This window comes from Tenrec ecaudatus, chromosome 6 (genome assembly GCF_050624435.1).
Source record: "Tenrec ecaudatus isolate mTenEca1 chromosome 6, mTenEca1.hap1, whole genome shotgun sequence".
Taxonomy (NCBI): Eukaryota; Metazoa; Chordata; class Mammalia; order Afrosoricida; family Tenrecidae; genus Tenrec; species Tenrec ecaudatus.
The window spans coordinates 62,399,466-62,471,554 of NC_134535.1; the positions used below are offsets into that span (position 1 = coordinate 62,399,466).

At 43.6% G+C, this 72,089-nt stretch overlaps 1 protein-coding gene across 2 annotated transcripts; it reads left to right on the top strand.

The window, feature by feature from the left end:
• The first annotated feature begins 9,121 nt into the window (after nucleotides 1-9,121).
• Nucleotides 9,122-41,249, top strand: MDM1 (Mdm1 nuclear protein). Of its 2 annotated transcripts, XM_075551319.1 has the most exons (15): nucleotides 9,122-9,274; nucleotides 10,177-10,291; nucleotides 14,645-15,012; nucleotides 15,930-16,064; nucleotides 18,272-18,439; nucleotides 18,523-18,626; nucleotides 18,708-18,807; nucleotides 22,604-22,633; nucleotides 22,965-23,140; nucleotides 26,006-26,314; nucleotides 27,963-28,072; nucleotides 28,164-28,267; nucleotides 35,563-35,815; nucleotides 38,596-38,655; nucleotides 40,437-41,248. In XM_075551319.1, the coding sequence occupies exons 1-15, from the start codon at nucleotides 9,257-9,259 to the stop codon at nucleotides 40,544-40,546; spliced, it is 2,160 nt and encodes a 719-aa protein (XP_075407434.1). In that variant the 5' UTR covers nucleotides 9,122-9,256; the 3' UTR covers nucleotides 40,547-41,248. The 2 variants fall into 2 exon arrangements, with proteins under 2 accessions (XP_075407434.1, XP_075407433.1); XM_075551318.1 differs by lacking the exon at nucleotides 38,596-38,655 and having other exon boundaries at nucleotides 9,146-9,274; nucleotides 40,437-41,249.
• The last annotated feature ends 30,840 nt before the right edge of the window (nucleotides 41,250-72,089 follow it).

Genomic DNA, 72,089 nt, shown 5'->3' on the forward strand with positions numbered 1-72,089 from the left:
TTTAGGAGCAGTCCTATCTCCTGGCGTTCCTTGGAAATCTCACTGACTTGGAATACATCTTCTTCTGGGTCTGTGAGGTTCTCAGTGAAGGTACCCTGGGTCCAAAGTACTTGCTCTGACGCTAGCTTTTCTTTCTTGGTGATCCTGGGGCCCCATCCTCTCTACTTCTTTCTTTCCTTTTTATCGTTTGTAAGGTAAAGGGTGATCTTGGCCACATCCCAGGGAAACTTTCCTAACGTCAGATTAGGACTCAGACCTGAATAAAAATATCACGTCCCACCTAATCCCCTTACACCTCATTGATCGATCACATCAGGTCACCTCATGGGGATTATTTACATAATAATTTCACCACTCAATGATGTCATTCACAACTTCCAAACCACTGAGAAGCATGGCCCAGTTAAACAGACACACGCCTCTGGGTCCACACTCCAGAGTAGAGCTGCCCCATGGAGTTTGCATGGCTGTAATTGTTATAGAAACAGATTGCCTGGTAGTTAGCAGCTGAACAGATGACCAAAGGAGCACCAGGCTTCTTCAATGTGGCAAGAGATGACTGGTGCAAGTGGCTTGCAGAGCCACTGGGAGGGCTGGAAAAGCACACTCTCAGGGCCACATCACAGACCAGATGCAGTTGAGCTGCTTCCAGCCAGGAACCAGAACCAGTGCCTGCCTGCTGACTTGAGCTGTCCCAAAGAGCTACCTGCTAACATCCTGGCTCCATCCCAGGTCCACTTCTGCTGAGGACAGGAAGTGCTGTTGGGTCTGCGGCTGGCTTCAGGGCCACGCTGCTGACGCTGCTGCCATGAGTCACGTCATCATGATAGATACTGTGTTCTGCCCGTCTCCATCTAACCTTCAGGCAAGAGCTTCCGATGGGCAGGGAGTAGCTACATCTCAACCTTGGCTACAAACATCTATGAAAGGTAGCTCCCAGCTTTCTAGCATCAACAGTACACGAGAAGGAGGTGGCATGGAGTTGGAGGGATTCATTCCTCAGCAGCTGCCACAGTTAGGGTGAATGAAAATGAGCATAATTTTGAAAACCTTTCCCACATATTACACTCAAGGATGCAAACCTATTATGTTTTTAATAGCTGGGCCTACCACTTTCTAAACTGTAAAAACCACACCCAACCCATTGCCTTTGAGTCAGTTACTGCCCGGTTGCACTTTTGAGGCCGGGAATCTTCATAGGAGCAGAAAGCTTCAAACTGCTGAAGCTAGGGTTAGCCGCAGCCCAACTCAGAAGACACTCTGCCACCAGGACTCCTTGTTTAGGCTGTAAGGCATCCTTATTTCAGTTAGTTAAAGCTGGGAGACAGAGGATGAACAGCATGGTACTAATATTTTAAAAAGTCACTTATAATTTATATAAGCATGCCTTAAAAGAACCAGCCATGATAAACCTCGAAGGAGAGTGCCTCAGTAGTGTTAGTGGCTGAGACGTCAATTACTAGCTGGATGGTTGGTGGGGCAGAGGGACCCAGAGGTGGCCTCAGCGGTACCTCCGCAGACATGCCCAGTGATCTGCCTCCTAAAGGTCAAACCACACACACAAAAAAAACCAAACTCACTGCCAGGGAGTCGATGCTGACTCATAGCAACCCTGTAGGCAGGGTAGTACCACTACAGAACAATAGTGGCCCTCTGGGCAGAGTAGTGCTACTATAGAACCGAATTTCTGAGACTCTGTTTAAGGGAGTAGAAAGTCCCATTTTCCCCCTGGAGCTGCTGGTGATTTGAACTGCTGGCCTTTTGGATCCCAGCCCAACTTGTAACCACTGTGCTGCCAGGGCTCTTAAAGGGCACAGGCTTGAAAACCCTATGGGGCAGTTCTACTACACAGCGTGAAGTTTCCAGGAGTCCGAATCAATCCGGCTGCAGGTAATAAAAATAAGGAGAGAACAGATAACGTTGTGTTCTGGAAAATCCTTGGTCTGAACAACGCTTGATGTAACTTTACCAATAGAAAGAACCATGACTTTCAGGAGGAATAATAATGGCAATTTGGTCCTGACCAACGTTAAAGGTACATAGACACCACCACTGAGTGAAATAATATTTCAGAATTTACGTTTGCTTCATTGTAAAGGTTGATGAGATTTTTAGGCAGGCGGCTGGGTAGTGTCCTCTGATCTGGCCTTAACACATAGCATCTGGTCTTACGTGATCAGAGAACAAATACTTGCCAGTCTGCACTAAACGATCCTGGAAACGCCTTTGCCATCATGGGGGCTTTGGGGGGATGGCAACTGAAGAATGGCTACGCAGGGAAAATGGGAGTTCTTGGATAACAGAATAAATGAAGAGAAGTGAAATAAATGTTGTACCCCAAATTTTGTTTCTTGTGTCTTGCTTATTCAAGAAACAATGTAGTATTATGTGGTGTAAGGCTGTACAGTGGCTTAGAACTACCTGAGCGTGGCCTTCAATGGAAGAGTCTTACACACACACACACACACACACACACACACACACACACACACACACATCCCATTGTCAAGAGAACCTGGAGCCCCTCCAAGAGGTGTCCGGCAGATTAAAGGTCAGACACTCCACTGTAAACAAAGGTGTCCCGCCACTGAAAGTCCGGAGGCAAACTGCACTTGGCTATTGTTAACTATTAATCACAGACCCTGCTTCTTCTTCGACTCTTACTAATAGAAACGTGAAGAATCAGCACTTTTGCTTCGGAGACTGTATCCATCAATTGCATTTTCTTCTCTCTCTCTTTTAAAGTTGGCCAACATTTTTTTGACATAAGGAAAATGCAGTGACTCTCTATGGAAAAATGCAAAAGAAAGCGGTTGTCAGCCAGATTGCTTTTTGGGAAAAGGCAGAGTTCAAGGTTGACCAAAGAAAAGCCCAGTAAGCCTGACCTTAGAGGAAATTGAAGCGCATAAGAGCACATCTTTAAATGTGGAAACTGGCATTTCACAGTTACTTGGCGACGTGTTTTTCTCTTGCAAATAAAATCATTTAAGTATACAAACACAAGGTTGGTTGGTAAACACTTGATAAGATGGAATGTTCTACAACAGTTTGACTTTGAAATATGAATCAAGGAGGAGAAAAAAACGGAGAGAGCCAGAAAGTTCGGAAGGACCCAGATTCCCAGTCAGTTACCCTTATGGAAAGAAATGTGAGTCACCGTCTTGCAAGGAACTGCTGGCTGGAGCCAGCAACCCAGGCAAAACAAAAGGGAAACGGAAAGGCCTTTGGGATCCGGTGTTTCCAGGGACGGATTTGCAAAGCAGCCCCTTTATCTGGCCTGCACTTTAGGCCCCAGTCTTGGCTCAGACTCACTATCTTTAAAAGCACCTTCAGAATACTGGGGCGCTCACGTTTAGCCCCTTCCCTGTTCCGCCTGTCTATTTATTCATTCTCAGGAGTTCTTTGTGGACGCATCTGTCCCGAAATTAGAGTGTGGTCAGATTTGCTAGGTCTCCTTCTCCTTTTGTCTCCCTTCTTCAGCTTTGTTGCCTGACTGGGTTTATCGGTTCATATCGGGTGTTACCGTGGTTGTAAAATAAATATAAACATTCTCCAGTGTTTCAATCGCCATTGAGGAATTGATATGAGATGGTGAGATTTGCGATCAACTCCCTGCTTTTAGAGAGTCTGCTTGATATTTCAAGTGCAGCTAAGCGTTGCTGCAAGGATGCCGCCACGTCTCTCCAAGAAGTCTATTGTGACATGTCCATCAAGGCGAATCTAGAAAGGGTCAATGGAAGGGGTTAGCTGAAGTAATGAGACCTGCTCAAGTGGTAACTGCTATCCAAGCCTGCAAGCTTCCCCTCCATGTACAAATCAGCTTTTCCTCTTCAAAGCTGCGGCTAACGGAGTTAGTCTCCTGAGCGCGGGCCAAGGTCCTGGGAACGCTGCCATGACCTGGCCCCGCAGGACAGGACCATGCTGTAGGATCTGCTGTATTCCCAGCTCTTTTCACTTGAGCTCCTTCCATGTTGGTTCATACCTTTTTTTCTAAGGGTTGAATGAGTGTGTGTCCATTAAAGTATTGCCTCTCAGGCTCAATCTTGCCCTCACTCTGCATTATGGGGGTCTGGGTAGTGCAAATGGTTAAGCACTTGGCTACTAAGGGAAAGGTTGGTAGTTCAAGTCCACCTAGAAGCGCTGAGGAAGAAAGACCTGGCGACGGTCTCCTTCAAAAAAAAAAATCAGCCACTAAGCATTTAAATTCTCCCATGAAACACATGTGGTTGCCAAGAGTTGGAATCAGCCAGAGGAGGCAATTGGTAATGCTGGGGCTGGGACTGGGACTCTGCGCACCCCATGGCGGTTCTCTGCTAGGTCTGCTAATAGGGGCACTAGAGAGAGATTGGAATGATCACTTCTACTTGTTGTTCCTCTTAGCATTCCCTTAGCAATGGCGTTTTTAACCCTAGATGGCAATGGTTGTAATTTCCGGGTTTTACTTTTTCTTTTACTCTGGCATGACCCTTCTCAGAGATTCCATCCACTCACTCCAAAAGGCCTCTCCTGCAAACACCTGGTTCTTGTGACCTCTCTGCATTAGGGGCTGTTAGCTGCTTCCTGTTGCCTCTCTTAGCTGCCTTCTTTTATTTTTTTAAGCTCTCCAATAACTCAGTTACCAGCCACTTTATAATTAACTTCTCTTTATTGAAATCTCTAGTGTGGTTTCTGTTTTCCAAGCTAGGCCTTAACAAATCAGTATGTGATACCCAAAGGGGGCCAAACCCACTGGGATCTGCTGGATCAGCGGTCCCAGAGGAAGAGAGCAGCCTGCCCTGCCGTCTGGACCTGTCGTCGAGCCTGCTCTTGCTTTGGACTCCCAGATGTACTATTGATTTAACGCGTTCCCTGCAGATGGACCTGCGGGCTGTTTCCAGCCTTTTGTTACTATCAACAATGCATTAATTTTTTTCCACCACAAATGTGTGAAATACTTGTGAGATACATTAATAAAAGTGGAATTGCCAAATTGCCCTTCATAAAGGTCATACTCATTTTGTCTCTCACGGGCAACAAACAGATCTATTTGCATGAGACAGAAACATCAACAAAGGAAAGTAGGAACCTGGCATGACATTCTTATGTCACAAGAGGGCCTTGACTGAAGTGAGAGAGAACCATATGAGCACAGGAATTACTTCTGATGTAGATTCCACGGAGTTCATTTAGAGTGCTTGCGGAAAGGAAGAAGGCTCACATACAATGGAAAATGCGCTCTAAGAGGCCACCAGAAAAACAGAAAAGTCCTTTGCCAGAGGTTGGCAATTGGAGGGAGCCACCAGAAAAACAGGCCACCAGAAAAACAGAAAAGTCCTTTGCCAGAGGTTGGCAATTGGAGGGAGCTTCCTGCATCTATCCCTGCTCAAGGAGCCCTGGGCACCAAGCACATGTAGTTGTGGTAGTCAGCAGTGAGAACTCCTGACATGCGGCTTTTAGCATAGGGACCCATCGATGGGCACACTCTATGTGGTAGCAATCACACACGGAAGATGCCGAGGTTGTTGGGTGCCATCGAGTCAGTCCTGACTTCCAGTGACTACGTGCAACACAAGGCCACATTGCTGGGCTCGGGCCATCCTCTCATCGTTGCTCCCTTTGAGTGCATTGTTATAGCAGCGAGTCAATCCATCTCATTGAGGGTCTTCTTTTCGTTGCTGGTCCTCTATTTGACCAAGCATGATGTCCATCTCTTCCAGGGCCTGGTCCCTCCTGATAACATGTCCAAAGTGCATGAAATAACCTCTCGACATCCTCACGTCTAGGCAGCATTCTGGCTCTACTTCTTCCAAGACATCTAAGGCAGCAGTTCTCAACCTGTGGGGTGCGACCCCTTTGGGGGTCAAACGACCCTTTCACAGGGGTCACCCAATTCGTAACAGTAGCAAAATGACAGTTATGAAGTAGCAACGAAAATAATTTTATGGTTGGGGGTCACCACAACATGAGGAACTGTATGAAAGGGTCGTGCCATTAGGAAGGTTGAGACCCACTGATCTAAGGACTCCCCAAAACAACTGGATGGGATTTTTTTAGGCTGTTGGTTCTGTTTTGTTTTGTTTCCAGAAGAGAGGATAAGAGCTGATAAAATAAAGGGGACAAAAGCTCTCATTAGGCTTGCCCCATTTTGTCTTTCTCCATATTTGCTTCATATGCTGGGGTAGACCTTTTTCCCAAATATTCTTCCTCAAGCCTGCATAACCAGTCGTCAGCAAACCTCGGTGTGGCCAGCTCACGTTACCATCCTTTTGTTGATAGGGTTGTTTATTCTGTGCTCAGAATTGTTCAACTGCCGTTACCATTGTCCTCTTTTAACAGACAGGTTACCATCTGTTCTCTCTGCTACTTTCACCTTAGAAACATGAGGTAACACAACTAAGTGTACCAGAGCGGCCAGTCTCCTGTCCTGCAATATCTGGCTGCCTTCCTAGAGGGCGCTTTTGTTTTATGTTCTTGTTTGTGCCCTTCTTAATTAACACCACAGAGCTGCTGTCACCATTGATTAACATTTATCAGGGGACCCCTGGATGCATGGCTGCTTGGGGACTGATTTAATATTCTCTTTGTTGCAGAGATCAGGTGGCTCCTTCAAATGAATTTTTAAGCATCTCCACTAGTGATGGAGAAGAACAGAGATATCAATTAGTATTCAGGAATACAAGCCTTTGCAGAAAATGCATCAAGGGTCTGTGTGAATGTGTGGAGGTTTAAAGGTGGAGATACTCTTATCGAGTCAACTAATGACAAAAGCAAGAGGTACTGTATTCATTGTTCCTGGAAGAAACCTGGCAGCATTCCCGTCAGACATCTGTCCTTTGATCATCCCATCTGCCTGTTTATTGAAGCCCTTCTGAGACTCTATTTGACAGCAGTAGGTTTCTTTCTTTGAAACCGAAATTCTTCTGATCTTCAAGGATGAGTCTCAGTGTTTCTTCCTGAAGCTTTTTCCACTTATCTCTGTCCCAGGAGTGACTCCTACATCCTAACTCCCATTACCCTTAGCCTTTATACCTCTCATGTGGGAATTTAGTACATATTATACTAAAAAGAACCAACCCCCCCCCCCAACTTATCACTGTCAAGTCAATTCTGACTTGTAGTGACCCTATAGAACAGAGTAGAACTGCCCCTTGGGGTTTCTGAGGTTTTCAAATCTTTATGGGAGCACACAGCCTCATCTTTCTCTTGCAACTCATTTGGTGGGTTTGAACAGCTGACCTTGCAGATAGCACCTCAATCACACCACCAGCGTCTTTATACATTATTGTTGTTGTTAACTGTCATCAAATAGTCAGTTCTGATTCAATGACTGTAAGCACCACAGAATAAAACACTGCCCAGTCCTGTGCCACCATCACATCGTTCCCATGTCTGAGACCATTACTGCGGCCACTGTGTCAATCCATCTCATTGAGGGTCTTCTACTTTTTCAATACTCCTCAACTTTACCAAGCATGATGTCCTTCTCTAGGGACTGGTCTCTCCTGAAAGCATGTCCAAATTAAATGAGACAGAGTCTCTCCATCCTTGCCTTTAAGAAACATTCTGGCTGTATTTTTCCCAAAAGAGATATGTTCTCTTGACAGTCCATGGTACTTTCAATATTCTTCACCAGCACACTTCAAACACATTGATTCTACTATTATTCAATAACGATGTTATTCTATTATATCTTATTATATAGGCTATTATACTATTATATATTGTAATATTATTGAATAAGTGTTTCTTTTCCCCAATTGTACTAGAAAGCTGGACAAATAGTTTCTTTCACAAACTTCAGGGTCACTACGTGTTCTGCCAATAGAAGAATCTCAAGAACTGTTTGATAATCATGGTAATCCCACCGCCATCAGTTGATTCCAATTTATAGCAACTCTCTAGAAGAGAGTTGAACTGATGATCCTTAGGGCTTCTGAGATTGTTAGGACAATTTTTTCTTCTTCACAATCTTCAGGGTCAGCATATGTCCTGCCATTGGTAGAATCTCAAGAAATATTTGATGGCTTTCCAATTCATAATTCTACAGGTCAGAGTGGAAACTGCTCCTTAGGATTCTGAGACTGTAAGGCTTCACAGGAGGAGACAGCCTCATCTTTTAGCTGCTGAATAAGCCGGTGGGTTTGAGCCACCAACCTTGGGGCTAGCAACCCAATGTTTAAGCAACCACACCACCTTGATAGTGGCAATCACATTGAGTCAATTCATAGCGACCCAATCCGACAGGGTAAGACTGCCCCTTTGGGTTTCTGAGACTGAATCTTCGTGGGAGTAAACAGTCTCATCTTTCTCCCAGGGAGTGACTGGTCTGTTCGACCAATTGACCTTGTGATTTGTTTGTAGACCAACACAAATCCCACTACACCATCACGGCTCTTGATAATAGCAATAGTCGATGAAAAGCTGTCGGAAGTCTATTTTTTAAACGCGGGTGAGTTGAGACTGAGGACCATCTTTAATACAAATGCTTATTAATTTAAATGTTGAACATGTATCTTTTTTTGGCAGGGGACCTGGGAAATTAAGAGAGAACATCATTGCAAAGAGAGCTGTTTGTCTTTCAAGATTCATGCATCCCACCCCTTTAATGGGGTAAGAGGAACCCGAGTGGCCTAGTGGTTAGGCATTAGGCTGCAATCTGCATGGTCAGCAGTTGGAGACCACCAGCAGCTCCCTGGGAGGAAGATCGGGCTTTCTGCTCCCATAAAGAGTTACAGTCTTGGAAACTCACATGGGCAATTCTACCCTGTCCAATAGGATCGCTAGAAGTCGGCATCGGCTTTGTTTGGAATAAAGAACACACATATTTTATGACGTTAAGAACAGCGGCCAGGACGCAGACTCTTTGTTGTACGGGATACCGCTTCAGCGAGAACCGTGGAACCTCCCTAGAACTGCGGACACGCGAGCCCCGCCCACCCGCGTCAGAACGCCTCATTGGTCAGTTTTCCTCCCCTCCTCCCTCCCGCCGGCCTTCCGGATTTGGCACGGGGAGGGGGGCGTCTCCCTTTCGAGCCCTGATTGGTAGAAATCTAATAAAGGCCAGCGAGTCTCCGAGTCTCTATTGGTCCTTAGTCTGGAAAGTGGGCGGGGATAGCAGAGCGACGGGAGTCTGGGCGGGAAGCGCAGAGTGCGCCGGCGCGTCGTCTGGGACGCCGGGCGGGAGCTTTCCCTAGGGAACCAACTGTTGTCGCCCCGCCCCCCGAGGCTCTTTGTCCCGTTAACTGTCGGAGTGGCGGGGGCGTCCGAGCTGGGCGACATGCCGGTGCGCTTCAAGGTGAGGCCGGGGTCTCGGGCCCTTGGTAGCTGCGGAGAGCCGCGTCGGGCGGGTGTGGGGCGCGGGCCTGGCCGGCTTTGCACAGCGCCCCTCGGCCCGCGGAGTCTGCGCGGTCCTGGCGCCTCCGCGCCTCCCCACCCCGAGGTCTCCACCTAACGGGGGAGCGTTAGATGCGAACGATCCGGATGTGTTTGGGGGGTGGACGGGATGTGGGGGAAGAAAGTGAATGAAATGCGATTTTAGATTGGAACTCAGCCGGCTCGTCTCACAGTCTAGCGTTGAACACCTCTTTAAAATCTCCAAGCGTGTCTGTGTTTTAAAGTCTCGAGAAACATGTGTTTACCTAAGACGGAGGGTTTAAAGCAAAAACAAAAACGTGTTTTTGTGCATTTGTTTTAGGGTTTGTGAACAGTTCCAGGGAGTTCCCAGGGCTTAGCACCCTTCTACACAACAGGTGGCCAACCACAGCCTCTCAAAGACCCCATCCCTTTATTTGCAGGCTTGTTTGCAGAATGTGTGCGTGTGTGTGCTTGCGTGTTTGTGTGTGTGTGTCGTTGGGCACTGGGTGTAATATGTAATAGTGCATACTGGGTGGGTGAGCATTTAAGTAGGTTACTATACGGTGGTTAGTTTCTCCTGTCACCTGTTTCCAGACAAGAGCTCAGGCTTTGGCCATCCATCAGAGAGTGCAGCTTCTCCGAGCTTGGTAGTGAGGATTAAAGGAGCTAATGCAGTGAACGGCTTAGCCTGGGGCTTGGGACATAATAGCTGTTATGGAGGACCTCTGTGTTTAATTGTCCGTTTTCTAATTCTCTTTCTTTGGAAGCTCAGGAGTGATCTTAATTGGTACTTTAAAAATGTTTATTAATCACCTTGTACTCCCATGTGCTTGCTATTTACAGGGGCTGAGTGAATACCAGAGAAACTTTCTGTGGAAAAATTCCTATCTGTCAGAAGCCTATAATCCTTCAGTAGGACAAAAGTCCCCATGGGCTGGACTTAGATCAGATCAGTTAGGTAAGTTAAGCAAACTCATGCCATTATAACCTGAGTAAACCTGGTCTCCTCCTGGAAAACCACTTACTTAAGGGTTCTGAAGCATTGTTCAATTGGCCTGGTTGACTTATTCATTTAACAAATTTGTCTTGAGGGTTTTTTGAGGGTCAGGACTATTACTAGCTGCTGGAAGATATAGCCTGGAGCGAGACACATTTCCTGAACTTCAGGAGACATGGTGAGGAATCAGCTCCAGAAGACACCAAGGAGGTTCTAGTTGCTACACAGAGTTGGAGGCTAATGTATTAGATAACTCGGGGAGGAGTCGATGAGAAGCTCACTTTAGATCCAGTCGTCAGGAATGGTCCAGAGGAGGTGATGTTTGCGCCTGGAGTTGGAAGCTGAGAAGTGACAGGGCTGGGGAAGGGTCTTCCCAGGGTATGGGCTAATGGAAGCCGGGATGGATTTAGGAGTTTGCCCAAGGTTCCTTGCTAGAAAATGGTAGCATCATGCTTTACAATCAGATCATCTTGTTCAGTCGCAGCCCACGGATTCAGGCCCATCTTGTCACCACGTGTGCTTCTTCACTGTGTCCCAGGGAAGTCAGGGTTTACCAGAGTGCGGTAGATGGGCTAGTAGACCGGCTGGCATCAGTACAACCGCTTGTTGAATTTTTCCTCCATAGAGCATAAGATCTCCAAGAATAGGTCTCAGGCTGCCTTGCTACCCTGTTTCCCGTCTTTTACATGGGCCCCTGGCACACCGTAATGTTATTAAAACTTGTTTTGAATGAATGAATAACCTTGAGTTTGAATCTGAAATAGCTATGTGATTTGGGGAAGACTGAGTCTGTTTTACCGAGTGGGAAGAAGGATACTTGTCGTCCAGGATTGCTGGTTGGGGATTAAGTAAGGTGTTGCATGCAAAGGCCTGGCGTATATATATTCACATAGTGTTTGATGTCTTATTATATATGAGATGTGACTGGCTAGTCAGCAACTCCCTGAAATGCTAACATTTTTGAAACCAGGAAACCATATGTATATGTGTGTGTGAAGAAACATGCGATATATATGTGTGTGTATATATATATATATATATATATATATATATATATATATATATATAGAGAGAGAGAGAGAGAGAGAGAGAGAGGTTTTATATGTATATGGCATCAATCAAGGCTAGGAAGTTAATAAAAGTTTTTCTAGGATTTGTGTGGAGAGCAAAGGGGAGGGAAGTCTGAGTGGGTGACTCTGTAGGGTTTCTCTGGCGCATCAGGATTCTTAACCTCGGGCCTGAGTTTGGAGACCAGGTCTCAGAGATGGTGGTGGGAATGCCTCCCTCCACGTACTCTTTCCATAAGACCAGACATTTGACAAGTGTGTGTTTCCATTCAAATGAGAATCCGAAATAAATCCCTCTTAAAGTGTAGCCATCTCACGGAGGGCTTAGAGATGTCAAGACCCTGGGGAACTGGCTTCCTACCATCTGAATTTGGTTCAAAGGTAGGATGATAAAATGAGCATACAGGGGCGAAGCCATTTCACAGCAGGATGCATTCCCATGGGAGGAATGTCCTGTGTAACAAACTCTGCACCGCTCGGGAGGAGTCGTGGGGAAAGTGCCAGCATGTTCAGAAAACGAGGTGGGCATTTAGCAAGGAGCAGGTTTACCAAGGACTGGATGTACATTTCTTCAGAAATGGTGTATTTCTTCTCCCTGGAGTCCCCACGGTGTATTTCTTCTCCCTGGAGTCCCTAGGTGGTGCAAAGAGCTAGCTTGCGTGGCTGCTAACCAAAAGCCAGCGAGACCTTGGAAGAAAGGCCTGGTGAGCCACACTAAACCCTGTGACGCTCAGCTCTTCATCGACACACATGGATGGGGCAGCCATGCGTTGCCATTGCTTGGATGGCAACTGGGATGCGGCGGGGAGGGGGAGAGCTTTCCTCTGTGATTCGCTGCTGCTGAGCAATAAAAGCAGAGCACTTGAGAAGCTTTTCCTTTGATTTTTCTCTTCCAAATGCCTGTTTCTGTGCCAAAGCAGGAAGAAATGCAAGGCAGTAGTCCTCAAATGTTTGCTCTCATACCCCTAGAAAAATTCAGGAAATCTGGTTCCCCTCAGACATTTCTTTATCGTTATTATTGTTTCCTTTGAATCCTTCATTTAGTTACCTGCATGTTTTTCTGTTAGATTGCAGATCTTCCTTGTTCTGCTCTGGAATGTGTCAGCATCGGGAATTCATTTGCATGGGGGCTTCTTTACAAAATCCATCATCTAGAGTTTGCAGACGGAGAGCCACAGATGGAGAGGCTCGCCCCCAGAACTTCTGTCCCTGGAACACCAGGAGCTGAGAGCAGGCTGTGTTCCTGGGAGAGCTCTGGGGTTCCCTGGTGTGGCCTCAGCAGGAAGCTGAGCCCTGTCTCCCTCATCTCACTGCTATGGAGTCGATGCCGACTCCTGGCGGCCCTGTAGGCCAGCGTAGAACTGCCCCTGTGAGTTTCTGGGACTGTAGCTCTTCTTTCCACCCAAGAGTGGCTGGTGTCCTGGAAGATGGCAGCTGAGCTCATAATCACTGTGTCACCGATGGGGTCTGTCCTGAGGGCAGGGCGAGCCACTGGGATGGCCCTCACATCTTTTTCAGTAGATAATGTTTTTATATCATAAGTTTAATAAATAGTTCTTAAAAATGCCAGTAACAGCATATTCTGTTAACACTTTAGAACTAACCAATTTTAGTTCATTCAAAGTGTGAAAAATGTTCATCATATAATTGACAAAGTCAGCTCTCATTGACAAACTAACCAGCCACCTTAAACTTAATCGCTGTGAGAAAAAAACATCAACTTTATTTTTGTTAATTCAAATACATGTGTTAGTAGGAATGCAATGTGAGAATCGGCTCAGGGCTGAAGTTGAATTCTGAGACTGGTGGATGGAGATGGAGTAGAGCTGGTGGAGGAAGGCTTTGCCCCCCAGCTAGTTCTGATTTCTGCGTTGCTGTCATACATTTTCCCTCAGGAGTGAAACTTTCTTGAGTTTTCCCTTTGCTTGTTTCTCCCCCTCACAAACTGCTTTGAATGAAGTACACAGTCAGCTTCAGGCTGGTTGACAGGTGTCCCTTTTGTGCTATCAGGGAAAAGGGTGACATCAAGAGGGTTGTGGACAATGAAACTACAGGCGGCAGATGGCGCTCTCGGGCAGATAAAAACAAAAAACCATCGGACTCTGCTGTCAAGTTATTCTAGACTCAGGTGATGCCTACAGGACAGGGTAGAACTGCCTCTGTGTTTCTGAGATTGTAGCTCTGGACTGGAGTAGAAAGCTGCCTCTCTCTCCCGTGGAGCCAGGTAGTGGTTCTGAACGGCTGACCTTGTTGCAGTCAGCAAATCAGCTGCATTGCCCATGGCATCACCAGGCTCCTCTCAGGCAGAGTAGAGTTAGAAAAATAAATAAACTAAAAGGAAGCTAGGACCAGGATCATTACGTCCGTCAGTTTCCCCTCTCCCTCAGGAACACACTTGTGCACCGCCAGGCATGTGTGTATGCAGCACCCAGTTTGGAGCCCACTGACCTGGGGAAGCCCTACTGGAGCTTTGGATTTGGTGGGCGAAGCCTCTGTGACAGAGGCTGAGGGGCTCGGGCTCTGCCTCATGCCATACTCTGTCTACCGTCACATGCATCAGCTTCCTTTCCAGTCGTAATCTGGCTCTGCATCCCCACCTGCACCCCTTCTCTTTAAAGAGCAGCCCCAAACTGGGGCAGTCTCTCGGGTGCTGTCGTTTCACGGAGCTCCTTTTATGTGGATAGAGGATTAAGTTTTTTTGGACATTTGCTTGCCAGACAGAAACATAGAGAAAGTGTATCTCAGCTCTGGGCTTAAAAGGACTCATTCTTCTTAGTTCTCAGGAAGTCGAGTCTAATGTAGAACTGAGACCCTGCACAATGACATCTCATCCCTTCTCGTCTCGGTCTGCCCTGCATAAGAGCAGCTTTGTGAGACGTTCCAAAGGTTGACAGTACCAAGCCCCATTGTTTGATTAAGTAGCACAGGAAAGTAATTAGAAACTGAGGCAACATGTGCTTGGCTGGCCAGGCCCATCACGTTGTGATTCTAGTGCTTGTGTGTTTGGGTAACTAGAACATTGTGACCCCAATTTAAAACTTTTTGCGACGGTCAAACTTTTAATACTTCTCCAAGGTGAAATTGAAGACGTGATGTTGAGAAACAATATTTCATCCTGCAACCTGAAGGATATTTTAATGTGGATCAACCAAATGTTAAGTTCAGTTCTCGGTCTTACGGGTGTTACTGTTAAAGAATGCAGTGTTGTGCTGTGGTTATGTCTGTTTTTATACACGGTGTCTTGCAGGAATCACAAAAGAGCCAAGTTTTATTTCAAAAAGAAGAGTTCCTTACCACGATCCACAGATTTCAAAATTTCTTGAGTGGAAGGGATCTAGCTCAGAGAGCAATGGGGTTGTGTCACCAGAATACGCAGCCTCGGTATCACAAGCTGCAGAACAAAAAGAAGACGCTAACCAAGAAAAGGTTCTCCTTGCCCCGGACATTGCCAGAGTTCCCAAGAGAGCCAGAACCCCTGCTGTGGACTCCAGAGCCAAAGGGACTGCAGACCTTGTAGAACACAGGGAGGATGGGCTAGCCAGCCTTGCACCAGTTAATGAGAACGTGGCAGCGGAACCCTGTACCACGCTTCTTCCCGAGCAAGTGGATGATGGGGTAGGTGCACACTCTAAAATCGTTTCCATTGTTTTGTAGGTTCATCATCATTTTGGTATCAGCTTTTGTACTTCAGCATTTCTCCTATCTGCAGAAGAATTGATAAAGAACTTGTTAGCTTTAGTTATTGTGAATTAGTTCTATTGGTACCAGAACTCACTGTTTTGTACTGGGTATATTAGGATAGCCTTCCACTTGGTGGGCAGCCTGCCTCTCGATGTTATGTATCATCTATCAGCAACTAAGTCCTGAGGGAGAGATTGAGTTGCCGCAGTGAAGGGGGGTGGGTCGTAGCCATTACTTCTGGCAGGCGTGGTGAACTGATTCATACCTAGCCCCTTTTCAGTTTCTTATCATGCACCAACCGGAAAACAAACAGAATCTTAACTGATAAGACGAGAAAGGAAAGCACGCTGGCCAGTCTCAAAGACCTTGTGGTCCTGCGCTCTTATGTCACAACTGGCCTGTAGGAGGTCCCTGCACGCACAAAAACAGAGGCTCTTGGGTCCCGTGCAGGGAACTCACCGCCCGCCCGTTTCTTTGTCCCTTCGCTGCTCCTTCCTCAGTCCCTGCCACCGCTGGCCTGAACCAGGGCAGCCTTTAAGAGTGCTGGAGAAGAAGCCAGGGCTTTGTGCGAAAGCCGAGGGCCCGGGGTGATGTGGGAGCCCAGTGGGCAAGGGAAGGGGGTCCACCAGAGTGAGAGGTGGGTAAAGCCATTGGTTCTCACTAGTCGTTTTAATGATGAATAATGGAGCATGGGACCAGGGTGCATCTTGATTCATTGACAGTATTAAGAAAGGAGTTTTAGATAGTTTGAAAGTTTTAAAGGGGGGGGGGTAGTATTTTCAAGTTGAAAACAGTTGAACTAGGAATTTTTAATGCCTTTGGGGATTTGCTTTTTTCCCCTTCCTCAACAGTTGGCCAGACTTCTTCGCAAGAAAGTTGGGCTGGCTTCTGCTCCTTCACCTCACACCTTGAGAAGCTCTGAATATCAAAGGCAGTTTGTCTGGAAGACTCCTAAAGAGACTGTGCCCGTTTTTGCGGCCAATCAGGTAGCTGAGTGGATGTTGTCTTTGCTTTTTTGAGTCTCCTCGTGGTATTGTGATATGGATTGACTTAGAGCTAGGAACAGAAAGGAATTAAATACTGAAGTAGACCTAGTGGCAGGTTCTAGAAAAGTGTAAGCATTTGCGTTTTCTGATAATGTTTGATTTATAGTAGTACTATTATGCTGTCCTAGGCGACTGAGGCTCGTTGTTGCCAGACCCATCACATAAGCTAAATGTGAGACAGGGTATTGAAAACTTGGGGGCCTGGTAAGTTGTTGCATGCTGTAAGATTTCTTCAATTTATTCTTACAAATTTATGAAATTGATTTGTTTCTAAAATGTTATGTCTATTTGACTGGTATGTTGCATGCTTTGGATCTTCTAAGGAGGGTATAAATGCTTTGGATATATATTTTTTACTAACTATAGATATGCTTAAAGTCATACAAGACACAGTGCAGAAACTGCCCTGGTAACTGAATGCGATATTAATTTGCACAGTCTTAGTATGTGACTCTCATGAACTATACCCTGTTCTTCTAGCCCTGCCCTCCCCTCTCTCAGATAGAATCCTTGGGCTCTTAACCGTGTTTGTGTTCCTAACTGTATAACCAGGCTCGGGAAGGAAACGCTTCCCCTGAGAACGTTCCCAGAGGCCCCCGCTGGTTTTGTCTTTTCTTTCACCTGGCCTCTGGGTTTTCCTTTTTAAATACACACGCTCCCTCATACACTCTCACATTCCTTTTCTTTTACCTCCTCTTTCCTTGCATACTTTATATATGCGCATAGCACAGAGAGGATAGTTAGCTTCAGCCAGGCAGGAAGACCAGCTAGCTGTCCTGCACTAAGGTCATAATAAATGTGCTCCTATAAAGGATGGCGGCTTTGGGCTTGTTACTCGGTGCTCTACATGAATAACTTTGAAGATTCTCTCACATGTAGGAGCACAGGATCCTAGCAACGTAGTAAGCTGGATCAGCACTTCTTTCCCTTGCTCTCAGATGTTCCTGCAGACCTGAAACACTGCTTACAATCTGAAAATTGTGTTTATGTAGCTTTTGTCGTATATTTGACCTTTCTGCCAGGGTTGATTCACATCAGAGCCCCAGTGACAATTTTTACAGATGTCAGTGAAGGCATTGTATAGAATTGTTATTTTTACAGGACTGGAAGTATCCTATAAAATAAATTATTTTCAACATCTTCACTAGTAGTTTTCTTGCTTTGATATTGCGTCTCAGAGAATTTCTTTAGAAGCAAATCCTCTTTGCTGTTCAAAGCACAGCATTTTCAGTCTTGGAGAGCTCCGGGAGAGAAACTTTGAGTGCTTGTTGGCGGGGGCGTCACTCAAATAACTGTGCCGTGCTGTTTGCTCCAGTCACCTGAGCCCTTGAGAGATGGCTCAGAATGATATGTGAAAGAGCCAGAGCACTCTGTGGTAGGATCCTTTGAGGTGACAGTGGACCAAAGAAAGGGAATTTGGATTTGATCTCTTAAGATGAGCTGTTCAGCATGATCAAGCAGTTACAAACCTTATTTGATCTCCCTATCATTTCCATTTGCTTTCATTGTAAACGGTGGTCTCATACATTGTGAAATACTAAATCTAAAAGGAAATATTTAAAAATAGAAACCTAGAAATTATGTTTTCCCCCTTGCCTTAAAACGGAGGGAGGGAGCAAGTACATACGAAAAAAAAAAAGTTATATCAGATATCTAAACTGTTAAGAATTTTCCCTTGTTGCAGGAAAAAACCAAAATCTTGTCAAGGAGACAAAAAGCAAAACCAAAATCTTTGTTTTGCATTGACAACAAAGCTGGCCCCCTCCTGGCAGTGTTCACAGCGGTTTCCTGATTACTAACGAACATGCCATCGTTACGGCCACGCTCCTGCTCTTAAAGTATACTTGTCCTAATGCTGCCATCATCAAATGGGCAGTTAGCGGGATGGAGACTTTGGGGTGAAAAGATCAAACACAAGTATCTTTCATTATTTCTGTCAGCTTCAGCATTATAACAATAACAATTATTGAAAAAAATGAGTATAGAAAGTTGACCTTTGGATGCTTGACATAAGAAAGAAATTACAATCATAATAGTTTGCTTGTCTTTGTATTTCAGTTTAGTAGGGATTTTAAAAAAAGCTCTAAATTCTCCGTGTGTAATTGTCAACAACACAAACACTAAACTAAAGTACTTCTTTTTTAAAGGTTTTCAACAATAAAAGCAAATGTGTCCCACAATTCAAAGGTAACTCAGTCGTCCACGAAACCGAGTACAAGAGGAATTTCAAGGGCTTATCTCCAACGAACGAGCCACAGTTCAGACATGGTTTGAAAGAGCAACAAAGTCTCGAGACCGTGTCCCCCGAAAATAAGGTGTTCCACTCTCAGCTTTCACATAAAGCCCTTTGGACTTTAGACTTGCTTTCTAATGTGTGTTTAAACTATCGCCATTTCAGTGTCATAAAAAGGATGATCCTTTAAAATCACAAGCAGAGATGGAATCCAAAGACTCCAACGAGCCCCCAAGGACGCTCACTCCGTGGCGACATCAGAGACTTGGGTAAGGGTTTTATAAGCAGTAACATCGTGGGCTTCCGATGACTAACATGGCAGAACATTCACTACCATCTCATTTCTCTAGGAAGGTGAATTCTGAATATAGAGCCAAATTTCTGAGCCCGGCTCAGTATTTATACAAAGCTGGGGCTTGGACGCGTGTGAAGGAAAATATGCCAAGTCAGGTGAGTATTTACAAGCTTCGTGAAGCCCACATTTTCTGTTGGCTTGCATCACAGTTTCATTTCACAATCAGCTCCATTTAACAGTAACAGCCACAATTACAGATCTGTGTTAAAAGAATAGCACCCAAAGTACTGTTATACAATAAATTGTATACTAATTTATTTAATTTTTTGTTTGTGAAAACTAGCTCCTTCAGTAGGGTCACTGAGTTAGCATTGACTTGGTAGCAGAGTTTGGTTTGAGTGTTTTGAAGCTCTTTGGTATCAGTACTTATTATTTCAAACGTCTTTAAACAGATATCTTTTGCAGTCAACTATTTCTTATGTTAATGCAGTTAGCTTACAGAATTGCAGCTTCGGTAGAGTTCATTACTGTACAGCCTCCAGACTTCTACTCTCCCGACTAAAGAGAAGTTGCGTTTTCCAGGTTAATGAATTTTCATGATTAGATCGTTTGTCCACATAGGTACCCTTGTCATCTGTGAGGCAAAGTAAAGACTGTTGGAACCCCTGACACCTGAGAGAACTGTTGGGGACTTAAAGGAAGGTATACAGGGACTGCTGATCCTAGAGTTTAATACTAGCCTCTTTTAGTCAAAGAGTAAACACTGGACCTTTTTGGTTATTGAATAACCAGCATCTTTTAAACGGAATCTTTAATAATTATCTGCCTTTTCTGAGAATTTGTGAACAAGCTAGAAATAATATTTTAATGTTGATCAGACCTTACAGCATTCGTAAACTTTTCTTCCCTTCCTGCTTCTTCCCATCACCCATATCATTGCAAAGACAGCGAGAGTTTGCCAGAGAGTATGTTTGATTAGTTCTTTAGTTGACATGCTGGACAAAAATGTAGCCCTATTCGTTCAACCTCTGGGGGAACGTTCTGGCACTTTGAGCCACTGGCTCTGAGCTGGTGGTTCTCAGAGATGCTTCTTGGCACTGCTGTGCATCACAGTTGTTGTGGGAGATTGCTTCATTCTGTCCGCTGGGCAGCTATCTGCCTCTCTTCTTCTGCAATAACAACAGATGGAAAGACACTCAAAGAAGTCACAGATATTAACCAAAAAGCCAACTCGCTGCCTCCGAGTTGATTTGAACTCAGAGAGGCTCTCTGGAGGGTTTCCAAGACTGTACATCTTTATGGGAGCAGAAAACCTCATCTTTTTCCATGGAGCAGCTGGTGGATTCGAACAGCCACCCGAGTTCCTTATTTTCTGGGACAAAACCCACAGATTCATCCTGGTGAAATCAAGAGTGGCCATGAAGGATTCAAGTCTGCTCAACTCCCAGGCAGTTCATGGCTCTGTGTCTGGAAGTCTCACAGGGAGTGAGGACAAGCCAGTGGCAAAGGAGGACAAAGGGTGGCCCAAGAAGGCTAATGAGACCATTGAGAAGATGTCAGCTACTGCCCGGTCATGTTTAGGAACTTCCCTAGGCTGAGTTCACAAAAAGCTCCCTGCTTTGGAAAGATTGTCTCTTGAGTCTGACTTGATTTTTAGGTCATAGGTATAAAGGTTTCATGGATTCAGAGGGTCATTATTGTCTGAAATCATGGTAAGGTGAAATTCCTCACTCTGCCCCTGATGGAAGGACTCTTTTTTTTTTTTAAATCTGTCTTCCCATAATTTCCTATTTTGGTAACTTGATCAAGGGACTTTTTGGGATTTGTTTTAATGAATTGTTATCGGTGGTTGTAAATATTTAAATTAATGGGATAGCTTGCCCTACCCTCTTTGAGCAAACTAATTCAAACAGCCCACTGGAATTAGAAAAGAATGGGTCTCTGTAAGAAGTCAGTGGTCCACAGTGGCCAAAGCAGCTGTAGTTGATCAAGTGAGAGATGACCAGGGTCGGGCGGTTGGCTGACATCACCGCTTTTGCTTTGTGCTGGCAGGTGTTTTCTGTGAGAGCGGCCTTCAGAAAGTCTGTGGGTAAATTCCTTGTGCTTTCATTTTCACCTTCCCATGGCTTTTGGAAGAGCCCTGGTGTCTGGGAAAGGAACCCTGGTGTTGCGGCTCCCCAGCTGCGTGTTGGAAGGGATCTGCTCCCGCAGCGACCCACAGCCTCGGAAGCCCTTTCTGTGGGCTCGGAGAAAGAGCAGGCAGCAGTGTATAGGCATGCCTTCATATCATGGAGGGACTGCCTTCATATCATGGCGGGACTGCCTTCATATCATGGCGGGACTGCCTTCATATCATGGAGGCATGCCTTTATATCATGGAGGGACTGCCTTCATATCATGGAAGCATGCCTTTATATCATAAAGGTACTGCATTTATATCATGGAGGCATGCCTTTTTATCATGGAGGCATGCCTTTATATCATGAAGGTACTGCCTTTATATCATGGAGGCATGACTTTATATGATGGAGGTACTAGTGAGTAACTCTTGAGACATGGGAGCACGTCTTACAAGTAAACCTGGGCGGAATATCAGGTCCTTCCTAGCAAGATTCATGTGTGTGGTTTGACCCAGTCTATGTGTATTAGGTGTTGCCTGTACCATGCAACCTGCCGCAGGTCATTTCCTTAAAAGTGTAGGAGTTGGCAGGTAGTACAGAGTTTTGGGCAGTGAAGGCATACTATATTGAAGTACCCAGTGGGAGTGCCTTGAGGAGTGGGTCCCGGAGCAGTGAGACTCTCTTGGACTTAGGTGGCTCCTTATGCCGAGGCAGGAGTCAATCTTTGTTTTGTTACTTACCTGCCTGAGTCCCTGGAGGTGCAGTGCTGCTGGAGGTGCAGGCTGCTGCTGCTGCAATTGCTTTGGCAAAACCAGGCTGCATTACTTGGCCTTTACGTGAAATAAGAGCAATTCTAGCTGTTAGTATTCAGAAGCCCTTGTAATGCTTGTTTCATCTTTACATAGAAAAGAGAGCCTTTGTATAAGGAAAAGAGATGATTTTAAGCTCAATTTTAAGGGTGAAGTTTCAAATTAATTTTTTTAAATTGTGGCACTGTACTTGGTGAAGCCAGCAGATGGCAGTATGGTGTATAAAATGAGAGGGTTTCAAATGAGTAAGATTCCTGTTCAGGTGAAAAGTATTTGTGTACATATTAAGGGATTCCAAGCACTTTACAGTTTATCAGAACATTAAGACAGAAAACCTTTTCACCTGGTTAAAATTGCCAGAATTCCTCTGCGTTGTAATTAATTCAGTTGAATTAGACATCCTGCAATCATTATTTTGTGGGATATATCTTTTAGGGAAATACCTAGTATGATTTTACAAAGACACTGCTGATTCCAAGAAAGTGTTGAGAGATCTGGAGAGAGAAGCCTGGACAGTCTCTCATCTGTGGGGCTTCTCTAGTCGCCGCCGCTGCCTAGGCGACCAGGAGGTTAAGTTATCCTGGGATTCCTGGTGGCGTAGCGGTGGGCGCTTCAAACCCACTAGCTGGCTCCATGAGAGCGAAACCACAGTGACCCTGCTCCCCCGAGACCCCTGGCACAGCTCTGCTCGGCCCTGGAGGGTCGCTGTGTGTTGGAATCCATACAGACACCGAAAGCAACCAGGGTCCCTGCAGGTCACTACTCTCCCAGAGGTGGGGAAATAGCAAAACTCTGGTCTGTCACAGACAGCACCAGATGAGCGAGCATGTGGCTGGTTGTCAAGGTCATATTAAAATGACGGTGTTGTTGAATTAAGAATTACTAAAAAACAAAATGAATATTGACGGACATACTTGGTATATGTGTAGAAGAATTAAGAGTAAAGCACTTTCTTGATTCCCATTACTGTTCAGCTCTGGCGTGAACCTGTCATTAAGTGTGTTTCTGTATTCCTTCCCCAGGGCTGTCTAAATGCCATGTGGTATGCGGAGGTTGGTTGCTTTTGAGTTTTTAAAAACTATAGTAAAGCATAGAGTACTTGTGTCTATTACAACTGAAATAAGAAGTAGGCGTTAATATTTTTCTCAACTGCTGCACATTTCTCCCTGCCTGCTGGCCTAAAATAATATAACTTCATTGTGCTTTAGCTGAACTGTTTCAGTTTCTGCTTAAAACTGCATGTACTCATGTGAATGTTTGCATCTGTTTATGCCTTTTTTTCTCATTGGTCTCTGGCTGTGTTTGTGCAATGTCTTTAATGTGTGTTTATAATTGCAAAGAAGCGTTTACAGTAATATTTAATGTCTGAACTTTCCTTCATAGGTTAAAGAACTCCGAGAGAAGGCTGAGTTTTATAGGAAACGAGTCCTGGGAACGCATTTTTCTCGGGACCATCTGAATCAGATTCTGTCTGATAGCAACCGCTGTTGGGATGTCTCCTCAAGCACGAGTTCAGAAGGAACCATTAGTAGCAACATCAGAGCCCTAGATCTTGCTGGGTGAGGTGTTCTTTGGGGATGGCAGAAAGTATGTTGCAGCTTCGCATTTTGTTTTTGATGCTATTGTCGTCGTCGCCGCTAGGTGCTATAGAGTAGTTCTGACCCAGAGCAGCCCTGTGGACAACAGCTCAAAAGCCAGTCCTGTGGTTCTTACACCGTGGCTTGGGTGAGGTGCCCCTCAGTCCACCAAGGAATGTCTTTGCTATCCCACACTTTAGAGAGCTCCTGTAGAGCAGCTTCACCCAATGCAGTCTATCCCTTGATCCCTTGACTGCTGATTCCATGAACATTGATTGTGGTGCCGAGCAAGTTGAAGTACGCGACAACTTCACCGTTTCCTCCCTTTATCGTGAAGGTCCTATTCTTTGATTGAGTTGTAACCCATGCTTGGGTTGCGGTCCTTGGTCTTCAGCAGCAAGTGCGCCAAGTCCTCCTCACTCTTCAGCACGCCACGTTGTGTCACCTCCATATCACAGGTTGTGCAAATAAGTCTTCCTCTGATCCTGGGGCTGAGTTCTGCTGTTCAGTCCGCTCCATTTCCTAGCCTCCTCAGGTACACCACTTCCCAGTCCTGTGCCTCCCTCGCAGCCTCACAGTCTGCTCCTTCCGAATTATTTAGGGCAACCTGTTTCAGTCTGTCTGCTTGACAGTCCTCCCCTCTTTCACGGAATCACGACTTTACCAAGCCTTATGTTCTTCATGGACTGTCCCTCCTAATATTTCCCAGCGACATGGGACACAGTCTCACCATCCTTGTTTCTTTTAGGAGCATTCCGACTGTGTTTTTGCAAGACAGATTAGTTTGTTTTTCTGGCTGTTCACAAAGTCCACTCAGTACCCCCACAGCCCGTTCAGTTTTCTCTGCCCGCACCCCCATGTAAAGGCGTCAGGCCTCCTGTCTTCCGTCTTTGTTAGGAATAGGATGAAAGTACCCAACTGTGCTCTGGAATTGCCATTCTTTACAGCATTGTTCATCTTTGTTTTGGTGCGCACAGTGGAATGTCTTTGCCTAGTCAATAACACCCAGGTAAACGTGTCTCTGGTCTTTACTACTGTTCACTAAGATCCATGTGGCATCAGTAGTGCTACATCTCCTCTGCCTCTTGCTCTTCCGAACTCAGCAGTGCCCTGTCAATGCCCTCCTGCAATCATCTGTGAATTATTTTCAGCAACATTTACTTACATGTGATGTGAACGGTATGGTTCAGTGTCTTCTGCATTCGGTTGGATTCACTTTCTTTGTATTGGGCACAAACATGGGTCTCGCCCAGCACTGGACCAGCTAGACGTTCTTGGCGTAGATGAATGGGCTTTCCCCTAATGTAATTGTGTGCTGAAACCTCTCCACTGCTGTTCGTTAATTCCTGGAACCCCACTTCCCACCAGTTGTGCCATTAACGTTGACTCTACTCTGGGGAGGCAGCTCGTCCCCAGTAGGATTTTGAGTGACTTCTCACCTGAAGCACGCACCTTCTGGCATGATGTCAGGCAATCTTAGGCCACTTTTTAGAAGGTTATTACTAGCCGATTTTTTTAGAAGCAAGTCTCCACGTCCTTCCCACTCTGTTTCATCTGGAAGCTCTGGTGAGACCTGCCTACTATTAGTGGCCCCAGTGGCAGGAGAAATACTGGTGGCGTAGTGTTCGCTGTCACAGCAGCATGTAAGCCACCATCGGATGACAAAATGACAGGCGAGGGGTGGTAATAGAACACAGAGTTATCGGAAACTGGCGTGACTACCCAACGTTTCTTCTGGTCAACTAGGATGCGCCAGAGCCGATTTTCATGTTTTTTTTGTCTATTGCACTCGACTACACCCCCAGAGACCTGGTGACCTGCTCCGTTAACATTCCCGTCCTTCCAGGGAGCCTCCCAGAGCAGCACCCCTCTGCAGCACGGGCTGCTGTGAGTGAGAATCAGGTCTGTGCTACTTGCCGAAATCATGCATTCTCTGTGAACAACAGGGCGGCACATGCTTTATGGACTTGTGCATACATAATGCAGGCGGGAGGGTTAAGTCTGAACATTTTCCTTATTGATCATTAAGAACAATGAGAACGAGCAGACCGTAGTGACAAAGTTAATTTAAAAAGCAGAGTGAAAGAAAGAAACGCAGCGGCAGTAGGAGTACCAGTGACCCTTCGGAGACCAGTAGAAGCTATCGGTCCATAACCTTCTGGCTTCACTCAGGGGTCTTGTGGCCGATGCAGATTTGACTTTATGAAAGAATTTCCTTACGTTCGGGTTAAAGTGAACAGGATTTCACTGTAAGACAAATGACATGCTGATTTATAGCAAATAAAATAGTTCCTAATTGTCAGAAGTATATTAATATAGTCCACTAACAGATTAACCTAACTGTAGTTGAGACATTGGATTAAAAAAGTTTATCACCAGATGTATTCTTTGTCTTGACAAGATAAGTCTATATAAAGATAAAGCTCTATAACCTTTGAATCAGCTCATTTATACATCTGCTTGAGTCTGTGCACCAAATCCTAACTGAGTAACCAACCATGTGAAGCCACGCAGGAGTCCAGTGTGTGTGCGAGAGGCCGGCTCAGGGGAGAAGTAGGAGTTCCACCCGCAGAGATGCAGGCAGGTGTCCTGTGTGAAGGAGGAGTAAGGAGGGTAAACCATTTCACCTTTGGAACGTTTGATTAGAAGCTGTGGAGTCCATCTTTAGTTTTTTAGAGTGTGAAACAATCTGTCAATTGGATTTCTTTCTTCCCTGTATGGAACCTGTAGTTTCTGGGATAATTCTGTCTTTGTGAGGAAAGAGGGGATGCTAGACTCTGTAAAGTTAGTATAACACAGAAAACGAAAACTACCCAATTTTGAAACAAAACTCATTTTTCTTCTCAGAGATCCTACAAGCCACAAGACTTTGCAGAAATGTCCTTCGACTAAACTAGAAGAAAAAAAGCCGAGCTTGGATGAACAGCCCCCACAGTACACCGCGGAGACGCTGGGCATGCCGGACGCTCCCACAGTGCCCGTTAGAAGACGTCTAGCTTGGGATGCAGATGATGGCAATGAAGAGATACAAAATCAACCAAAAGGGAGGGAGGAGGAGGAGGAGGAGGGAAGTGAAAGGATCAAGCAGCTTCACAGGGAAGAGCTAGAGAAGTTTGGGGGAAAGGAACGATTTAAGGCTGAGAAGATCCAAGAAGGGTGAGTGTTTAGAATGATCTTTCAGAAGCATTATGGTACATGCATGTAAGTGTATAATTTTGTTACCCCGTATACCCGCACCCCACTTATCAACTTGGTTAGGTTCCAAAGACCAGGTTTTTATCCAAAAATTGGCATCATTTGAAAATGTATACATCCTCAATAACTGCTAAATTATGTTACTACAGTACCACTGAGAATCTTAGCCCATCCCCATTGACACCTGACCTTAACCTTCACAGTCCGCAGTCCCCTTCAATCGCATACCTTGGTGTTCATGACTGCCAGTTGCAGGCTGTTAATGTGCAAACCAGGCGGATAGGTACTTTTCACTGTTGTCAGGAATTCAAATGAGACCATTGATGAGATAGTCAGATGAGATAGTTGATAGTATGTGCTTAGTAGTTTTGGATTTGTGATTGGGAGCAAATTTGACTTTTAATGTCATGAAGTGAACATTTCTCGACTGTTAGAATATGGTTCACTCTGGTATTTGAGCCGCCACCAATTGATGATTGAATGTTGCAGCAGTGAGCTATTTGGGTAAGAAGTAGTTAGAGTTATTTTTATATATTCTCTTAATTATTATTTGTTATATTTGCAAATATTTCTGCAAGAAGAAATTGTTGAAATTCTTTAATATCAGATAGTTATATCCAAAAGACTATGAACTATTTTAAAAAGTGGTTGCTGCTAGTTATCATGAGCTGTTTTAAGTGTGAAAACGGAACAGCAGCACTGACTGCCGTAGAAATGTACTTTGCTCGTAAGACCTGAGTTGCTGCCATACTCGATGATCCATCTGCTTGCTGGAGAAACCTTCTTCACTCTAATTGACGGTTGTTGCAGTATTCGTGTAGTGCCTGTATTTCTGCCTCTACCGATGGGCTGGATTTGAATATCCAGGAGCCTGGCAAGAGCACACGATTTTTAAAAAAGAAACATGTTTTACTCGCACAGTACCGATCGGTTTTGAGAGCTTGTTAATGCCTTTAAAGCGGTTTTTGTGAGTGTGAAACAAATGATGAGGATTTTAATTGCTCCCTCTTATTATAGTATTGAAATCAAGTCTACTTAATTTGTCAAGTCGTGTCCATGTCCTGATTTTCTATGCTTGTATCTACCAGTCAACACTGTGATGCTTGTAAAGCAGTGGTTTCTGTGGGTTTCTGTCACTGTGCTTTGGGGCCGCCTCTTTCACTGATAATGGCGCTCCTTTCAAGGTCTTTGTCACTCACTCTGGTGCTTTGCAGCTCGTACGGAACTCAGGTCCCGATTTAACAGAGGCCGCTGCCGTTTGGGGTGAGCTTACAGTGAACTGGCCTCTTTGCCAGTGCACAGTGACTGGGGATGTGAGTTGTCTTGGAAACAAAATGACCTGCCCTTCTATAGGGGTCACACTGCCCTTGAGGGTATTTTGGCTCATCTTGACCCTGTATACAGTTTGAGGCTGTGAATCTTCACAGGAGCGGATAGCCTCATCTTTCTCCCCTGTGGTGGGTTTGAACCATCAACCTTGTGGGTAGCAGCCATCCAGTGCTTCCACAAAGCATCTCCAGAGCTCCCTTACTATATGTAATCATGCAAAACTGGATTGGACCACACTTTCTAGAAGAAATGCTTCATAATAGGCTGTTTCCATTTGTAGGTCGGATTCTTCCTCTGTATCGTCAGGGAAAGGAGGCCGGCTTCCAACACCAAAGCTGAGAGAACTCGGAGCCCAGAGGACTCATCATGACCTTACCACTCCAGCTGTTGGTAACAGGCAGACACTGTGTCCTTTCTTAGCCTGCGTCTTCTGCCCGACAATCTGTTTAATTGAAACCCGTTGGCTTCTGCGTGTCTCTAGGTGGTGCTGTTTTAGTGTCCCCATCTAAAGGGAAGCATCCTGCGCCAGACCAGAGGAAGAAAGCGGCCCCTCAGGATGGCTTTGACACTCTAAGGAATAACAAGGTAAATGTTTTTATTTGGGGGGCGGGGGTGAAGTGGGGACAGCTCATTATTTTATTACCATGTGAAGGAATTGGGTTCTTAGTAATTACATTCATACACTGTGATGCCCACCACCTGTGCTTAGTAAGCAACAGAGGCGTTCGGTGGTTTTTCGCTGGCAGTTGGCCTTCCATTTGCTGCTGGCGGGTCAGTAGTGACCTCACGGAGGAGGACAGCAGCCAGCGCCTCCCGATTGCGCTCCAGGGATGTTGCAGGTGCGGCTCTGTGCACTGGAGATGCAGCCGTGAACAAAGCAGACCACGCCCCGCCCTCAGTGGGCTCACATAGCAGTGTCTCGGAGAGCCGTGCACAGGATGACTAGGTACAATGCCCCGCCTGTTGGTTGATGGAAAGAAATGCTGGCGTTACAGTGGGTTACTCAGGCTGCTCACCACAAGGTCAGCTGTTGAACCCACTGGCTTCTCCTCTGCCGGAGGATGATGAGCCTGTTTGCTCCCATATAGATTTAGAGCTTCAGAAACCCTACATGGGGTCGCCGAGTCAAAGTGGATTAGATGGCAGTGAGTCTCTTGGTGGTCTTAGTTAATAGACAGTAGTGTGGAGAAAAATAAATTTGGAAATGAGTAGGAAGTGTCCGGGAAGTCCTCACAGAAGGAAGACATTTGACAAAATGAAGTATGGTGGTGGGTTGACCCAGTCTTAGCGGGAAAGGCTGTCTAAGCAGAGAGAACAGCAAGTTCTCAGTCCCTCAGGCGAGTAGATGCATGATTTCCTTGAAGGAAGGACCTTGTGGCTGGAACAAAGAGCAAGAGAGGAGAGGAGAGGAGAGGAGTTTCCCCAAGGAACTGAGCGAGGTACTTGTGGGTGGCAGTAGGTGACAGTGCCAGTGGCTGGGAGGTCTTTCTCAGCAGAGCCTTGTAGGGCATAGAAAAGACTTGGAATTTTATTCTCAACGTAATGGGGAGTCATTGGAGGAGCCGAGGAATGATGTGTCTAGGTGTTTGCAAGTTCACTCTGGCTGCTGGGCTAGGAGTACACAGTAGGGGGAGCAAGAGGGAAGGTGGGAAGCCAGGTAGGCGTCTGTCACCAGAGCCGTCTTTGGATGCTCTGTGGAGGTGATGAAGTCCCATTCTGGATATACTTTGAAGATACAGCTGATAAGATTTTCTGATGGATAAAAGAGTAAGGAGAGAGAAGAATCGAGGGTAAGTTAAGGATTTTACCTGAGTGAAATCAGGTGTAAGACTGGCCGGGTAGAGCTGTATGTTTTCCTCCAGACAGAGGAACAGAATAGGTAGACAGTTGGCTATAACTGGGGCTTACATTTTGTTGAAGGACAAAGTGGGGGAAGGGGCTTCGAGATTCAAGGATCTTCAAGGACGTGCTTGCAATGATTGGCCATAGAAGCTGAGTCAGGGAGGAGAAGTGGGACTGGGCAATAGTGGGTTTTAGTGACGAGATGACAGGGGCCAAGCGGGGAATGTGCCGCAGTTTAAGTCTGGACCTAAAGTTTTGTTGGAATTGTGGTACAAGAGGGCTTAGTCTTACAGGGAGGCGGTGTGGTGGTCAGAACTTGAGATTGCAGAATGCCGTTAGCGGTAAAGGACAAGGTTTTGCATATGATCAAGGGAGCAGGATAGGCAAGGGAAGATTGTTAATAGGGAGAGAGCCAATGAATTGAGATCATCTGGATTGTTATTGATATCAACAAGAATTTTGGCAGTTGATCACTGGAGAGAATATTAGAGCTTGGAATTGAAACCATCAGGGAATGGGGTTTGGAATCTAGAGGTTAGTAAAACAAAACAAAAAAGCAAACACACTGCTATCTAGTCAATGCCAACTCACAGGGACCCTGTAAGACAGGGTACAACTGCCCTGTCAGCTTCTGAGACCCTAATGCGAGTAGATAGCCCCATGAAGATTCATGCTGTCGTGGCCAAAGCCTGGCGTTGTTAGGAAGAGTAAGGGAGAATGGTCCTGAACGAGGTCTTGAGCAAGGAGGATACTTGTGCCAACTCCAGGGGTGACAATCTACCTCCTTTCTCAGCGCACATTCAGAGAAGAGGGTGGCAATCCATAGGGGATTTTGCTGTTGACCGTCCCTGAGTTTCAGAGAGGACGGCACAAAGTCTTGAGATGGTAGGGAGGAGTGGGCGATAGAGAACTGAAGTGGGGCAAGAGTGAGCCATGGGCGCTAACTTGGTGTTCTGGATTTTTGTGGTGAGTGTCTTAAACAGATATTGTATGCCGAAAGCATTTGTGAAGTGTTAGCAGCCAGTCCCCCCAAAGTTGAATTAAACAGAAGGAACAAACTTCTTAAATATAACTTTAATAAAAATCCTATAGCTAAATGTCCTAGTAAATGGTAAAATACTAAAGATAGTTTATGCTTTAGGAATATAATAGGATGTTTACCTTTTCATGACCACTTAGCAATTCTTATGAGTAATTATAATGTAATGGACCATATGTTTTTGTGATTTTACAGAAGCTTAAGAAAAGGCCCCCTCCCTCACTGCCATTGAGGTCATTCTGACTCATGGCCACCCTAAAGGACAGGGGAGAACTGCCCTTCCAGGTTTCAGAATCGACTCAGTGGCCGTGGGTTTGATTTTCATAAAGTAGTAGAGGGACTCCAAAAGTTCACTAAAAGATCATGGGGTTTTTCCATGAACTTTGAATATTGGAAACAAGCTGAGCACTCTCTACAGGTGTTATGTTTATATAGAAGATCTAAGAGACTCACTAAGAGCCATTAAAAGACTTGTATAAGATAGCTTGGTATTTATTTTGAAAATGATGAGGGCAACAAATGTACAAATGTGCTTGACACATGGATGTATGTTGGATTGTGATAAGAGTTGTATAAGCCCCCAGTAAAATGATTTTTTTTAAAAAAGATAGCCTGGTATAAAGGTAATGAGGAAGGGGAAGGAAACCTAATAGCAGCCCAAACGTTTTAATTTTAGGGTGGGGGAATTGTGAAAAAAAATTCTGGTATATGAAGAATTTTTTTTAAATACACAAGGAGTATTTAAAAAAAACTATAGTGAATAGGACACTGAGTCTTGAAGATGTCAGTTTTTCTCATATATTCAGTAAATTTAACCATATTCCATATTATTATGCTGACACTATTTCTTTTTATTTTATTTTTGTATCTTGGCAATTAGATTCTAAATTTTATCTGGAAGAATAGTGCAGGGAACTGAATAAGGAGAGTTTGAGGAGAAGAAGGAGAATTAGAAAGAAAAACTTAGGAAGATGAAGTGTAATGTGAGCTCATTAGGTTCTTTGCACAGGAACAGACAGTCAGTGGAGACCGACCAGTGAGCAGGATTGTTTAAAACATGACTGGAGGGCAGGCTATCTTTAATCATGCTTTAAAAGATGTTACAGAGGGATTTAAAGAAGCCAAATGTGAAATTGAGCTAAGTGGATAGAGGGAAATAACCAAAGTATTTTATATGCTTTTGTGGGGGTTTGAACCCCTCCGCCGCCCCACATACGCAAGGGCTTTCTACTCGTGTGAAGTTACAGTCCTGGGAGGTCACCAGGTAATTCTGCCGTGCTGTACAGGGTGCTGTGAGTCAGCATGGACGCCATGACAGTGAGTATCACGGGGAGGGACTTCTAAGCAAAAAACCAAAGTTTAGAAGCCATATGGCCAAAAATGAGCTACAATTTAAATGAACAGATTTAAGATTTTTGCACTTTAAAAACTCAAAAGAAAATTGGCAATTTGGAAAAAAGATTAATACTGTTAATATAGAAAATGCATCTAAAACCCAATTTCAATATTAAAAGTGATAGAGTGGGTGAAGGATATTTAAAATGTCATCTCATAGATGAATAAACCAAAAACCAAGCGCACTGTCATTCTCACTTTACATTCTTTAATCCAGTCATTTATGTCTATTTCTCCTCCCTGTTTATGCCTTTGGATTGGTCCATTTAAGAACTTCAGTTGTTGCTACCCTTAAAAATAAGGATGTTTACTGTAAATCTTGAGACTGGCAGAAGTCAGGGATGGTCCCAGATTGAATCTGGATTGAGCTGAGCGGCATACAGAGGAAGAGTTGCCATGACAAAAAGGCAGGCGACAGGATGCCGTGGAGAGAATGGACATAGAGGCCTAAGAAATGCAGAGCATAGCTGGAGTGTGCAGTAAGGAATGTAGTGTGGGGCAGGCTGCGTGGCGCAAGGTGAGACAGGAGCAAGGTGTAGACTTGCGATGATTTCAGAAGCATCGGGAAGCAGAGGCGTGACGTGACCACATTCGTTCTGCTGCTGTGGAAGGCAGGCGCACACCCTGGGTACCTTTGGGAAGCTATTGCTGTGGTCAGGGTGGGAGGCGTTGATTGAGGGTATGGACTAGGGAGAGTGGCTGGAGAGCGGTGGTGTGAGCAGGCTGTATGGCGTGTCTGGGCACATCCAGAGAGAAATGGTTGAAATGCAAGAGTGCAGTTTGGGAGTCAGGATTTGGTGCTGGGTTGGATGATGGAGCCCGAGGGGTGGGATGTGTCGTGAGTGCCGCCTGGGTATCTGATGGGCGTCACAGGCTCAGCAGCTGGCGCTGGGTGCTGAGTAAGAGAACGTTGGGTAAGAGCTCTCTTAGACTCTTAGTAGGGTCAGGCATTCCTGTAGGACCTGAGGATTCATGGTACACCAAACAAAATCCTTTTCCCCGTGGACCTTACGGTTTTGTTCTGAAAAATAGACACTGAACAAGTACTGTTTTAAAATGGTGATTTGAGGTAGTAGAAAGAGCTGTGAAGGAAGTGGAAGAGAGCAGTGGACTCATGAGTGACCCTTCCTCCCCTCTGCCCATGGCCTCTAAGGGGCAGATACTTTCACCAAGATCCGCCCAAGGACGGAGGTGGTGTGCAGAGAGATCTGGGACTGAGATTGTTTTCTAGAAAATAGAACAGCAGGTACACAGCCCCTGTAACAAGAACAAGCACAGAGTTGTAAAAAGAGAGGAAAGGCCTTTGTGGCTGGTGTCTGAGCGGAGAGGAGAGCAGTAGGAGAGGTAGGAATGTGGGTGTTACTTTACTGGCCTGAGAAGCCCTTAAGCGATTCTCAACCTGTCAGGTCGCATCCCCTTTGGGGGCACAAAGACCTTTCACAAGGGTTGTCCGGTTCATAACAGCAGCAAGATTAGAGTTATGAAGTAGCAGCGACAATAATGTTATGGTTGGGGGTCACCACAAGAGGAACTGTATTAAAGGGTCACGGCACTAGGAAGGTTGAGAACCACGCCTTAGCGAGTTTGAAGCAGCAATCTAAGTGTGCTCTGATTTACATGATCGGTAACAATTGTCCTAACTTCTCAGTGGAGAATGGAGATACTTGGGGCCAACGTGGAAGCAGTGAGACCGGTAGGGATCCGCTAGGCTCAAAAACACACCACAGAATCAGTTATGTTAAATCCTGGGAGCCAACCCATGTGTGAAAAATAATTTCTAGGTTTTATTCAAACTTGTTAACCAATAGTAAAACCAACTTGAATGATGCCAAGTTATCCAAATGCATGTAGAAGAGGGAGGGGGAAATCTGACCAATGTTTCTTTAGAACTAGTTGCTACCCTCCGGGACCACGGAGGATTTGCCCTGTGGGGTTTGTAAGGGTGACACAGGCTGCCATTTGCAGGCCGGTGCTTACTTCACCACTGCATCTTCTTTACTTATCCTTAAAAAGGAAGCGTAATAAGTAGAAGGGGGTGGTGGTGGTGGTGGTGGTGGTGTGTGTGACTTGTGCAGCTTTGGCTGTACATATTTAAACCATATTTAATGGTTTGGATTTAAAACATTTTTGGTGGTTGAAACACCCTACTCTGAGGCTATAAGCTCTCTAAGGACATGATTTTTAAGGCTGAAAAGCAACTGCTTGGTTATTGGATTGATAGTAAGTAAAGGCAATAATTACAGGTGAGTATGGAACTGGTCTTGATTTTACAGCTTTGCATTCCTGTAAAAAAATATCTAGGGGACTTTTTGGACAGTGTGACACATTGTCATTATAGAGCATACTGACCAGACTAAAATAGAGAATGATTGGTCTCGCACCAACTCCTGAGAAATGCCTGTTGTTAAATGTTTGTGGTTTGGAGGTATGTGTGTGTGTTTCTCTTACTTAAACCCCTATAATGGATGTATGCTTTCATAACTTCTTCTCATCTAGCAGTGTGTCCTAAACAAACTTCCAAGTCACTGGATAGCATCTGTAATCTTACTTTACCAGTAATTTGATATGCAGTATATCATTATCCTTAGTTTCAAAAAACCGAATGCTTATTATTGAAATAATCGGCTATTTCTTAATTTCCCCATTATGTAAAAAAATGTTAGAAATCAAATTTAACCTCCAGCTACATTTTTCTCTCTCTGTACTCTACCAACTTGTTTTGTGCAAATACTCCCCAAGTACTGTTGGGTGGTAAAAGAACATGGAAACTTGGAGGCTCTTTGCGAAGTATTGCCCCGCCACAAAGACTGTGAGCCTGAGAGCACTCATTTCCCCACAGGCTTGCCAGCTCTGCGCATCAGAGCTTTGTTCGTTTGTACTCGCGCCTTTGCAAGTGAGCAGTGAGTAGTAGCTGAGTGCTTTAAGGTAGACTCCATTTCTGTTTGTAATCACAACGGTTAAGTGCTTGACTTATGACCGAAAGGTTGGGGCTTGAATCTACTTGGGGCTCCACAGAGGATCACTTGGCAATCTCCTCCCCCAAAGATGTTAACCTAAGCGAAAAAAGATTATGGCCGAGACAGTATGCGAGGGTGGTTAGGCATACCGTGTCAAAGGGGGTTGTTTTTAATCCAGGTGGACTTCATGGCCCCCGAGCCACAGTTGGTGTAGACGTGAATTGATTATTTATATCCTTTTGTTCTACGTTCAAAATGGGTTTATCTTTTTCATCTTTTAGAGAAATATGTATAAGCATTGCTAATGGTTTTTTTGTTAGTGATGTAAGTTGTATGCAAGGCTTACAAAGGAATTAAAAAGAACAGATTTTTCCCTAAATTAAAAAAAATCTCTCCCTTGTTTATTTTGCAAGTTTGTCATTCATCTTTCATATTTTTAAATGCATCTATATGCATATTTCCCCCTTTAATGTAGCCAAATTTATTTCCTTATATTTATTGCTATGCTTACAGTCTTCCCCTCATAGAAGTTAGACACATTTTCACATACATTTTCTCCTATAGTCCTTATGATTATACTTTTTATGCTTAAATGTTACATGTGCACAAATACAGAAGCACTGTCTCTTTTTCTTCTTATCGTTTAGAAAGAAAGTTGTGCCCTAGGCTTACTGACTTCTCCAGCTGCTGGTTTAAGAACACTCGATCCCCTTCCTTTGAGGGAAGAGTCTGAAGCCAAAGTCACCAAACGTGCTCCTGAGACGCGGCCAGTTTCAGCAGCCGCAGAGTCTCCAGCAAACAGCCCCGGGCAGTGCCCTTCTCCGCCGTGTGCTCCGTCCTGCCGTCATGCTTCTCGCCGCCTCCAGGGGTCGCTAAGAGACCCAGAGTTTCAGCATATTGGTAATCCTTGTTCTTTTAAAACAAAGATGGCATACTAATAAGTATAAAAACTGAGTATGTGCTATATATTAACGAAGTACATTGTCTATTTTTTAAATGAGCATAAGTGATTTCTTTAAAAAGCCCATCTTGATATTACTCGGTGGAGCCGCGCTTAGGTCGGCCTCTGGATGCGGATGCCCCGCCAGCCGGCTCGTCCCCTCTTGTTGAGGTGTCACATCTAGAAACGTCTCCCACCGTTGTCAGATGTCCTGTGTGTGCAGGGTTTATAGCGGAAATTGTTTTCCTTTGTGGTCGGCATGGCTTTGCTCGTTTGAAAGCTTGCCCTGTTACTACTGAAGATTACTGCAGGTTGTAATTCCTAGTCCCGTGCGTGTGGCTCGTTGCCTTTTTCTTTCAAACGGCTTGGCTCGTTAGATCTCTTAGGGATTTTACAGCGATGTGCCTTTGGACAGGCTTTCCTTTTTTCATTTTTGCTGGTTTTCAGTAGACTTTCTCAATTGGAAGCTCATGTTGCTCAGTTGTAGGACGCTTTTATGAAGTTTTTAGTAATTTCTTGCGTGTCGTTTTTCTTTTCATTCTCAGGCATTCTAATTATCCAGACATGTTGGATGTATTTACACGAGGACCCTGTTCTCGTTTCATGGATGGAATATTTTCTCTTTTTGAGGAAAGAAATGATGGTTGTTGTTTTTCTTGCATTGTCTTCAAGATCCCTTTTTTTCTTGGTTTGTTTCTGTTTGCTAGTAATGTAGAGCCATCTTTAGTTACTTCAAAGCCCACGGTTGGATGGCTGCTTTGGAAGAGTTAACTGGGTGCTGCTTGGTGACTAATTGGTTTCTTTGTCGAAGTATGTGACTGTGCAATGCAGAAAATTACTTGATATTACCCTTCCAACCATTGTCTTTGTAACGTCCGTCAAATGACTTGGTAGAAATAGCAAATGTGAGGTGCTCTGACACACTAAGGGTAGTGGATAACTTGCTAATGTTAATGAGGAATTGTACAATCAGCTGGGGTGGAATAATGCAGAAAGGTATATGGAACTCTATTATGGGATCGATCAGCTTAGCCCTCTCACTAAGCTGAAAATGAACCATTGCAGAGGCTACCATCAAGCACGAAGAGCTAGGAGTGGAGTGGGACCTGGACATCCTTGTACTGAATCACTGCGTCAGTCCAAGAAATAGAGCTGTGACACAGAGATTATGAGAGACAGTAAAGAAGTGGCAGAGAACCCGTGGCAGTAAAGCCAGGAGACCTGCAGGAGTAAGAAAGCCCGGTGCCTTGGAAAAGAGTCTTGCGGGTAGACTTGCGGGTAGACTTGCGGGTAGACCTGGGCACTTAATTGCCAACCAGCAGAGCTAGAGCTGAGCACCTGCAGGCCGAACCTTATTGGCAGAGCTAAAAGAGCTTTGTAACACTTAACCCCCAAGCAGGGCAAAGGCATATCTGTGGTTATGCTTGAGGAGGCTCTCCTGATTGAAGAACTGTATTTTGAGCATCCCTGATCCTGAATTGGAACCGATTAACTTCCCTAATAAACCCCATCATGCGAGTATTGCCTGAGTCTGTGGCCACTGCAAAGACTTACTTGAACTGGCAGAGGAGTGAGGAGTAAGGCATGCCGTGGCAGGAACGGTGCCAGAATTGCTGAAAGGTTGGAGGATGGCGCCATGTCTGACCTCTGCCTCATAGAATTGGGCTTGGGCGGATGCTAATGGTAATTTCTCTCTCCCCTTGTGAAGTTAGTGGTCAGATGCTACTCAGCCCCCCCCCCCCCCCACACACCACCACCATTTTTATAGGCTAGGATATTTCTAGACCTCACAGAGCAGTAGCTTATTTGTTGGTCTTTTCTGTAGCAATGTAGAGATTCCTCAGAGATGGCCTGGTGTCTTGCTTATTCCTTTTCCTGGGAGCTAGGTGAGGGACATAGTGAGTTACCTGCTTGGCTGCTAGCCACAGGGTCAGCGGACAAAGATGAGGCTTTCCGATCCCATGACAATTTACAGTCTTGGAACCCAAAGGGGCTGTTCTACACTGTCCTATGTTATCACTATGAGTCAGAATTGTCTCGATGGCAGTGAGTTTGTGTTAGGTGAGGACAGCATTGAAACTTTCAAAGTTCAGTAATAGACTCTCACAGATCCCCGTTTTGAATGTGATACCCTGTCCTCAGTTGAGCCTGGTGTCCTTCAGTAAAAGTAGCTTAGATGGACCTTTAAAGAAGGACCCTTCCTTCGCATTTGGGGGAGTAGAGGCCCCACAGCTGAACAACTACAGGGAGAGACCTGGGAGTCTGACTCTCACTGTCGGTGGCGGGCAGTAGCGGCAAACCTGGGTTGGCAGGGGAGCCAAGATTGCTTCTTGCCTTCTCTGCTACCTCCTTCCATTTAGCTCACTCGGGGCCCTTTCATTTGCATTCTGCCTTTCAAATTGTTGTGGCTGTTTTCTTGTCTCTCATTTTCTTTGTCTTAATGGGTTAATGCCATTTTGAGGGTAATTACCCGTATTCAATCCCCTAGTTTTAGCAGAATACTATTCCATTTGTTTAAAGTTACATCAGTATTATTATTGAAAAAGAATTCTGGGGCCCCACCCACGCTTTGTTTATGTACTCATTAAACACATTTTATGCTAATGGATGTTCTTGATAGTAATTTCCATTAAGATACAAAATTAATTGCCCAAAGCCCATTTTTAGTAAAGATTTATTATAAGTAAGAGATGTTGTTTGGTATCTTTAAAGAATAATCTTATCTGCCCTTTTTTTCAAGTGGGAAAAGCACGGATGAACAATTTCCAGTTGCCACAACACGACACCTTTAATGATGAAGGTATTTCAGTAGTCAAATAGCACAAAATAGAAGCCCATTCTGTGGTGATAATATGGCTTCATATTTGGTTAGCACGTATATAGTTCACAAGTACTCCACAGATGTTTTCATTAGATTCCTGTGAAGCTGAGGTAACGGGCTGGCGGAGGGAGATGGATTTTGAATTAACTCCATCTACAAAAGAACAAGCAGAGCTCACTTTGTTAAGAACATTTTTCTAGATCAAATAGACAGTAACCCACTGTGCCCAGCAGCGCGCATCTGAGCTCAGTGTTTTTCAGTTTTTTTCACCTCACCTTGCTTGGGGCTCAGGAATTTGGCCCCAAGTCTCCGTATGCATACCCCCACCCACCCCCACCTGCCCGATAGCTATACATGGGTATCATCTCCCTGTGCAAAACTTAAATATTGTTATCAATTTTAAGGTCTCCAAAAATGTATGATTAGGGAAAATGTGTAGTTTTCATTTCAACATATTCATATGTTTCTAATAGCAGCAAAAATTTGAATTCTCATTATAAAGAATTGAAATTAACTTTTAATTTGCACAAAGAAGTATGAAATTACTTAACTTATAAATCTTGAATATTAGTGTACATTTGAATGAGCATTTTCTGTATTAGAAGTTCATACATGTTAAATTTTCTGCCCCCCTCTCCCCCCCTCCCCCCCCAAATCTTAGCAAGGGCATATTGGTTACATTGGACCAGCCATCCCTGGAAGAGAAACAGGGCTTTCCACTTCTGTAGAGAGTTAGAGTCACGGAAACCCACGGGGCGGGTCTATGTCCTATAAGATTGCCACGAGTCAGAATTGACTTGGTACCAGGTTTGGTTTATTGGTTTTGGTAGCAAGATTGGGACATTTTTAAAGATCTCATTGAGGCAAAGAAAATTTACGTTTTGAAATACCAGTGTCTGGCAACCTTGAATCCAGTTCTGTTCGGTTTTTCTTTAATGGGGAAACAGTGTTTGCAGATACCTTACCTTGCTTCCCCGGAAAGAGGGCTTTTCGTGATAAGGAAGAGGCGTTTTGTGCTGTTGTGTTGACTGACTCGGAATGACCCTGCAAGGCGCAGTAGAAGTCCTCAGCAGGGTTTCCATGGCTGGAACCTTTACAGAAATAGATTGCCCCGTTTCCCCTGTAGCATGACAGGAGCAACCCGACCTTCGTGTTACCTTAACACACCCCACTACCAGGGCGCTTCACAACGAGAGCCGCAGATGAACAGCAGTCGCGTTCATGTTCAGTGGGGTTGTTTTAGAAATGTGATCCAAGTATGATGGCATTTTTGTTTTTCTTTTAATGAGACTACTTTCAGAAAAGCAGCCCTGGCAGTTCTAACCCTCATCCGCGGTGCCAGAGGAAGAGCGACAGTTCACTCCGCCCTCTAGGGTCCCTGTGAGTCAGAATCCACTCGGTGGCAGTGAGAGCGCTCAGAAAATCTGTCCTTTTAAAGTAGAGTTAGACAGTATGATACAGTATGATGATAAGCTACTATAGAGTAGAACTGGGATCGGAGGCCATGGGTTTCAGATACCGTCATTGTGGGCTCTCAGGGAAGAGGACAAAGGTTCGTTTCACGTTAAAATACTTGATTTCTAAGTATGGTAAACTGGACGACACAGAAAATGTTCCATCTTCACTTTGATTGATTATCGAGTCTCTGAAAGACCCAAGATTGATAATCCGAAGCTAAACATGTTGTAAATGTCATGCCCTATTGTTTATATACTCGATGTTTTTGCAGTGAGTGTGATTTTGGAACTCTTTCTTTGTAGATGACAGGCTGTCTGAGATCTCTGCTCGCTCTGCAGCTTCTAGCCTCCGTGCTTTCCAAACGCTGGCACGAGCCCAGGAAAGGAAGGACAACTTCTGGGGCAAACCATGATTAAGTACATGCCTTGCTGAATGGCAAATACATACCATTGGTATAATTGGCCTCTATTGCTTGCTGTATTACGATTTTTCAAATGTTTGGGTATTTTCTAACATTCCCTACTTATCAAGAATGATTTGATTTTGCAATAGTCAACAATTTACTTGGAAAATTCTTATACAGATTATGCAGTTTAACTTCTAAACAATTCTTTTTACATTTATTCCAAAGTTCCGAGAAGAGAGGGTTACAAAATTCTTCACATGTTCTAACTTGTTTATTAGGTCTTTGGGATAGTTATTAGAATTGGAAATTCTACTTATCTAGGGGAAAAAAAACTAAAAGGATGAACAGTGAAATAAAAATTAAGATCTAGATTTGAGGAATATATTCCGTTGATTGGTTATGTGTTTCTTCATAAATTTAAACATCATAAAAATTAGTTTGTTGTTCTTTTATAGCTAAAGGTTCTATAGTTTTAATACCTTCTCTGTGTGATTGTAATATTATTAAGATAATTGTACTGTAGATTGAAAATGTTAGCTGTATATATTTTTATTTATGTAATAAAGTTTGCTGAGAGGATATGTATATTTTTGATCCATGTGTGTATTCTATTTGTATAAGAACTTTGGCTTACATTTGAATAATGTCTGAATTTTGAAAAATTATTTGTACAGTGGAATTAAAACTTTGTAGGCATTTTGAAATAAAAATTAATCAGTGTATTTGCCTCCTCCAGAATGTTATTAAATTGAGCAAATCCTTTTAGTAGTAATTGAAAGTTAAAATTTCAAAGTGCAAAGGTTTGTTCACAATATTTTTGCACAAATATGAGACAATTTGGACTTTCAAGGTGGGGTTTTTTTTTGCCTCAGCACATAATGTTGAACTCTTCATTTATAAAGCATGCTATTGTAAATTACATTAAGTTTAACACTCAGAAAATATAGATTTCAAAAAATACTGTAAAATATTTACATAGGAGATACTGAAGATTAAATACACTGTTGGTTAGAAAACAAGGGAACTATCTGTTCTAAAGTGTTTAATTTGGTCAAAAGTACTTCTACAATTGACTTACAATGAGTTTTTAATGATTTTAAGTTCTGTGAAATTGAAAAGAACTGCGGGCATTTAACTACAGCCATACCTTGGAGAGAATTGTGGGTCCAGTTCAAGATGACCCCAATAAAGTGAGACATGTGAACTCTCTTGTCTCCCAGTGCATATAAAAGCGACTGGTGCTCACGATTATGGAAGTTAACACGTTAGGTTACAATTGGGTGAAAAATGTGCAGGATCGGGACATGTTACAAAACTCCTTTAGGACCATGTACAGACTGGACCAGAACATGTAAGTTTAGCTTTTATATGCACCGGGAGACAGGTACATGGGTACAGGCCAGAGATAAAGCTCACGACACATGGAACCAGGAACAGGAATGGGAATAGAGACGCCAACAGACTAAGGGGAAGAAGGGAACTGATCGCAATGAAGGGCACATAACCACACACCCTCCTCCAGGGGGAAGAACAACTGAAACCACAGGGGAGGGAGACAGTGTCTGTGTGAGAGAGGAAAATAAAAACAATCCAGAATCAAGGGGCCACAGGGGGGAGGAGGGGAGAAAAGATCCAATTCCAAGGGCTCGATAGAAAGTAAATGTCTAGAAAAGAACGATGGCATTATGTGTACAAATGTGTCTGACACAGTTGATACATGGATTATAACAGTTGTAAGAGCCCTCAATAAAATGATCTTTAAAAAAAGCTACACTTACCTGGCGCTCCCTGAGGTGCACCATAGCAACATGAAGAAGTGATATGCGGGTTGCCAAAATGTGCAGTGAGCACATGCTTTTGGAAACGTGACGTCCATAGACCTGCTTGGTTCAGGGTTGCCATACAACACCCCATGTTTAAAGCGCTGTATTGTGAAAGTGCCGTTCAGCAAAGTGCAATAAGAGGAGATGGACCTTGAAGCTTTTCATCAAGGAAAAACACATTTTCTTGGCACCAAGAAAATGGGTAAAGAGATATATTGGTTGTAAAAATAAGTTTGGGACAGTTGTCTCTAGAAGCTCTGGTATTGTGTGCCTTAAAGATTGGTTGGGACAGTTTCCATGGAGACCTCCAATGGTAAGTGAAACAAAAGGCGGCATTAGCGCCAGCTAGCAGGGAACAGTCTACAGACTGAAACGGTCACACCTGTTAGAGTCACAGCCCATGGATGCCTTGGTCAATCAGGGTGTAGTCTTCATAAGGCCAAGATGATGACCCCATACTCTGCATGACAATGTAGCTGACTACATCACTCTTAAAAATCCTACTCCATTTCCTTACATGTATGTACCACAATTTAAAGGAGTGGTTTATGGGAGAGAATAGTACTGAGGGATCAGTGATGCTCAAATTCTTAGGCTTAAGAACAACATGCGATTAAGTTGGTAAGTAGCTGTCCCCTCTCACAGCATACTCCTTTTACAGCTGGGTTCTATAACTCATTGCAATGGCCACAAAGAAATAAAAAGTGCTCATGATTTATGAGCTTTATTGCTCATGATTTATGGGGTTGATTATGGAAATTAATAGACGAGGTTACAATTCTGGTGAAAAATGCGCAGGATACACTTAATCAGGACATGTTACAAAGCTCCTTTAGGTTTGCTAATAAATGCCCCAAGGTCATGCCGCTCCACTGTAAGCCTCAACCTGAAGGCATTCAACTCCAGCTCCATGAACAAGTCAGCCTTCTACCCCAAAGCACTCAGCTTTGCTTGCTCTGTGGGCTGCGAAGTCCAATGCTCTGGCTCCTGGTTCTACCCTACTGCTCCTATTTCACCCTTCAGGTGTCTAAGCTATCTTTCTGGATCAAGGAGATTCATGTTGCAGGAATCTGAAGGTCCAGAAGATGCGCTCCACTCCTGGCTTTTGCTGGTGGTCAGATTCTCCATGACTGCTTCTGACATGGCTCATTTTATACCAAACAACATCAATCACAGTGAATCCTGTTCACAGGCACTCAGCTGATTCCTCTCAGTAGATTCCTACACCTTCTCTTACCCATATCCATCGAGGAAAGGCTGATGAGAGTTGACTACATTTCAGTAGCCGACTTAGGCTGGGTTCTCTAGAGAAGTAAAACTGAAGCTTACGTGTGTGTGTGTGTATTTATATAGAGAGAATTTATATCAAAGACATGCTCATACCATTACAGAGGCAAGTTCCAAATCTGTGGATCAGATTTAGATTGGAGGCTTCTTGAGTCCTGTAGCTAGAGGCTGATGAACTCAATATCTTCAGGGGAGATAGCAGGTTACTGACTACAGCCGTGAATGAACCCAAGATGGCAAGCTGCTGATAATTCCAAGGATCAGCAGGCAACATGGCAGAGTGATGGCTTAACAAAAGAGCAGGAGGTCAAAGATGAGCCAGGTGCAGGATCCAGCCCCAGCAAAAAGCAAACAAGCTTTCACACAGGCCACACCCCTGAGGAAACAGCCTTTCAATTGATTGGTTGCTTAGAGCTGATTTTTATCATGGAAATGATTACATTATGTTGGACATCATGGAGATTACAAGATCTTAACTGTCAAACCACAGAGAATCCTGTACAACCAAGTTGACACAAAATCATAACTGTTACAGTAACCTTAGTGGCATAAAGCTATCACTAAAACTTAGTTACATGAAAAATTTTTCATGAAATTTGCAACCACTTAGGAACTGGGTTGATAATTTTGTTAAGCATAATTTTAGGTACAATAAATGATAGCCTTTAAAAATCACAACTTGATGGGTTCAGGCATAAATACACCTGTGAAATGACCACCGTAATAAAGATACAGAACATTTCCATCTCCCTAACAGTTTCCTTGTCTGTTGCAGCCATCCCTCTTAGCACCAGGTGCCCCAGATACCCACTAATCTGCCTGCTCTCGGGATAGTTTGTAAGTATTTTATATTAACGGAGCTATCGCTTATTTCTGACTTCTTTCATGTGGCATGTTTTTGGCATCATCCATGCTGTGGTGTAAATGTTCCCTTTTAGCCCATTCACCCGTTGGCGGACAGTTGCGGGGGGGGGTTGTGGGTTGGGGTTCTGGTGGACAAAAATTGTTTTAATGGTATACAAATATTTGTGTGGCTATTTGCTTTCTTGAAGATCTTTCTTGGTCAAATCAGCCTATGTTTGTCCACCTTTATTTAATGAAACCACTTTGAGAATACACTCTATCCCCAAACCAATGTGATAAATGAATGACGCCGTCTCCTTGTCTAAGTCAGGATCTCATCCGCCAAACTGGAGAGGACATCAGCATGGCCACGAGAGGTTTTTCCAAAATGCACAGACCTACTCCCTTTCTTCCTCCTTTCCCTCCATCTCCGTTCCAGGTGCGTCAGTTCTCACATGTCTCTGGCCGAGGACCTGGATGAGAAGTCACAGATACACAGATGTGGGAGGCTTTGAAAGTCGTTTCTAGTCTCTGGAACTCGTTGGGCCTGAATCCAAGTCAAGAACCCTTGAAGGATGATTTTGAGAATTAGGAATCAAGAATAAAACAAATAGGCTTGATACACTGTAGGGTGTTTTATCTTATGATATAAGAACAAATATCCTTATTTTACGGATGGGAAAATAAAATGTAGATTAAATGACTGGCCTAAGACTTTATAAACTGGTGAATTTAAACTAGATCTTCTTACTTGAGATCCACCTACACTGTCTTGTCTTGAAGGTTATCGATACCATTTTAAGCTGTACTGTGATTCAGTTCTGTCTCTGGTTGATTCATGTAGGAGCTAATTTTCCACTTCTCCTTTTTAGAAGACAAGTGAAACACCTGGGGTGTTTTTAGGCACAGAGAAAAAAGTATGTGGACATTGAACAAATACATTATTGTACAAGTAGATCCACCCAGAACACTGCACCCAAGTTTGTCCATACGAAGAGAGTTGTGTTGACTTCTGGAAGAGCACCCCAGGCCCAGGAACAAAGAATCTAACCTGGTAGGGAGTCAAGAACCTTTTATGCTTGGTTTTGGAAAATTAGTTTGGTGGTTTACTTATGACACTGGTAGCCTTCTCTTGGGTTTGATAGGCGAGACAGCTGTACAGAGTCAGCTTTAGGCAAAAGAACACCCTCTGTCATACTAACTAGAACGGTCCCCATAGGCTTGGCCAGGTGGGAACTCCTGTGACCTCCTCAGCCCTGTTCTGGCAAGCGTTTATGTTAAAGATGCTGCTGCACACTTACCTGGCCACATATTCCTTTGTTCTCTAGCGAGTGGAGACACAGAAAACCCAGACTTTGGCTCTCAGACGCAGAATTGAGGTTTGTTTGACCTCATTATTTCATGTTTTGTTCCCATTCAGGGTGATAGCTTCTCTCACACCGGGGCCAGACTCTCACACCTGTCATATGGCAGGTCTGTGAAAGAGTAGTCATTCTGGTGACGGTACCTGCTTCTTTCTTATCATCAGAGCTCACTGATAAATCCGTCATGCCCCAGACCTCCATCATAACGGTCTCTTGGAAACTGAGTAAGGATTGAGGACTCGAGGACACAGCCCTCACTGTAAGTCAGAGCTTGAAGCTTATGGAGCGACGTTCAGAGTGTTCACAACTACCTCACACCACAGAATGGACAATTTTGATGATAATAGGAAATTGTTCATTGTTACCTTCTGTCTTCTACACTCAATAATAGGCAAGCTCATGTTTGCTACTGACCATTAACAACCTGCTCACAAAAATCCCTTAAATAATCAGTGTTCATAGGGGCCTTAAGGACAGCTAACAACAAGGAGCATTTGTACCCCGGAAATCAGCCAACGTTACAAATCAGAGCCTTTTGCCTCCTGAAGAGCCGGTTGGTTTGCTACCCACTGCTGCAGTCATTAACCTAAACTCTCTTTTCTTTCCATGTGAGATAGTTGCTTATTGAGCCAACCTGGCCGATAAACACAGGTGGGGTTAATTGAAGGGTGGAGAGATAAATAGCTCAGTGAGCCTCGCCTTTCTAGTTCTCGGGTCTCTTGCCTTCTGATGGTCGGACCAAGGTGCAGCTGCCTTTTCCAGTTCCCTGCTTCGGCTGGCAGGGCTCTCGCTTTCTGCAAGACATCCCTGAGGAGAAGCCACATGGACCTACCCCAATGCAGCCCTGGGTGCTAGAGTACCGTGTGGAAACTCCTGCCAGCGCTGAGATGCTTGCACCTTTACTGACTTGGCTTTCCTCCTGCAGTCGGCGTCACTGCATCTGTTTTGTGAGATGGAGGAGGACTTTGTGGATTGGTGTTGGACATATGGGCTAATGTTGAACTTGTGGGTTTGGGCAGCCCTGTGTTGGGATGTTTTCTTGATGTGCACTTACCCTTTATATAAAACTCTCTCTTATACATGAGTTTCTGTGAATTTGTTTTTCTAATGCACCCAGACTCACACACCATGTCATTTGACCAAATGGAGAGAAAAACCCCATTCGAAAGGAGCAGAAAGGTAGCTCCAGCAAAACTGCTATAAGATTGATGATAATCTTCCTTGGCTTGTAGACAAGAAGCACTTTCATATCCCTGCCTGGTCAAAGTCTTCCAAAAATGAAAAACAAGCAGCAAATAGCAGGTAATAAAGTAGGGAGAAATGGACTCTGACACACCCCTCTCGCTACGCAGGTGGCCGATCCGCTCGGTGATGCGGATGTTCCGGCAGCTTGCACTCATGGGCTTTGGGGTTACAGTACATTGAGACTTAATTTCAGCCCCACCTCAGTGAGCCGACTGAAATCCTTTGAGCCTGTGCTGGTCATTTTGTAGATGAGGATAGCGGTGAACTCTGACGTTTTGCTTAAATAGTGGCATGAGATCTGTGAAGGTGTTTCCCACATATTATTCCAATGGTTTTTGTTTTCAAAGGTTCTGTCCGATGAAGGTAGATTTTCATTAGGATGATGGGAACACAGGCTTGTTTTAGAGACTGGGGCTAAGTCTATCAAGCAGTTACATCTAGGCAGTGCCTTCTCAAGTGCCTCCTGTGAGCGTCTTGCCACACAGAAACATCTGGTCTGACCTACATTCCGCTCCCCGTGAGGCAGTTTGGGTTAGGGATGCTGAAATGATTTGTCTGTTTCCGTTATGTGGTAAGGCCCCAAAGATTCTGACTGCCTGGTTGTGACTCAGCGAGTCTGGAGGATGGAATCAGTGGCCTGACACATGCACACTGCATCGGTGTAACCGTGAATCCGAGATGTTATCAGCACGGAGTCAGAAAATGCTGAGATAAAGGAGCCGCAATAATTACAGATGAGAGGAAAGACAGGCAAGGTTGGGCCCTGATTGAAGAAAATACTCAATATTATCTCCAGTCCTCACGATAAGGTTTATCATTAAAACACAAAACCCAGAGCCTCATAGTTTGAAGAAAGTACAAGGGAATCTAAACACATTTTCTGGGAAGATGTAGATACATGAGCCTGATAACTTCAATTATAGTCAGGGGCTGGGCATCTCACATTGGAGAATTTTGCCCACAATGAGTATTTCAGTATTTTATGTTCCTGTTTTAAAAAAATTATTTAGGTCAGAACAGTTAAAGTTCTGGGAAAAGCAAGAGAAAATGGAAAAGAGATTTGTGTGACAAGGGTAGCATTTAGTTTCACAAAGAGCCAATGATATAAACATTTTTGACTTTATGCAAAAAATGAAATGTTCAATGTGTTTTACTAATTAGAGTGCCTACACTTGGTGTTAACAAAATCCTCACCTGATAATCCAGTGAATTATAGTTGCTAAGACAAAAATATCATATATCAATCAATGTTCTAGGAACACATCAGTTTATTTTATCTTTGGTAACAGAAATGTCAGGTCCAAGAAAAAATTGTATTCAGACTCTTATAACTTGAAGAAATATAAAAAAAGAGCGTAATAAAGGCTATTATAGGAAAGAGAACTTGCAGAACTTACTGTTGCCGATCAAGACTACAATCTTCAGCATGGATTTCACCTAAACATCAAGAAAATAAAAACTCCCACAATTGAATCCATAAGAGATCACAATAAGTGGAGGAAATATGTAAATTATCAAGGATTTTATTTTACTTGGATCTTCTATCAATACCCATGTAAGCAGCAGTCAAGAAATCAAATGACTTATGGCACTGGGCAAATCTTTTTTAAATTTTATTTTAAACATTTTATTAGGGGCTCATACAACTTTTATCACAATCCATACATATACATACATCAATTGTATAAAGCACATCTGTACATTCTTTTGTAAAAGACCTCTTTAAAGTTTTATAGGGCAAGTATGTCCCTTTGAGGACAAAGGTGCACCTGACCCAAGCCATAGTGTTCTCACTTGCCTCATGTATATGAATGCTGAACACTGAATAAGGAAGGATGAAGAAGAATTGATACCTTTGAATTATGATGTTGGAGAAAAAAATGAATACACCATGAATGCAGGTGAATAAACAACTTGTCTTTGAGGAAGTCCAACCAGAATGCTCCTTAGAAGCAAGGATAGTGAGATTTTATCTGACACACCTTGGGCAGGTTATCAGGAGGAACCATTCCCAAGAGAAGAACATCAAGGCTGGTAAAGTGAGGATCAGTGAAAAAGATGAGGGCCCTTCAGAGAGATAGGCGACACAGTGACTCTGAGAATGGACTCAAACCTAGCAACGACTGTAAGGATGGGGCAGGACCAAGCAGGGTTTCTTCTGTTGTATATGGAGTCACTAGGAAGCAGAATGGACTCAATAGTATCCATCATATCAACACAACAGAAGCTGATAGAAAGGGGCTTCAAAACATTCATAGAAAATTTGAACTAAAAGATAATCCATTTGCCTCGAACATTTTGAAGCTCCTCATATATCAACATGTACAAGTCTTGAATCACTAATAAATATGATAAAAGTAAAATAGAATTGTGAATAGGTTGAAACTTCTAGAGAACATTTGCTGAACTTATTTATTTTACAGATTGGTTTTTTTTTAACATTTCATTAGGAGCTCTTACAGATGTTATCATAATCTGTAGTTCCATTAGATCAAGCATAATTGTACAATTGCTGTCAACATCATTTTCAAAACATTTTCTTTCTTCTTGAACTCTGATATCAGCTCCCCTTTGTTCCCTCCCTCCCCCACTCTATCACCCATGGACCCATAAGATGTTACATGTTATCATTATTGCCATATCTTACACCATCTGATGTATCTATTCACCTACAATACTGTTGTTTGTTCCCCTTGAATGGGCTTATACATTCATCATTGCTATCAGTTCCCCCTTCCCACGCCTCTCTTCCCATGCCTTCAAGGATTCTCTCCCATTACTGTTTCTGGGGGGTTATCTGTATTGAATTTCACGCATTGAAAGATTCTAATTGTACAAGTGTACATACGCAGGTCTAGCAAGATTAAGGAGGTAAAACTAAGACCATAATAACAAGGGAAGGAAATATTCAAGAACTAGAGGATAGGTACGCGTTTCATCAGTACTATACTGCATCCTGGATAGATCATCCCTTCCATGGGACTCTTCTGTGAGGGAGTGTCCAAGTATCTTACAGGTAGACTTTGAGTTTCACTTTGTCCATGCGCCTTCATATCAATTTGATTGCCTGTTTTTGAACTTTTGATAACCTGTTCCCATCAAAACCTCATGATCACACAGGCTGGTGTGCTTCTTCCATGTGAACTTTGTTGTTTCCCGATTGATGGCCACTTGTCTAACTTCAAGCCTTTAAGACCCCAGGCTCTATATCTTTTAATATCTGGGCACCATCAGCTTTCTTCACCACATTTGATAATGCACACATTTTGTCTTCAGTGATCATGTTGGGAAGGTGAGTATCAAAATCATACCTTCCCACAATATTAGAATAAATCATTCTTATACTGAGGTAAGATTTAAGTAGAGGTCCAATGTCCATCTGGTTCCTTATTGTGATTATACATATAATTCATTTATTCTTTCATGCAAACATAAATGCAAACATCTCTCAAATATTTTCTACTCTGTACAGCACCTTACTTTCTAGCAGCTCTAGATAGTAATCCACTTAATCTTCAACCAATCATAGTAACAAGTTAAACAAGAATCTACTAGACATAGCTTTTGGTGTTTGTTACTTTCATATAAGGAGTTAAGCTCAGTTTCCACTCATGCTACATGGCTTCCCATTTTCTGTGACAGATAATAATTTCCATTTCCTTCTCTCTGAAAGGCCCGCCAGTGAGTTTTCCTCTCTTTTGTGTAGGACTCTTCATTAACATTTCTTTTCCAGCCGCTAGTACACAAAGTCCATCATGGAACGTATGCTGTGAGTATTTGTGTTTGCGTGCATGTGTGTTAATGATAAATACTACCAACATACTGTCCTTATGTCATTCTCTGAAGTTCCTTACTGTTCACTGAAAGCAGTGTAAAAATAAAAACAAATCTTGTATGCTTTCCTTTTTATAAACCAACCTGCTAAAAGGACATTCTCCCTGTCACTTTCATTCTTACTTTCCATGGGATGTCTGGGGCATGGTCCCTTCTAGGGCCATGGTGTCCCTGGTGAAAGGTATCAATCTAGGTAGAGGGCCAGCAGCAAAGAAGACACTCCACGCGAAGGACTGACCCAGTGGCTCAGTCACAACAAGTGTGAGGATGGCCTGTAAGCAGGCAATAGTTCATTCTGTGGTACACGGGGTCTTCAGTAAGCATCGGCTCTGTAACCCCTAACAGCAGCAGTCCCAGCTACTTTGGAAGTTGAGAAACATCTGTTCCTTGGCTTCTGTAGAGTATCTCAGATCCAGACAAGACAATAACATCAGGTCCAATGTGCTTAAAGGACACATTCACTTACCGTGTTTTCTATGGGTTAATAATTCTCTCTTAACAAGAGTCCATACAATACATGCTCCTTCATTAAGGAAACCAAAGAATCTTACCAAAACCAAATAATCTGGAAAAAATAAATACCCACAAAGGTTAGTAGGAAACAGAACTTACTTGGGTCAGAGAGGAGGATGTTTAAGTCTTGGGTCTGCTCCTTGTTAGCTGTGTGATCCTGGAAGCATCACCAAACCTCCCTGAGTTGCAGTTGTTGAGGATGTTCAGTAGGGATGGCAATCACAAGTTATCTCACATACTGCTAACAACATTACACATATGCACAACAAAAGACTTCATCAAAAGAGTCGACAGAGAACCCACAGATTGGTGGAAAATATTCAATAATATCATAGTGGATGAGGTATATAGATTACAACGTCTTACCTAGAAAAATACATATAATCTAACAAAAATATGGGCACAAGACATGAGTAGACAATTTGTATAGATATAAATTGTATACAGATTACAACATCCAAAGTATATAGATTACAACATTTTAACTAGACAGTATATAGATTACAAAGTATGTAGATTACAACATCTTAACTAAAAAATACATATAATCTAACAAAAATATGGACACAAAACATGAGTAGACAATTTACCAAAGAGGACATACAGGCAGCCAACAATCGTGTGAAGAAACATTCACGATCATTAGCAATAAGAGAAATACAAATGAAAACAACAATGATACATCACCTCACACTGACACTTTTGGCAAAATTTAATACAACTTAAAATAAATGATGAAGCTAATGTGGAGAGAGAGGACCACTTTTCTGGTGGGATTGTAGAACTGTACAGCCATTATGGAAATCAGTATCGCACTTCCTTGCAAATATAAGTACCTTATCCAGCAATCTCTGTACTGGGTATATACCTTAAAGAGATGAAGACTGTACCAGGAACAGACATATGTTTCCCTGTTTATTGCAACAATTTCCACAATAACAAAAACATGGAAACAACCCAAATCCCCAACTATAGGGGCATGGATAAACGATCTCTGGTACATTCATACTGTGGAATGTTATGCATCAATAAAAAATAATTATAACTCTTAAATACAGCATGCCATGAACAAGACTGGAGAATGGAAACTTAGCAAATACAGCCAATATTACCAAGAAAAACATCAATGTTACTGTTGCTGTGAGGAACAGCAAGAAGAAATGTGATCTGCATGCCAGCAGACAAGACCTTGATGACCAGGAGGAGGCCAGGGACGGGGGTGGGAACAGGAGGAGGGGAAGGATTGGGAGGGGACAGAAACATGGCGGGCTTAAGAGGAGAACATACAAGTAGAAGTGCTCCATGAAAAAAGCCCCCAGACTGTCCAGATCCCTTACCCCTCAGATCTACACCGGCCCGAGTGGCTAAGAAAGGAGGAACGCTAACCCCAGTGGACTGGGTGTCTTTCATGGCATCCGAGTTCATTTCATATATGGGAAACCCTGAGAAAGAAGAGGAGGAGCCTCCATGAGATGGGTCGGTGTGATGACTGCCTCGGGGGGTCATAGAACAACTGAAAACGGCACAAGACTGGGCAGGTTTGGTTTCATTGTACTTCGGGTCACCCCAAGTCCTAAGAGACGCAGGACGCCTGACAACAATAAGTGAAAATGAACTCTTCATGGGTCGACTACCCAGGAAACAAGGTAAGTGCTGGGTCACTTGCGCTTAGGAATACCCTGGAGTGGACAATCTCACGTGGGTTTCAGACAATTTCAGACCCAGCAAAACTGTCCTCTGCAGATTAGTAAACAAGCACTACTAAGTCTGTGCTTCCTTTACTTACTGGGCACTCTGTTCTGTGAGGGAATGTGAACTTGAAAAGAGGCTTTAATTCTGTAAGAAGGTGCTGAGGGGTTGACAGAGACAGGTGCCAGCCATACCTAACACATGTGGTGAACCACTGAGAACGTGTTCACTACATATTATTAAGTAAGCACAAGTAAACCCATGCTTACCTGGTTTCTCGGGTAATCTGACACAGTGATAGTATTCTGACAAAATATTGCAATATCTTCCTATCCTCCCCTGTTAAATTGTTTCTCTCCCAGGGCAGCACTGGGTCATGAGCCTTCATCACTTACAGGCACTGTCCTTCACAAGTAGAGAATTTGAGATTTGAGATTACGGCCCTTTGTTTTCAAAAACTGAGGCCCAGGTAAACGGTAAAAAGTGGATGAGTCTGTAGGTTGACAATTGAATGTAAAGAAAACAGAAATTCCCGCAACTTGACCAATGGACAACATGATGATACACAGGAAAAAAAGATCAATATTGTCAAGGATTTCATTTTATAATCAATACTCATGAGAGCAACAGTAAAAAATGAAATGACATTTTGCAAATCAAGGCCTCTCTAAAGTGTTAAAGAGGCAAAGCTGTCACTTTGAGGACCGAGGTGCCGCCGACCCAAGCATGGTGTTGTCGGTTCCTCATACACATGAATCTGGACCATGAATACAGGAGTCAAGAAAAGAATGGAAGCGGTTGAATTGCAGTGCCGGTGAAGAATTTTGAAAGCACCGTCAACTTCCAGAAGAAGAAACAAGTCTGTCTGTCTTTGAGGAAGCGCAGCCAGAATGCTCCTGAGAAGAGAGCATGGGGAGAGTTTGTCTCATGCACTTTGGACATTCCTATCAGGAGAGATCAACCACTAGAGAAGGATATCATTATTGATAGAAGAGCCTCAAGGAGATGAGTTGACACAGTGGCTGCCACAATGGGCTCCGACAGAACAGCAGGTGTGAGGACGTCACAGGGCTGGGCAGTGTTCTGTCCTGTTGTATACAGGGTCACGACGAATAGGAGCCAACTCAGTAACAATGGACAGAGCTTCATGGAATCAGACAAAGTCAAGTTTCTAGCCCCCGATGTGGAAAAGGGAAGAAGCAGGAATAGATGCTGGGGAGTTCTTGAGCAGGGCGCTTCGCTGTGCCATGTCAGGAGGGAGCCCTGTGCTGACTGGGTGACTGAGGGCTGTAGGCATTGCAGTTGGTTTAGACCAGTGATGTGCTGGAGCAGGCTTGTACCAATGGACGGGAGTCAATGGGTTAAATGGGCAGGCCCATAGAGCATGCTGACAAAGTGCAGGCCACCCAGCCAAGCACGCCATAGACCTTGGTGACTATTAGGAAGGAAATGTAGCAATCTAATGCTTACTATGTGCCTTGTCCTTTGTGTTAGTTTCTTCTATTCCCAGAACAGTCTTATCTGAGGATTTCTGTGTCTCCCTCTTGCCAGTGAGAAACGAGATGCTGAGAGAAATTGCTATCCAAACGTAGGTATGGAAACCTCCAAGCACATCCCTCTGCCCCGGACCAGGGGCAACTAGAGCCTTCTCTCAGGTCAGGGACAAAGTGATGGCAAAGTGGCAGAGGTATAGGGTCTCCAACAAATTTCAGACTAAAATCATAAGGAGCTTTATACAGTCTTGTCGGCGGTTCAGGCCCCCTAAATACAAAACAAAAAGGCTTTCGTTGAAGAATAAACTAAACTTTTTTTTCTGAAGCAAAGATTGCAGCTCAACGATTTTTTTTTAACAATTTATTGGGGCTGATACAATTCTTTTCACAGTTCATACATATACATACATCAATTGTATAAAGCACATCTGTACAGTTTTTGCCCTAATCATTTTTTTTCTCTTTTCTTCTTTTACATTTTATTAGGGACTCCAACAACTCTTACCACAATCCATACATATACATACATCAATTGTATAAAGCACATCCATACATTCCCTGCCCCAATCATTCTCAAGGCATTTGCTCTCCACTTAAGCCCCTTGCATCAGGTCCTCTTTTTTTTCCCCCCTCCCTCCCCTTTACCCCCTCCCTCATATGCCCTTGGTAATTTATACCTCGTTATTTTGTCATATCTTGCCCTATTCGGGGTCTCCCTTCCCCCCTTCTCTGCTGTCCCTCTCCCAGGGAAGAGGTCACATGTGGCTCCTTGTAATCAGTTCCCCCTTTCCAACCCACTCACCCTCCACTCTCCCAGCATCGTCCCTCACGCCCTTGGTCCTGAAGGTATCATCCACCCTGGATTCCCTGTACCTCCAACCCTCATATGTACCAGTGTACAGCCTCTGTCCTATCCAGCCCTGCAAGGTAGAATTCGGATCATGGTAGTTGGGGGGAGGACGCATCCAGGATCTGGGGGAAAGCTGTGTTCTTCATCGATACTACCTCACACCCTAGTTAACCCATCTCCTCTCCTAAGCCCCTCTATGATTTTAATAGAAGAAAAAATACAAAGGGAGCTAAAAAGTGGGGCCACCAGGGGTCCAATTCACTCGAAATGCGTCTCCCGAAGTCCCAGCAGCGAGTGGATGCAGCAGCCACGTTCTCAGGCCTCACACACTTATCTCCGCCTCCTCAGGGTGCCTTTCAAAGAAGGTCCAAGTTAAACAGGGTCTGCCCAGGGAATCTGCGGGGCCAGGTACATTGGGGGCAGTGAGGCCAGCTGAAAAGGTTATGGTGACACTGTTTTCAGACCCAAGGAGGTTATCTTGATAGATTGTTCGCAAAATACACAGCACAATGACAGGGGCTTTGTAGAAAGAAGTTGTCAGAAAAGTGAAAAGTGCGTGGGTGAGAAAAAGGCCAGGAATGTGGCACCAAGGAAGCTATTCTGTCATGAAAATGCACCTGCTTATTATTATTTTGAGAGCCGCAATGGTGTCCTAAGAGCACTTCTCTGGGATCCCGTACCCTGTCCCCTCTGCACCCCTGATCTTGCCTTAGCAGGCCTCTCGTGTTCCCCAGACTCAGCGGTCCTTTACAAGGAATACAATACATAAGTTCTTCAAGATTTGATGTGATACAAGTCAGAGAACACCCACTTCTTCATGGAAGGGCTAGAGAGCTAGAAATACTGCCTTCGGATGGGCATAGACCTAGACAGAGAACACCCAGAGAAAAATAGCTTCCTAGCTTGATAATTTTTAATCAAGGTTTCTTTAATGTTGTTGCAATGCTTTGGACTCATCCTCATATTTCTTGAGAAACATATCTTACTCATATTTGCATAGAAGGATCTCCTCCTCTAAACTGTGTGCTACTTTGTACTAAGCCATTAGCTCTGCTTTAGCTGTGCCTAGGGAAAGCCCAGCCATGGGGCTGGAGGCTGTGCCTCCCCTGCTCACCAGGTGGCAGCTACGCAAAGGTCACACTTGATGACCCAGATGGAAATAATCAGCCTTAGGGGAGTTGTCCTGAAAAACACTACGCTGAAAGATGACACATAAAATTGAGTGCTGCTGGAAAAAGTTCTGCCTCATTCTCTGAGGTAAAGGAAGCTGAAATCAAATTATTAGGGCAAGCCACATAGAATTTCTGTTCTCATAGGTCCCCGAAGAGTCACAATTCTTGTGGTCAAGCTGTTGATTCAATGAAGACTTCAATTCCAGCGTAACTACTCTGCCCTCCTAAAACAGGTCTGGATAATGTTCTGAGCAGTAAGAGAGTCTTCCTTACCCTACGCAATTGTAGTCTAAGTATTTTATAGACATTAACTCATTTATTTAAGTTCCCTGACCACACAAACAATATTAAGGAGGAACGATTATTATCCTATAAAAGGAGCTTTGGTGGCGTGGTGGGTTATTCATTGGGAAGCTAAGCTCAAGGTCCGCTGTTTGAAACCACCATGGACTCCATGGGGGCATGTAGAGGCTTTCTACTCCCACCAAGAGTGACAGTTTGGGAAGCTCACAGGGAGAGTTCTACCCTGTCCTACAGGGTTTCTGAGTCCGCATTGACACGATGGCAGCGAGCATGGTTTCAGTTTTGATAAACCCTCGTTTGACAGATGTATCAGGTGACCCAGGGCAGCATTTTGGGATGCTTGCCTTGGGAGTTCATGGGCGGCCAATCAGTTAAGCTCTCACTTACTAACCAAAAGGTTGGTGGTTCAACCCCCCTCAGAGAAGCCTCAGGTGCCAGGTCGCGGTGCTCTGCTTCTGACAGTCACAGCCATGCAACCCCCAGGAACACTTCTGCCTGCGTGTGCAGGCTCAGCATGCTCAGCAGCGGTTCAACAGCAACTAAGCACAAGTCACATGCAGATCACATGGAAGGTTCTACAGAGACGGAACCGTCACCTATGACATAGACACAACCGTTTTCCTCATTTCCAGAGGGGAACACTGGGGTGAGGGCGGAGCAGACATTTCCCCAGGTTCACAGAACTAGTGGAGGTAGAGGAGGGCTCTACAGGGTGAGGAGCACAGTTTCAGCTCTCAACAAAGACCCACAAGTTGGCCCTATTTAAATGCCCGTGCGCAGAACGACATTGTATGTGCTGCTGACTTAGGAAAATGCAGCACTGACACGACATGTTGGAAATTAGGCCAATCAAGTGTATTGACTCCAATAGCAGGCTTCAAAGGAGTAGATGGGAGAAAGACGAGACTTTCTATTCCTGTAAAGTGTGACTGTCTGGGAAACCCACAGAGGCTGCTCTGTCCTGTCCAACAGGGTCTCTGTGAGTCAGATCTGACTAGATGGCAGTGAGAGTGAGGGGGTGGGGTGGGGAGTTAAGTACTTTGATTTCCCTCAGTCTGCTTCTCCGTTAAGTTCTAGGTTCTGAGAACTTGTGGTGTTTCAGAAGCCAAGGCAAATGCACCTGCTCTGATGTGGCAGCGAAAGGATTTCTCAGGGTGGCAGCTCAAATCTTAGTCACCAAGTACAGTACTTATTGAGTCTCCTAAGGGTACAGACATTACCATCGCCATGAACAATGGAAGGGGGGAATTGAAATAAAATGAGGTGAAGATGAAAGATACAGTTAAAGCCACATTGGTGATTCAGTCCTTGCATGGAAAAGATTTCCCGAAAGCAACTGATTTAACTGGTTTTAAAGAATTTGTTAAGTTCAATCACAGATGCCCAACCTTGGTTTTGTGTTTTTCCCACGCTTGCTTAACTTACTGTAAATGGCCCATTTCCCCGCTCAGCCTCCTAAATAAAGAGGAGGTTCATGTGGAAGACTTGCCACCCTCAGGTTTATCTCCTCACACGGATGGCTGCAGTAGGAGCACTATCAAATTGAAAAGAGAGGGTGTTGGGCAAAATACGCGTACTGGTTTGCCCTCTGAGATATCGAACAATAGGCTCCCTTGGCCATAGGCTCAATCATGTTGTTAGGTACCACCAAATCAGTTCCAACCCACTGAACCTTATAGATAACGGACTGAAACGTCACCCTGTCCTGTGCTATCTTATCATGTTCGAACTCATTGCTGCAGCCACTGTGCCAATCAATCTCATTAAAGATCTCCTTCTTTTTCCTGCCCCTCTAATTTAGCCAAGCATGGCGTCCTTCTGGGACTGCTCCCTCCTGATAACATGTGCAGAGTGGGTGAGAGGAAGTCTTTACTTCTAACAGAATTGTTCCATTTCCTGGCTCACTCACTGCAATCAAATCTATTCTGACTCAAAGTGACCCCATAGGACAGGGTGGAACTGCCCTGGTGGGTTTCCAAGACTGTAACTCTTTTTTTTAAAAACAAAAACAGATTTTTATTGCTACCACACAATGCAAATGTATTGCCATACAGTTCAATAGTTAGATCATTCAATAATATCAAGAAGAATTGTACAATCATTATCACAGTCAATTAAGACTATAGCTCTTTACAGATAGCCAAAGGAGTGGCTAGTGGTTTTGAACTGCTGACCTTGTGATTAGCAGCCCAGCACACAACCCATTAAGCCACCAGGGCCTATTCTTTCCTGTATGTTCCTTTTTATTTGCCAACATCACAGTTTGATGTGTTAACTCTTCGTTGATCTTCCTTTTGTATTATCTTGATTTTACATGCACATAAAGCAGTTGAAATTGTTATGGCTAGTTTCAAATGCACTGTAGTGATCTAAGAAACATCTATGAATTTTCAGAATTCAAACAGATCGTTTGTCACCAATTTGTCCAATGTAATATATCATTTGATTCTTGACTGATGTTTCCCTGGATATTGTTGATCCATGTAACATGAAGTCCTTGACCACTTCAATTTCCTATTTTCTCACTATTTATTGAGCTGTTGTTTATGGGTTTAGCTGCAAGAGGTTTCCCTTTCTTTACATTCTGGTGTAATCTATAGCAATGCAGTTATTATGACTACAACATGGTAATATTAATGACCAATTTTCACTAAGCACTTAAGTTTCAGAATTATGCTAAGGCTCATCTTACGAAATCTTCCTCATTATCAGTTATATTTCACTTGAGGAAACTGAGGTTTAGAGAAATCTAGTAACTGAACTGATTCCACAGTTCATGTAAATGCGATACTTAGAAGTGACTCAAACCTAACTGATTATTGAGATGCCAGTCTTGAGCACCATGATTTTTGCCTCGAATAGAAAGCATAATCAAAATGAACAAAGCTGAATCTACAAACGGCAGTTCCGTGAGAGTGGCGTCCAGTTTTGTTTAGCTCTCTTACGTGACATTAGCCCAAGCTTCTAGACTCAAGTGAAGGATAAGATCTTTCCTGAGAAGGATAATTCTATCTCTAACCATACATCCAATACTCCCAATCCTGCCTTTCCTTCAAATAATGCATCTTTCTGTTTGGTCACATTTCTGTGCCTGAAGATCCTTCAATAAACCAGTCCTGCCAGTGAAAGCCTGTCCATTTGTCATGTGAAAACCCTGTCTTTAGCCAATAAAATGAGAGGATCGGCAATCGGTCAGAAGAGGAAATAATTCTGAAAGACATGGGCAGATCTATCCTGAAGGGTGTGATTTGCATATATTACAATAAAAAGAGCAAATAGAATTACGAGAGAGCCTTGGTCTCTACTCCCAGTGGAGTAGGGTATCACCTTCTTGGACTTTTGCCAATCTGATAGGAGAGAAATGGCTTCCGCATGCAGTCCTGATTTACAGTTCCCTTTTTATGACTGGGGTTGAGGATCTTTCTATAATGTTAAAGGCATTTATGTCTATTTTTTGTGAAAAATATCGTGGGGGGGATTGTATTGTCTGAGAAATGAGGTACAAATCATTTTCCAACTTACCATTGATCTTTTCACTAGCTCTTGGTGGTTTTGCTGTTTATTTGCTTTTGCTATTCAGGTGGCCTTTGCTTGCTGACTCATTGGCTACTGAATGTTGGTTGAGTGCATTATACTTATTTTTCATGGGCTTTGGGTTTTGAGCCAAAGCTAGAAAAGACCTTCTTCACTCTGATGTTATAAGGAAACTCACCCTTGTCCTGTTATAGTACTTTACACTTTCTCACCCCCCCCCCGTGCTTTAATCTTTGGTATATTTGTAGTTCATTCTGATGAGTGTTATTAATTATGGATTTAACTTTGTCTTTTTTTTTTTACCATTTTCTGAAAACATCCACCCACTGATTTGAGATGCTACCTTTATCATGTACTCCAGCCCTGTAAACATCTGTCTCTAAATCTCAACTTCCTGTTCTTTTTCCATTCTCCTATTTGTCTAGCATTGCCTCGTAGTACCCCCCCCCCACCTCTTTAATTATTGGGGACTTTTGGCCTCCTTTGGGATGTCATTTTTGTGGTATTTCTTTGGAGAAAGAGGAATTTGTTCTCTTAGCAGTTCTTCAACTGAAAAAGGAGGTTGTCCATGCTAATTAGCTTGTGTACCAAAGTTTCCCCAATTTAACCTGTCCATATAGATGAGGACTGGGATGCCTCCATCGCCAATCACCTTGCAAGGGAAGTTACAGCAGGAACATCATGTGGGTGATGGATGGAACTACATCTCAGAAGTTGAGATGGGGAGATGCTGGGTGGAGCCAAGAGTTCCTATCAGTGGATTCTAACTGAGAGGTTAGAGATTTCCCTCCATCCAGAAATACCTCAGAAGAAAGTCTGATGCTCTACTTCCCAAATATCGCCATGGAAAACCTTACAGAGCACAGTTATTCCCTGACATACCCGGGGATGCTGTGAGTTTGAATCAACTCAATGGAAACGTTTTCCCCCCTTTTTCTTAAGTGGGTGGGGCATAAGGAGTGTGTGGGGTTGAGGGTGTGAGGGGAAGTAGTTTCCAATTTATTTGAATGGTTGAAACAATTTCAGGATAGACGCCTCTTTGGAGGAGTGCTGAGAGAGTGTAGGGGCTAATTACTGCCAAAAGGCATCTCTATCGAAAGTCATGTGCTTAAGACTTGTCTCTTGGAAGTCTAATCTTTTCACTCACTGACTTTCAATCAGATCTTAATAATATAGAGCCTGACAAACAAGAGGGCATGCCCACTGAACCTTGGTCCCAAAGTTCCCCAAACCATCTGTTGTCCACTATGGTCTCAAGAAACATTACCATCATGTAGGAATTCTCTAGCACCCGAAAGCAGGACACATTTCACAGTTCCAAAATAGTGCTACAAAATAGCCTTCTCTTAAAAGAATGTGCATATATCATAAATGAAATCTGCAAGTTTCCTCCAAATCTATGCACTATACAAGCTTCATTTTCCCCCGCTGTTCTAATAAGAGCTTGTGATGCATCTCCTGCTGCCCGCAACTCTGCGTGCATTATTTCACCGCATCCTCACCCAGCCCTGATGCACGAGTTAGCTCTGAGGATTTAGGGACCAACTGCATATGACCGAGTGTGCGTGCGTGAGTGAGTGAATGTGAGCTGAGCAAGGGAGTGGGCGTGCAAGTGGGAAGGAAACCCTCTGTTCTTGAAATGACAAGCATCTGAGTAATTTTCTTTCTTACTAGTTACCAACAGTATTAATCCCTAGATAATCTGTCGTTTGTTTTTGGCACACCCTCAGCGCTCACAGTGGGAATGCTGCCTCGTTTCTTCCCACCACTGTCTCTTTCTCCGACGTTGTGGTAGCATTTCTACCTTTCATTCTCCTTCTGGATTGCTCAGCCTTCTGAAGAATGGTTGTTCAGCGCATGGCAGGCACCCTCCCCGAACTCTCCACTGTGACTCCAAACCCAGTCTCCGACTAGACAGCATTGTACAATCCAGATCTAAAGGGGTAGGCTTGTGTCTATGGCCTAGCATATGAAAAGTGATTCTTTCCTTTTATTTCTAAGTAAAATGAAAAATGCACCCGTTTTATAAACTTCACCATTGCAGAAATATGGAAGATTGCCAGCGAGGGTCCCTGTAATCTAACCTGGTAAAGAAAGCCACTTTAAGTGATCCTTAAGTCTTTTCAATTGGTACACTAACATTTTTTCTTATTTTACAATAAGATTATGCTGTATACACATTTACATTTGCTGTATACACATTTGCATTTTGCTGTATACACATTTTGTGCTGTATACACACTTGTATTTTGATTTCTTCACTTAGAAAACCTACCCAGCTCCTCCATATGCTGGCATCCCTATTAATGATCTGGAAACCCAGCATGTGTGTGAGGAGAGTGTTTCACATTCATTTCCATTTACCTTTGGTTTCATGGCATAGGTAGGAAAATCACACTCAAATCCTGTAAGGTGTTTCTAACTATAATTCTGCCATTAACTGGCTATGTGATTGTACACCAATGGCCTAACCTCTTTATCGCTCATTGACTTATTTGGTTGGACACTTGATTTTGAGTGCCCCTAGTTCTGTGAGATCAGTTTCACTGGGAACGGACCCGTTTCCACTGTTGTTTGTGTAGAATGTTTCACTGATTTCTTAAGTCCTCTTTCTACAATAGGTATTGCATCCCCACTTGTGTACCCATCCCAATCCATCTTCTACATTTGGGAGGTGTAACAATTCTATTGGTACAATAGCTAATGATTATATGATACATTTGTATACCAGGCACTGTGCTAGAGACTTGCTACATGTTATATATAATCTGCACAGAGACACAATTATACCTATTTTTCATCAAATGAAATCAACATACGGAAGGTTTGAAATCCTCACTTCTAGGTATTAGAACCTACATTCAAGGCATTCGACTATGTGCATCATAACAAACTAAGGGTAGCCTTGAGAAGAATGGGAATTCAGAGCACTTCATGGTGCTCATGTGGACATAGATCAAGAGGCAGTTCTGCTAGCAGAACAGGGAAAAGTGCATGGGTTTAAACCATGAAAGGTATGAGTCAAGGTTGCGTCCTCTCACCATACTTGTTTAATCTGTATGCTGACCAAATCATCAGAGAAGCTGGCTCACATGAAGAAGAATTGGCATCGGGATTGGAGGAAGGCTTATTAACAACCTGAGCTATGCAGATGATGCAACCTTGCTTGCTGAAAGTGAGGAGGTAAGGGATTTGCTGGTGAAGATCAAGGACTACAGCCCTTAATGTGGATTCCTTCTCAATGTAAATAAAATCAAAACCCTCATCCTGAACCAATAGGTAACATCACGACAAACTGAGAAAAGATCGAGTCTGTGCAGGACTTTGTCTTGTTTGGATCGACAGTAAATGCTCATGGAAGCAGCAATCAAAAGATGCATTGCATTGGGTAAATCTGTGTAAGACTTTATTAGAGTATTGACAAGTAAGGGTGTTACTTTGAGGACTATGGCGTGCCTGACTCAAGCCATGGTATTTACTGAACCAGCTCTCTAGTCATGTGAAAATTTGGCATTGAATAAGGAAGACCTTACAAGAATTGATAAGTTTGAATTATTGTGCTGCAGAAGAATATGGACAGGATCATGGGCTCTCAAAAAGACAAGAAAAATCCATCATGGAGTAAGTAAGGCCAGAGTGCTCCTTAGAAGCAAGGATGGTGAGATTTAGTCTAACAAACTTTGGACATGTTCTCAGGAGAGACGAGTCACAGGGGAAGGACATCATGTTGCTAAAGAGCAGCAAAAAGGAGGAAAAAGCTCAATGAGATCTATTGACAGCGGCTGCAACAATCCGCTCAAGCAGAGGAATGATTGTCAAGATGGCACAGGAGCAGGGAGCGTTTCCTTCAGAACCGACTCTATGAAGCACCTCAGGGTGATCGCAAATCTCCAGCCTCCAACCTGTGGGATCGCAGTTGAACTCATTAGGCATTTGGACTGCCCAGCTTCCAGTTCTAAGTGACGGTGGTTTCCCAGCATCATCTCCAGGACACTGCTTGACTAGTTCTTCTACTTGCCTCCTGATATTTAGTGAAGTCTGCTTCACTCACCACATTCAGCCAAAGCATCACCTCCTTGAATAAACTTGGCATCTCCTTTCAATAGAATTGACCACACCCTCCTCTTTGTTTCCACTACTTCCTCTACACCTTTGAGTAAGAGTTTGGCATACTGAGTGTTGTTTTGATACAAAAGCTGTGTCAGAAGCACAAAAGGGTAACAAATGATCAAAATGAACAGATGTGTTAGTCAGTTAGTCTAGTTAGTCAACTCCACGTTCCTGGCTACCTGCGGAGTCACATATCCAGCCGGTTAAAGCCTGATGACATCTCCTTGATGCCACAAGCCTTTTGCTATACATGTGATACACTCGGAACGGCTTTATCACACTTAGACCTGCTTTCTTTCACTCTGCCACAGCGGGTTCCTCCTTCCTGGAACTTCACTGGGCCTCTGTGTGCCTCCAGTTTTTGTCGCATGTGAGTCACCAACCCTGCTCTGACCTTGGATCCACGTGACTTTGCACCCACTGGCCTGTGATCTTCCTGCATCCTGGTTCTACCAATTGCTTCCTTGGTAAGCAGCTATGGGAGTCTGCAGAGGGACGCGTGGCCTACCATTGAGCCTATGAACTTGAGTTGGCATGGGCTAGGGGCACCATCTTGATGCAAAGCTGCTTCTTGATATAAATAAAGTTCTCCGTTATACATGCGTGAGGGTCACTGGGTTTGTTACTTTAGATCAGTGGTCAGCAAACTGAGGCTAGGGAGCCATATGGACTCTTTCTGTATGCACATGTGACTCTGAAATAAACTTGAAAATGAAATCAACACTATTGTTCAGATAATGGTGATTTCATTTACTTGTAAAAATATACCCATGGCTCTTCAATACTACTTTGAGGGCAAGGATTGCCTCTTCGGTCTCAAAAGTTTGCCAATTCCTGCTCCAGACAACCTTAAACAATGGGTTTCAGCCGAGTTTCTAGACAAGAACAGATGACAGAGAAAGAATAGATTGTCCACTTCTGAGCAAGGAGTCCCTGAAGACCATCTGAACGGTATAGAGCCGGGACATGAGCCCCTTAAGCTGGAAGGCACTCGGATAAGACTGGAAAAGAGCTGCCTCTTCTACGCTGGGAATATCATGACGTGGATGCAATAAAGCTTTCAGGAGCTCCATTTGCTGATGGAGGATGGCACAAAATGAGAGGAAACAGTGGCAGACCTTCATTACTAATCAGACAGTGGAGTGAACACGGTATGAATCTAGCAAAATTAGAAGTCCTCAAAAATTAAATGGGAGCTATGAGGATTGATATCCTCAGCATTAGTGAGGTGGAATGAACTGGTATTGGGCGTTTTGAATCAGAACATCATATGGTTTACTATGTCAAGAATGTCAGATTCCATGCAGAAAATTTCATATTTCTCTTAAATCCATCCATTGTGTTAAACACATTTGTACATTGCTACCATCATCATTTTCAAAACATTTTCTTTCTTCTTGAGTCCTTGTTATCAGCTTCTCATTTTCCCTCCCTCTCCCACCCTCTCTCACAAATCCTTGATAATTTATAAATTATTATTATTTTATCATGTCTTACACTGACCAATGTCTTCCTTCACCCATTTTTCTCTTTTCCAGCCCTCTGGGAGGATATGTAGACCATTGTGATTGGTTCCTCTTTTCTCCCCTGCACCTTCTCTTTACCCTCTTGGTATTGCTACTCTCAATATTGGCCCTGAGGGGTTTATCTGTACTGGATTCCCTGTGTTTCTAGCTCTTATCTGTACCAGTGTATATGTTCTGGTCTAGCCGGATTTATAAGACAGAATTGGGGTCAGGATAGTGAGGGGGAGGAAGCATTAAAGAACTAGAAGAAAGCTCTATGTTTCATCAGTGCTACACTGCACTCTGACTGGCTCTTCCCTTATTTGCGACCCTTTCGTAAGGGGATGCCCAATTGTCTACAGATGGGCTTTGGGTCTCCACTTCACACTCCCTGTCATTCACATTGATATGATTTTTTGTTCTGGGTCTTTGATTGATGCCTGATACCCTGTCTTATTGACACCTTGTGACCACACAGGCTGGTGTGCTTCTTCCATATGGGTTTTGTTGCTTCTCAGCTATATGGCTGGTTTCTGTGTTCATTTTTCTGCTGATGGAAATTTAAATGGTTTCCATGCTCTTACAGTTGTGAACAGTGGTGCACTGAACATGGATGTGCATGTCTGCTTAGGTTATGGCTCTTACTTCTTTAGGATATATACCTAGTTGAGGCGATTGCTAATTCCCCGGGAATTTTCTATTCTCAGTTTTTTGAGATGGCACCATATCACTATCCACAACAGTTGTAAACGAAGTTTGCTCTTAAAAGGGTAGCTAACAAAAATGGAAGAAAGGATGAAGTGAAAGAGATGAATGAAAAATTTCAAAGGGCAGCTCAAGAAGACAAAGTATCGTAATGAAACGTGCAAAGAGCTGGAATTGGAAAACCAGAAAGGACACGTACATATTTAGCATTTATTGAGCTTAAAGAACAGAAGAAATAATTCAAGCATTGAGTTGCAATATTGAAAATCTATGAGCAAAGCATTAAATGATGCACCCCAAAAGTGGAAGGAACACACAAAGTACCAAAAGGAACTGGTTGATATTCAACCATTTCGAGAGGAACCATATGATCAAGAACCAGCGATATGTAATGAAAAGTCCAAGCTGCACTGAAGGCACTATGGAAAAACAGACATCAGGAATTAGCAGATCACCTATTGAAATGATTCAACAATCTAACGAAGCTCTGGAAGCACTCACTTTTCTACACATAGAAATTTAGAAGGCCACTACCTAGCCTACTGATATGAAGAGATCCTTGTTTGTACACATTCCAAGGAAAAGTGACTTAACAGAATGCACACATTATCTAACAATATGATTAATATCACACTCATGCGAATTTTGCTGAAGATCATTCAACAGTTGCATTAGTACATTGATGGGGCACTACCAGGAGTTCAAGCTGGATTCAAAAGAGGATGTGGCACTAAGAAAAGTAAAAGAAAAGTATTTACGGTATATACTCGAGTATATATAGTATTTGCACTTGATTGACTATTAAAAGGTATTAGACTGTGTGGACCATAACAAACTCTGAATAACATTGAGAAGAATGGGAATTTCAGAATGCTTCCTTGCGTTCACGTGAAATGTGTACATGGACCAAAAGACAGTTGTACAAATAGACCAAAGGAATATGACAAAGTTTAAAATGAGGAAAGGTGTGTGTCAAGGTTGTATCCTTTCATAATATTTAATCAATCTGTATGCTTAGTTGGATTATATAAAGAAGAACAACCAGACTTGGGAAAAAAGCTTATTAACAATCTGCAATATACAGACGACATAACATTGCTTGCTGAAAGTGGGGTAGACTTGGAGAACTTGCTGATGAAAATCCAGTACCACAGTTTTCTTTTTTTTTTAAATTTTGCTCTGTCATAATTTATTTCCTAATGCAAGCTCACTGTTAAGATACCATGCTAACTTTTTAAATGACATTATAAATATCTTCAACTGTGGAGCCCAGCAGTACTCTACAATTACATTTTCTTTTTCTTTTCTTTTTTAAAAATAATTTTATTAGGGGCTCATACAACTCTTATCACAATCCATACATACATCAATTGTGTAAAGAAATTTGTACATTCATTGCCCTCATCTTTCTCAAAACATCTGCTCTCCACCTAAACCCCTGGCATCAGCTCCTCATTTTTCCCCTCCCTCCCCGCTCCCCTCTCCCTCATGAACACTTGATAAGTTATAAATTATTATTTTGTCATATCTTGCCCTGTCCGGCGTCTCCCTTCACCCCCTTTTCTGTTGTCCACCCCCCAGGGAGGAGGTCAACTGTAGATCCTTGTCATCGGTTCCCTCTTTCCAACCCACCCTCCCGCTACCCTCCCAGTATCGCCACTCATATGACTGGTCCTGAAGAGATTATCTGCCCTGGATTCCCTGCATTTTCAGCTCCTATCTATACCAGTGTACATCCTCTGGTATAGCCAGTCTTTCAAGGTAGAATTGGGATCGTGATAGTGTTGGGGTGGGGGGTGCATTTAGGAACTAGAGGAAAGTTGTAGTTTTCATTGTTGCTACATCACACCCTGCCTGGCTCATCTCCTCCCCGAGACCCTTCTGTAAGGGGATGTCCAGTAGCCTGCAAATGGGCTTTGGGTCTCTACTCCACACTCCCCCCACCCCCATTCACAATTATATGATTTTTTTTGTTCTGATGATGCTTTATACCTGATCCCTTTCACACCTCGTGATCGCACAGGCTGGTGTGCTTCTTCCACGTGGGCTCCATTGCTTCTGAGCTAGATGGCCGCTTGTTTACCTTCAAGCCTTTAAGACCCCAGACACTATATCTTTTGATAGCCAGGCACCATCAGCTTACTTCGCCACATTTGCTTATGCACCCATTTGTCTTCAGCCATGGATACCAACTCAAAGAAAACCCAAATCCTCACTACTGGAGTTGTCAAAAATTTGATTTTGTTTGGGTTCACAGTCAATATTTATTCAAGCAGCAATCAAGAAATAAAATAATGTTTTACAATGGGCATGACTGCTGAACAAGATGCCTTACCCCAAGCCATCATATTTTAACCAACTTATATGCATGTGAAAGTGGGACAATGAATAAGGAAATCTGCAGAAGAATTCATGCATTTGAATGATGGTGCCAGTGAAGAATATTGGCAGTGCTGCTGGATTGCCAGAAAAATAGAGGAATCGCTCTTGGAAGAAGTACAGGCAGAATGCTCCTTAGAAGTGAGGGTGATGAGACTTTGTCTCATGTGGTTTTGCCATGTTATCAGGTGTGACTAATTTCTGGAAAAAGACATCATGCTTGGTAAAGGAGAAAGTCAGTGGAAGAGATGAAAAGACCATCAGACAGATGGACGGGCACAGTGGCTCCATCATAATGTTTGTGGGATGGTGCAGAGCCAAGCAGTGTTTTGTTCTGCTGCACATAAGGTCACCCACCACAAGTGGGAATGGAGTTGACAGTGTCTATATTCTATAGAAACCTCTGACATCACCACCACTACTTGTCTGTGTGTGTAACCTGTTTTCCTCACATTCTATGGGCGAGTTCACTGCTGCTCATAATGTCCATGACGACCATGATGAATCCCTACTTAATGTTCTAGCTCCGCTGTCTATGTTTAGTTCATATCCTTATAACTAACTGTTTATTGGGTCTTGATTCTAGAGTGGTCTTAGAGAAGTGTATCACTTTGTTTCTCTTCTTCTTGATGGCCAATGATTAACATTCCATCTGTATGCTGTTCAAGGCACAAATGTGGCGTCTTATCAACATTTTCCTCTTTCTTCATATTTCATCAATTTTGGGATTTTACTTTGAATTGTTGTTATTGTTAGATGCCACCCAAATGGGTTCTGAGTCATAGGAACCCTAGACCCACAGGGGGAACCCCTCCCCGCACCATCCTCACAACTGTTATTTTGGAGCCAGTGGTAGGATTCAGATAGCAACTGGTTTGCTGCCCTAATGACTGTTTTAAGTATATAAAAAAGATATATTGAAAGGTAGCTTATTATTTCATGCAGCTAATACTTAAATAAGAATAATGAAAGAGGTACAGAAACTAGATGATGTTAGAAGAGTTTTAAAATATTGGTGATAAAATATTACCCAATACCTGATTTAAAAACAATAAAGCTGCTTTTTAAGGTATTTCCATATTGCCTCTTGATTGGCATCCTCAATCGTGATATTCTTCCCTTTTCTCTGCGCAACATCTGCTATATGTGATTATCCTGAAAGGTCTTTTCACTGGAGGAGTAGGATCCATTCCTTTAGGGTTAGGTCAGTTAGGCCACCGTTGCTGTGTTCACTATCTTAGAAACAGGTGACTTCTCTGATCACAGTTCCTTTTGGAAAACCCTCTTTCTGCTTCTGCTGACCTTGCAGCAATGGTTCGTCCAATATTTTAACTCTTTGAACACGTCAGTAATTACATATTCACTCATTGTATCTCCTGGGGCTTCATACAATGCTGAAACAAATGACAGTGTGCCAACTTTTGGTTTGGGAGTATTTTTTCTCTCAATGCTCAAAATGAACATGACTACGAGCACTCAGAACACACTGTTGTGCAATGAATGTTTAAAAAAAATTAAAAAAATGTAAATTTGAGATTTCCACCTTGAGAGAACCCCCATGACAATTGCCATTTTAAGAACCAGTTCGCTGAACTCAACAAGAGATTAGGCATCTGTTCTGCTGGGCGACGTGAACAAGCTGACGCCCACCACTGGTGGGCGCCCACCATTGCAGCCAATCTTCCAGCCCATCTGGTCAAGGGTCTTCTTCCTTTCCTCCAATCCTCTGCTTTACCAAGCATGAGATCCTCTTCCAGGGTCTGCTTTCTCCTGATAAAATGTCCAGAGAACTAGAAAGGAAGTGTTGTCATCTTCGCTTCTGTGAAGAAGGTAGAGGCAGTCCACTTCTGAAAAATCAGCCACGAAAAACCCATGTGTTGCATGACTTATTATGTGCTAATGACCCCTTTTCCATTAGATAAATTGTATAGATGAGAATAGGCCAGATCTATTCACAGGGCCTAACAAGGCTGATGAGGCACCGGCAGGAAATCCATGACTATCTGCCCAATGAGGGACAAGATTCATCACTGCGTTACTACCAAATAGCTCTCAATAAGCCCTGTGAGTTTCAGTTTCCTCCTCTTAAACTATACTTTTCTTGGAGGATATCATTTTTTTTAGAATCAGATATTGACTATGTAAATCCCCTAGCAGAATCAATCCCCTAGCAAGCAATGACCATACGCTTATGAGTCTGGCCCCGTTGAAAGGAAATCTGTCACATTTTGACAATTTCTATTTAGGAGAACATTCTTATCTTGAAGGCACCAGGGCGATCAGTGTGCTTTACCCACAGGTCTCCCTTTCATTGTCTGGCACAAGGACATGGGAATTTCAGATGCAAGATTATTACTCAAATTTTCCTTTTTTCCCCTGTCTGTAAAATTCATTCTTTTACGGAATTCGGTTCAGTGCTTTCTGGCAATTGCAATCCGCCTTGTTACCACCGCCAGTCAAAGGCTTCAATTCTTTACTGATTCCTCATTGCCAATTAGACAAAGCACGGGATAGCTGGTTTTGTCTGTTTGACACCAGTTTACGGGTCACAAGTGCGAGCCTGCTGGACTTTTCCTCTTTTATAGCCAGTCAGACCAATGTTTGCAAATGATCGGAAAAGAAGCTGGAGGTTTCTCTTTTAACATGATTTATTTTTGTTTTTATTTATATATTTGCATTTCTCCCTTCTGTTTGTGGAATATAATACATGCAAAGAAGAGCATCTTAATCAAATCAGTGACAGTATAACCGTTAAAACCCCTTACAGGTGGTTCGCCCCACCCTACCCCTTTTCCCACCCTTTTCCCACCCTTTCCCACCCTTTTCCCACCCTTTTCCCACCCTTTTCCCACCCTTTTCCCACCCTTTTCCCACCCTTTTCCCACCCTCCCTCACGCTCT

Coding starts and splice junctions, on each gene's coding strand:
- MDM1 (XM_075551319.1), top strand. Junction 18,808..22,603: donor AGGAAAATATGCCAAGTCAG/GTGAGTATTTAC, acceptor TTCCTTCCCCAG/GGCTGTCTAAATGCCATGTG. Junction 35,816..38,595: donor CCCAGAGTTTCAGCATATTG/GTAATCCTTGTT, acceptor CTTTTTTTCAAG/TGGGAAAAGCACGGATGAAC.